The sequence below is a fragment of the Microchirus variegatus genome, assembly GCF_963457635.1.
Source record: "Microchirus variegatus genome assembly, chromosome: 10".
NCBI classification, from domain to species: domain Eukaryota; kingdom Metazoa; phylum Chordata; class Actinopteri; order Pleuronectiformes; family Soleidae; genus Microchirus; species Microchirus variegatus.
Window position 1 is genome coordinate 13,259,944 of NC_139811.1, and position 66,579 is coordinate 13,326,522.

The 66,579-nt window shown below is 41.9% G+C and overlaps 1 protein-coding gene across 1 annotated transcript; it reads right to left on the reverse strand.

Annotated features, from left to right (window-relative positions):
• Positions 1–2,866: 2,866 nt before the first annotated feature.
• Positions 2,867–47,863, reverse strand: LOC310933487 (trinucleotide repeat-containing gene 6C protein-like). Its single transcript, XM_083896991.1, is given in 23 exon segments — positions 2,867–9,057; positions 9,154–9,293; positions 9,402–9,475; positions 9,920–10,138; positions 12,062–12,172; positions 12,564–12,713; positions 12,930–13,112; positions 13,571–13,735; positions 13,818–14,058; positions 14,229–14,312; positions 14,480–14,599; positions 14,846–14,992; positions 15,248–15,466; positions 15,639–15,716; positions 15,816–15,988; positions 17,466–17,660; positions 19,299–19,755; positions 19,758–19,759; positions 19,887–21,944; positions 29,556–29,900; positions 39,748–39,769; positions 40,695–40,795; positions 47,759–47,863. Coding segments are annotated over 22 exon segments (5,634 nt in total). The 5' UTR covers positions 40,758–40,795; positions 47,759–47,863; the 3' UTR covers positions 2,867–8,669.
• Positions 47,864–66,579: the final 18,716 nt, after the last annotated feature.

A 66,579-nucleotide genomic window follows, 5' to 3' on the forward strand; every position in this document is an offset into this window, starting at 1 on the left:
ACTTAGACTTAGACAAACTTTCTCAAATATTGAAGGAGTTAATGCTACAATTTGTTTTTGAAACAGAAAACATTGGGTGTCTGCTTTTGCGGGCTTGCGTACAAACCTGGTAAACCGAGCGACACCAACACCAGTACGTGAAATGTCATTTGACACAAAGGAAGGTAAGACAGGAAGTCAGTTGGTTGCTATTTTAATCTAACACTAGTTAAGGTCTTGGTGGTTCAACAGCTGGTTATGAGTCGTTTTCAGACTTATATTTGACGTTGTCAAATTTTGGACAAACATCCTGTCGTATGACATTTTTGTAGACATACTAAAGTATGACTTTTTTGTTTTTGAGTTTTTTCTTTTTTGTCTTATTTTGGACAAAAAAAATTTTCTCTAAAATTTTGGATGACATACTAACCTATGACTTTTTTTTGTCAAATTTTGGATGATATACTAAAGTATGACCTTTTTGTCAAATTTTGGACGACATAGTGTAGTTTATTTATAGTCCATTTGAAATTAATTTCCATGATTTAATGTAGGCCTTATGTCAGATTTCGTTATCATTTTATTGATCTTAATTATTATTTCTTTATATAAATAATTCAGTTCTATGAGACCATGAAGCAGTCCTTATAATATATGAGAAATATAGTGTTTTATTTAACATATTTGAATGTAGAATATGTGGGAAATCATCTTCATCTTCTATATGCATGTGACTTGACTTGTTTGATTCTTACAAGAACGACTTGGACTCACTTGAGACTAGAAGGTTAAGACTTGAGACTAACTCCCATCTCTGAACACTACTTACTATTCTTATCACTCATGCAACCTTTACAAAAACATCATCCATTCCTCACCAACAAAGTCCAGGGTATGTTTCATATTTTTTTAATGAATTAATTTTCAGTATTTTCTGAATATGCCTCACAAAATCATCAGATTTTGTTCTTCTTTTTTAGACTGTTGGTTTTGAAGTTTTAAAGTTTGTGAAAGTAGTTTGAAATGGTCAATTAATCGAGAAAACAATCAGCAATCTGACTCTCTGTAGAATTAAGTAGTTCCTTCTAAGTGATATATTTTGTAAAGCCAATATTTCAGAAAACCACTTTAAAACTACATCACAAGCACCAAAAGTCAGATACTGGAGCTGAATATGAACATACACAACTCTTATATGAAGCTCAGACGTCTGTAAAACTATGACTCATAAAGAATATGTTTCTGATCATGAATGTTGTGTGATTTTCTGTGGTAGCTGAAGGTGCGGCATCATCATCATCATCCTCATCATCACCACAGACCACAACCTTCTGCTCCCATCTACGAGGAAATGACCAGGAAGCAGCAGAGCGCGCTAATCGCCCAAAATAACCACAAGGCCCCCTCACACCTGGAGGAAGACGACTTCCCCGTGTACGCCAACCCCAACATCCTACACCAACAGGACAACTACTACGCCTGCCCCAGACAGCTCGCCCTCAGGGCCTGACGTGGATTCTGGTAGTGGACTAGTTGTGAAGGCACAGAGATTAAAACGTCAAATAAAACAAATAATCAAATGTCACATTTTAACAGCCAAGAAAAAAACGATGCTATTTTATTAATATTTGAAAGAAGCTCCATAGTTCATGAAAACATTTGTTTCGGTGCATGTCATTTAACAATCACATTCTATGAGGAGAAAGAGATATACAGAGAGAGAGAAAAAAAAGAAAACATTACAAGCCACTGACTTCTCATTAAATCTCAGTACAGACATATTTCAAAAAAAAAAAAAAGGCAAAAAAGAAGAAAACCCTAATGCCATATCCTCAACCGACCCCCCCACCCCCCAAAAAAACCTTTACAATTGAGAAAATAAAACCTTGAGGGTGACAAGGATAGAATCCCACAGTGCTGAAGAGTGAGACGCTCATTGGTTTTAGGAATACACAGCATGGCAATGTAGCGCTAGATCAATCTGAATCAGGGGAAGGAAGCAGGAGGCAGAGGGTTCGACATGTTCCCCTCCCTCCACTTCCTTAAAAAAAACAACAACAACTAAACAACCAAATAAAACACATTGGATCCTCAAAAAAAAAAACCCTGCAATAGATCAGCCACTTAAGAAGTCGGCCATAAAATTCCCCATCTTCAGTCCCCGCCCGCCCCCAAAACACTTGTGCATAGTTACATGATCCTTTACAACCAGCTCATGTTCTTACAAACGTCCTCCAAAGTGAAAAAAGTTCCACAAAAAGTCTTGATTTATTCATTAGTAATACCCGCTGTGGGAGAATGAGAGAGAGAAAGAGATAGAGAGAGAGAGAGAGAGGAAAGAAAGAAAGTTTAATGCACAATGTTCCTGTTTCAGTCAGGATGGGACCTCATTAAGAAAACACAATTAAGATTCAAACATACAGCATTTTGCATGTTATTCACCGTTTTTTTTTTTTTTTTTTTACACAATCAAAATCATTGACTTTTTTTTTTTTTCTTTCAATGTAAAGCAATTTTTATATATAGAGTTATATATAAAGCACTCCTTTTTCATGTAAAGTCCATTATTTGGTTATTATGTAACTGCTACGGATTTAGAAACAAAAGGTATTTTCTCTTCTTCTGAAATCCATAACTTTCAGTGCTTAAAACTTGTTTCTTTTTAAAATCATCCTTTTTCTTTTTTAAAATCATCATAAAAATGTACATAACATAGCGTGGAGTGGTACTCTGGAACCCTGGCCTTCCTGAGACAAGATCCACTATTTCATGTGTGTGCAAGATAGTGAGCAATTATGTCTTTTTTTTTTTTGTCTTCTTTTTTTTTTCCTCGTTTCGTTTCTTTTCTTATAAAGGAAACATCAACATAAAACATAACAGGCTTGAGATAGTTCATGAAATCAACATCAACGCGGAAACAAAAGAAGGTCGAACAGAAGACGACGATGTTCAATCCCAGAGTTCCGAGCGTTGCACGACAAATCTTCACTCCGCAAAAGTGTCGTGTCGCACCTTTTTTTTTTGTGTGTCCTTTTTTAAAAATGGAAGCATTTGTCCGTTTTCTTTTTTTTTATTTCCATAGGTTTAAACTTGTTGGTGTTGCAGATTTTTTTTGTTTTTGTTTCCCCGAACTCCAGAAAGAAAACAAAGTGTTCGTAAACTGTCAGTGGCCTTGCAAGGAAAACAAAACGACAACATGAGTGAAAACAGAACAAAAGCTAACAAACCAAAAAGGTAGGCACCTCTGAAGTGAGCCCTGGAAGCCAAGGCTCAGTCTGATGTCTCGTCCTTCACTCTCTCCGTTGCTCAGATTCAGGAGAGCTGAAGTCTTTCTACCCAAACTATGGCCACAGGTCTGCAAAATACTTTTTTTTTTTTTTTTTGCTGCATTTTTTTTTATTATACATATGTGATTTTTTTTTTTTGTCTTTTTTAAAAGTTTAGAGTCTGAAAAAAAAATGGTGCAATACTCAATTATGATCCATACTTTCTTGGATTATTCCACAATGAAAGCCACTAAGGTAGATAAACATTACTTTTTTTTTTCTTTTCTTTTTTTTTCCAAAAAAAAAAAACAAAAAAAACACACACACTTATTTTAGTCCTTGAGTAAACATTTACACATGAACTGTCCCCGTCTCCCCTCAGTACTTGTATCATGTTGTTCATTTAGCTGGATGAGGGTTGAGGCCGACACTCAGTGCAACGCTAGAGGCTAGTAACAATTAACATCAACATATATTTTTGACAAGCAAAAAAACAACAAATAAACAAACAAAAAACAAGAAATCAATAACATAAGTATACTGAATTGAAGAGAAACATGAGGCAGAAATTCCTCCGCTGTAATCACACGCTCTTCTGCGCCGACATTCACACAACATACAGTACAAGCAGCCTTGTGCAAACACTCACAATACAACAGATGTACATTTGCCTTTATATCCATCTTTGTTGTCAACAACACTCGTCATTTTCAAATTTAATTCACTCTGAACCAACGTTATCAAAAATCTCTTAAGTGTATGAATGAGACGACGACAACAAAAAAGAAAAACAACAAACCCACTACAAAAAGTGTTCACATTACATTATTGGCGCTTCTTTTGATTCAAGTATTTGTTTTCATTATTTTGTATTACTCTGATATGTTAAAAAAAGATTTTGTTTTCTGGGAAATACAACGTTGAGGAGGAAACACAGGGTAAAAAAGAAGGCTGAAGCCAGGGCTCAGGATTGGAAAAGGGCTTAAGTGGAAAACAGAAATCTAGTCATATATCACACATACAGCCATTTCCTACTCCTGGTTGTATACTGTATATAAACTAACATGTGCATATTCAACCCAGGCCTCTTTTTTTTTTTTTTGAAAGATTTCAAACCTTCTCAGGGGCCCCAGAACCCTCGTCTCATCCATGATTGAAAAAGCATACTTTCCTCAAGCTCCAGTTGAGACGGTGTGACTTAAAAAAAAGACAAGAAAAAAGGGAGATAATCTGGTTTCCGACACTAGACAGGTAGATAAGGGTGGAGGCGGAGGGTGTGGGAGGGGGGCGGGGTTATCTCCGTGCTGGTGCTGCGTTAAGAAAATCCAGGGCACATCTGAGACTCGACCTCCATCCCCCGTCACCCACCCCCCGCACTTCCGACGCCAGTTTCCTTGATTTCAGTCCAGTGTGGAGTAAATGCAGGTGCTCAGGATCAGACACACAAACAACACAGGCAATAGTGATTGTTTTTTTTTTTCTTCTGTTGAATGACGCGAGTCTTAAGCAACTCTGGAAGAGGGAACAATTCCCCTATTGTTTTAAGACTTGGTACCGAACTTGAGGTTTGTCGCCGTTTTCTACTGATACGCTGGGTCAACTGCCTGGACCCCAACCCCAAAGCCAGGTGTGCAGAAATAACCTGTTAAATATATTTGCTGAAGTGACGTTCAGGTTGGAGGTCCAAAACAAACATCCTGGATACAGCTTCCCCACATGTGGCCCAGACAACTGAGCCTTGACAGGGGGAGGGGGGAGAAGGCGGCAGCTTGCAGAGACACAGAACACAGACTCAGCCTCAAAGTGCACAGCTGAAATACACTTCTTCCTTCTTTTTTTTTTCGTTTTCTGTAGTTTTTAGTTTTTGCAAAAAACATTGATGCTAAAGAAAAAAAAAAAGATAAATGTTTTTGGTTTTTTAAAGAGATGTACCCGATGTGACCCAGAAACAGTGCACAGACACATACAGGGACCACCCCACCGCTTCCTCCTCCAGCTCTCCGTTATATTTCCAGTCCAGCACGATTCATCTGTCCTGCCCTTTTACTCCTCACGCCTCCCACAGCTGGAGCTTCTGGTGCATGCCCCCCCCCCTGCTGGCAATAAAAGAGGAACTCAAGTCTCATCACACTGCAGATTATTTAGGATATGGCAAACTGGATGTAGATATTGGAAAGATCAGTTGGCACAAGACTGAAGAAGTGACTGATTGCCAACCACTAGTGCCTCCAGCAGGTCATTTAGTGTCATCTAGTAGCTCAGTCCACACAGTGGGAAACTAAACCCTTGAAGAGAGACAGGGGTGTTTCAAGGGAAGCTGCCTGGTAGTAAAGATAAGTGATGACTGTTTCGATGTGGGTGATATCTGTGATTTCCTAGATAGGTGTGAACAAACATCTCTTTGTCTTTGCATAGAAATGGAAGGCTGCCATCAGTTGAGGTGGTTCTAAGCATAACTGAGTGCTCCCAGAGTTAAACATAAAGCACCAGTGTGAGTGAGGCGCATCAATATTAAAGGAAGTGTGTGTGTGTGTAATGAGACAACAGAGCAGAGGTTTGGTGCACCAGGACGGACGGAGAAAGTTGATTCACCATCCTGGAGTGAACCTATGACAACTTTACTCCCCATTTTGATTGGACTCTTCCAACTCCACCGCCTGACTCTGACAAATAACACCACACACACACAGCTTTTCCGCTGAGATCTGCAGTGCGTCTGGCCCTTGCTGCACAGTGGAGTTGTACCTCTGAATTACACAATGGTTTCTGCCGCTGAGGCAGTGGGAGGGGGCAGGAGAGAGGCTGAACACTGCATAATGACCAATATTAAAAAGCCATGAAATCATCATCAGAAAACAATCATGAACTAATATTATCAATTATAACAGCAACAATATCAGCAAACTTCATACATCAATAACAATAAAAATGCACACTGGCAATTCTACGAGTGAAACCCAAGAGAAAACAAAAAACCCAAATGCGTCAAGCGCCTCCATCTCTGGCTAAAGTGATCTTTGCAGGAGAGAGACAGAGAGAGTGGAAGTGGAGGTTGCTGAGGACAGACTCTGGCGCAGCAGTAGTAGTAAATTTAATACACGTGGGCCAGTTCTGAAAGAGCTGCTCTTGGCCTGGAGGCCCAGGGGAGGAAGGGGCAGTCTGTAGGGATCCGCAGGGAGGCAGCGAGCAAGGCTGCGAGAGGGGTGAGGTCTGCTGCAGAGAACTGCACTCCACAGCAGGCAGGCACTCATTGGCCACACTATCACACAGGTTGGCAGGGCCTCCAATAGACAGATGGAAAAAAAAGAAGAAGAATGAAATGGCGATCCTCCCTGCTGGACCCAGTAGAACATAAACTCATCGAGCATTTTCCAGACACCAAGGCTAAAGATTTCAATGTAACAGTATGCAATGTAACAGTGATATTTACTTTGACAGAGAGGGTGAGTGCTGTAGGGTCCTTCCCTGCTGCACTCGTTATCAGTTGAGTTAGTTCTTTCTTTGTATTTCCCTTCACTTTGCTACCATGTTTGATATCCTTCTTGGTCCCACTGACTTGAGAGAAGAAGGACTGGAAAAAGAAAATCTTCACATCCATGTTAAGTTAAAAAATAAGTTTACAGAGAAGCCACTGAGCAGATTGCTTTTTTTTTTTGTCTTTGTTTTTCAGTTTTTATGTGCCAGTGTTGCTTCTCCTTTCTTCTGTTTGTTGGCATTGAGGGCATAATGAGCTGTGACGCTCTTGCTAAGTGCTATGATAGACCAACTATTCACAAAATCTTTGCTTTATACTTTTATACCAATGCAAATTTGGGCAAAAGGAGAGAGAAAAAAAAAAAGTCTTGAGGGCAAAAAGGGGAGGAAAAAATAACTCAGGCTCATCTCATTTTGGTTTGATGCATTCTCATCACACACACACACACACGCTCACACAAAAACACACACACACACACACACCTGTCCATCCCTCTCTCCCAAAAATAGTCACTGGCATAAGTGTGGAGAGTAAGCTGTCTGAAGAAGTGCTTTGTGTATTTGTCCTTGTGGTTGAAGATGGTTCAAGACCAGCTTTCTACTCTCCTGAGTTCACACTCTCCTGTGAAGGGAGATGAAGGGTAGTAGTGGCAGTTTTAGGGAGAGGGGGCTTGGGTCGGGGGGGGGCTTGGTGGGCCAAATAACAGTTTTTGAAGTTCAATCATTCCTTATAGTCTCCTCTCTTTCCGAGAGAAGCCACACCACGGTGCTTGGACGGTAGAGTCTGTGGCTTATATTGCACGTCACTTGAAATGATGTTTTGCGGGTGGAGTGGGTGGCCGTGTGGGAGCGGGGGGTTCGCTGACAACATACTGTTGGGAAACAGTTACGACTTGAGGTTTTCCACTAAATCAGTAAGAGGATCAGAGGCTGAGACCAAACAGCGAGTTTCCCGCAGAGGAGTTGAGGTGCACTGAAGTGTTTTGTCTCTACAGTTCCACAGTAATAGCAGTGGTTCTATTTGTCGGCAGTCGCATCTGTAACTGTACACGCAGCGACCCCTCACGTTTCTAATCCCGCCAGGTACGATTGACAGACACATCGTGAATAATTTCATTTCGTAGCTTTGTTTTCAATGGTTCAAGAAGAGAAAAAAAAAAAAAAATACAAAAATAAATGGCTTGAACAAGGCGAACAGAGTTGCATCATTCCCTTTAAGTGAACTGAGGAACTCAATCTGCTTGCAAAAAATGCCAAATGTGTTGTGAGCTGTGGTTGCTTCTGTTAAGCAGCAGCAGCAGCAGCAGCATGTACTTTTCACTCAGGTTTCATTGGCTCAGAAATAAGGGTGTGCAAGTGTCCGTATGCTTCTTCACCAAGTACAGAGTGAATGAGGATAGCAGGGCAGGAAATAGGTTAAGGCTAATATTAGTGCTGAGAGAAACAAATGTTGAGTCTGGACCAGCTGAAAGTTCAACAACCACTCTGATTGAAAGGTTTTACTAAGGGAATGATGCCTTTTTCGTGGATCTCTGAGGTGCAGTATGATTGCCTTGAAAGGCAAAGAAAGATGATGCAAGTTTAACGATGGCAGCTCTTCACTGTGTCAGTTTGATGAAAGAACGTGTTTCACACAGCAAGTTCTTTCAAGTTAATTTCTGTAAAAAGTTCTCTTTCTTTGTTGAGTGAAAAGACTACTTTCCTGCGTCTCCAAAAGTAAAAGCTGAACACTGCGACCAAAATCTCTCACCGAGATTCACAGAACTGCAACTGAAATGTCATTCGAAACATTAAAAAGGAGCAGAGGAGGTTGACACGGGTGAGCAGCGAGGATGTCGATGTCCTCGTCTTGCTTCTGCTTTTCCGCGTTACTCCCACACTGATTATCTCCACATTGATTTAAAAGACTTTCGCTCCTGTTGGTGTTTGTTAAGCCTGGGCTCTTCTGTCCTACATGGACTCTCCACTCAGCAGGTCACCAGGCAGCAGCGTATTGATTTGGGTGGGACTCCCCATGACCCGTCCCTCGTCTCCACTGGGGGGTCCCCACAGGTTAGAATACTGTTGCACTCCACCCCAAAGCAACTCCCCGCCTGTCTTTGTTCCGCCTGATCCAAGGCCACTGCTACTGCTGCTGCTATTGTTGTTGTTCCAGTGGGGTGAGTGACCGATGGGATGAGATGCTGTAGACCCTGTCCCACCCATCCTTGTCTGATTGGAGCCTGGAGTGGCCTGCCAGCTGGTTGTTCCACCAAGCGACTGGCCCTGTGCAAAGAAGCGGTTCACTTCCTCCTCCCCAGCAAACTCTGCCAGGATGGTGGTGTTCCCAAGCACGCACCTACACAGAGATGAGAGGAAACACATAAACATTAATGAGTAATGGCTGACAACCCAAAAAAACAACAACTTTGAAGCCTATCATAAATGGACATACATGTGCAGGGACTTCTGTGCCTTGGCAGCTTCATCCTTGGAGCTGTAACGCACCACAGCATTGCCCTGTGTCAGGTTGAGGTGGAATGTGATGAGGGGGCCGTGCTGCATGCACAGTGTGCGCAGAGTTGAACCATCAATCTGAGGATTGAGATTGAGAAACACCATTATTGGACAGATACAACAGATGCAGTTCATTTTCTGTCAGGACTAAAGTCTATGAATGAGCATCTGATTGTAAACCATTACCTGTGGGGTGAGGTTCCTCAGAACCAGCCAGCTACTGGTCCTGGTGGAGGTGTCTGTACTCCACGTGGTACCTGCTGAGTATCAAGATACACAAAATGTAAAGGCAGTGATTTGTGTGCACAAATATGATTTACTAAAAAAAACTAAATCTGTCATTAAACCTGAATGGGTGGTGTCAATTTCTGTAGCAAGAAAAAAGATCAACCCAGAGACAGTTGACGGTTACTCAACCACAACCTCATTGTCCCGGGGTGGAGGCAACCTTCAATCTAACACATCAAAGTCAACTTCATACTAACAGTCACACCATGCCTCTTAAATGTTGTGTCTCACCAGTAAGCCCTGACTAATTTCAGTTTTTAAGCAATCATTTTTTATCCTGTATTTTCATGTCAAGGACATTAACATTAGTATATAGGTCATACAAACATATCCACATCTTTGCTGCTACATGATCTCCAAAAAGTCCCCACAGAGTTGCAAGACTGGTAAATTAGTCATCTAGTAAACATTACTACCTGTGGTGTAAGAGCTGCTCCAGCCTTGAGCCAGACCCAGGGAGTTGCCCCCCCATGTCGAGGAAGGCTTGGTGTTAGTGAGACCAGGTGGGGGACGTGAAGGGGCTGTGGTGCTGCTGCGGGGGCCCTGGGGGACCTTCCAAAGCTCGTGGGACAGAGAAGCCTGGCTATGAGAGATGGGTCCTGGAGACCAAGTAGATTTCATCTCGGACAGTTTACCTGGAGGCATAAGAGGGAGGAGAAGATTGGCCCTCAGAACCAAGTGACTGAAACACACAAATGCTCAAGAGAGTCCTGCAGAGCATAATGAGGACTCGAGTGCATTAAGTGAATTTCCTGTTTTTACTATTCTTCAAAAGAGACACAGAACAAAAAAAAACACACACACGCCAAGAGAATGGTTACTTAAGCTACATCCACACTACTGTTTTCATTTTAAAACCCATCTGCTATGATTAAGCTTGCCATTCAAAATACCCCAGTTTGTTTTGCTTTGAAACCTCTGGTGCTGAAACTTTGTAAACAAAGATGCTGTTAAATGCAGTTCACGTCCTGACTGGCAAATCTTTGTTTGGACCGGGTCACACGTTCTGCATCCAAATTGCTGAGAAAGTCTGTTATGGTCAGTGTATTGTCATCATCCACTCATTTCTACAACGGTCTGGGTGGACCTGACAAGGATGAACGCGAGTCTCACCACGAGTCCAAACCATATGTGATGACTAAGCTTCCTCTAAGGCTAGCTTTACACGACAACGACAACAATCTGAACACAAACCGCTAAATTGGCGTTGCGTTCCAACTTTTTATTTTGCGTTTAGACGAGCGTCTTTGGGTGGAAATCTGCATGCACACAGTGACGCTAAAGTGTGTGAAATTTGATGTAGCATGCATGCCAGGTGGCTAGGTGGCACTGTGAAGCACTGCCATACAACAACACCAGGAGCGTGCGTTGAAACTTCCTTCTACTTCTCATTAGTAGCGTGAAGTAGCCCACAGTCGAAAACCAAATCATTAACGGCTCAATTGCTGAAATGACTCCTGGATAGGTATCAGGGAAACTAAGGCAACTTGATTGTCCAAATGATGGATATAATCCGACATGTTTGTTGTTGTTTGGCTGTACTGCACATGGATCTGACGTCAACGCGTACAGGAGGATAGCCAGCGTGAGCAGCTCAGAGCACACTTTTGCGTTTTTCAACCCTTTAGATGGGAACACAACGGTGGAGCATTTTTAAGATTTCCACTCTGGAGGGTGGGTTAATTTTTTGCGTTTTTAAGCCCCAAAAACGCCGTCGTTGTCTAAACGAAAGGCACATCTGCTAAAATATTTTGTCGGTTTCACCCGGGAGCGTTGTCGTGCAAAGCCAGCCTAACTCTTTCCAGTTTGGTTGTCAAAAGACGCAACAAAGATGAACGTAACCATGGATGACTGTGATATATGGAGGACCGCTGGTACCCAAACATACAATCCCAACACAAATTATCACTTAAAAACAATACAAGGACATACACATGAGGCAGAACTCTGGACTGGAATAGGAGAACGCTTGGCTGAAATGGACCGTTGTTTAATATCAACGGGACTGCAGCCATGCAAAGTGGGTCTCCACAGACATGGAAAACAAAGTAGGACTCAATAATTGACTCTTTATTTCACTTTCAGCCCTCTCTTTTTAGTATTTTCTGTATTTTTTACTGGCAAGCAACCCACTGTACATTAATAGTTGTATGATACACATTTTCAGCTTAGTATAGACACAGATTACTTGTGATTCAGAGCTGAAAGGGCCATCTGGACGCAAAACATTTTAAAACGAAAATAGCGCTATGGATGTAGTCTCAGTCTCCTTCCAACAGTCTCAATAAATCAAGGGGAAACGAGTTACAGGCGCGAGTGTTTTACACTCCTCATGCCACACATGAGGAAGGAAAGAAAAACACCACCAACAAGGGGGAAATTGCCACCACATGAGAGAACTAAGGGTCATATTTAATCAGGAGCAGTGACGACGAAGAAAAGCTGGGGCTCTTCGATGTTACAGTAACAGGAGGGAGAGGATAATGCTGATATGCAGCAACTGAGCCACTGCTATGTATAAGGTGGAGGGGGGGGGGGGCTGTGGATAAACCATGTACCTGTATCGTCCGCCTCCGGGGACGACAGATTGAATGAGCTAGTGTAGGCACTGACAGGCCAATCAGTGGAGGGAGGCAGAGCCTCAATCTGAGATGAAGTGGGTGAGGAGCCTAAGCCGATGACAGCAACACAAACAAATAGACAAGACACAAAGAAATGAGGAAACAACAGCTGAGAGAAAAATGGAGTAACGTAAAAATGCAGAAGAAGTGAGGATAGTAAGGTCACCATGAAGAGATTAGAGTATAAACCGGTAAATGACAGAGTTTAGAGAGGTAAACAAAAGTAGGAAAATTAAGAACTAAGGAATAAGAAGCATGCTCTCTCTGGTGACAGCAGATGATATTGTCAGATCAATTTACTGGACTCAGATTACACAGGGACATGGCTTTTGTTCCATTTAATTTGTTTTAAAAAATTACGGGAGGAATAATTGTACTGTTGTGTGGACATGTGTGTTTCACTGTGCTGCGGCAGTTTCTCTCATTCGCCTTCCATTACCTCCACTCCTGTCCCGCAGCAGGTAGCGATTGACATCTTGGATGTTGGTGTTGATGGTGGGCCCACTGGGGACACTGCCTGGGGTCATATTGGGGTCGTTCTCAGGGTCAATATTCTGGAGGCCCTTCCATGGCACACCAGGGCAGAACTCTGTCAACCAAAATGACAACAGTTGCTGATTACTTTTTATCTGATGATCACCAGGACATAAATACCAAACTGATTAACCAAATGATAATAAAATATACACACGTTTGTTTAAATGTAAGTTACTCATTTTAAAATGACAGCTGAAGCAGCTGCCAATATGGCAAACAAAATGAAACAAAAAAGCTGGCATTGCTCTGATTTCCAAATGTTCCTAACCTGGTGGCCAGTTGATATTGGTCCCATTGGCTATCTTGTCACTGTTGCTGTTGCTTTTGCCCTGTCCCCAGCTGTCTGGGGGGACCAGGGGGCTAGTGGGAGAGTCTGAGCTGGACATGAGGTTGTATGGACTGTATGAGTCCTCCAGCTGTGGGGGCTTACCAGGGGGACCCAAGTTGACACCTAAGAGAAGCAAGCAAACAAACAAACGAGTGAAATCAGGGACATTCAAGTATCAGTTTATATGCTAGGCTTTCTTTGCTCACAATGCTTTTATTCCAACAGTTTATGGCAAACTGTGTGTATTTACATAGCACTGACATGCTCATTCACATGCTGCCGGTACAACTGTCAGGGATCAAACTGATGACCTGCTCTAGCACTCTAGACAATCCAGTTCAATATGTCTAATACTCAGCCAGTCCAGATAAGAGAGATTATGGTCCAAGTCTCCTGAGCTGATGTGGGCAGGACAATCAGTTATGTGGTCATCTTCAACACATCTTACTTAAATTGCAGTCCATATAACTTCCTGCCTGACCCACAATTTGTTTTAATGTACAAATAAATAACAGATTTTTGTGTATTGGGAGAATAAAACACTGCCATATGATAAATACAGATGCTGATTTGTTTCTCACCATGCTTGCCCAGGCCAGGCTCTAGGGGAGAGGAGTTACCAGAGAGGCTTTCTATGGAGTTTGGGTGTGTCCACTGTGACAGGCGTGATTGGGGCTGAGGGGGTTCCTTCATAGACAGACTTCCCATGTCCATGCAGTTTACATTCATGTTTGGATTCAGTCCAGCTGTAAATAATTACAAAATCAATTAATGTTGTTAGCACAAGACCACAAAAACAAGTGCAGCATTAGTGTGAGTGTCACTCACAGAGAGAGTAGGGGCTGTAGGTATTGGGAGACGACTGCGGCTCTTTGGTCTGCAGATCAGGGAGGCCGGTAGTCTGGGGGTGACCTGGAAACGTATCCAGGTTGGATTTGACCCCACCAGAGTGCAGGCCAGAGTGGGAGGGTGGTGGCTGCTGTTGCTGCTGCTTAATCAGCAGGGCCTGGGCCAGCTGACGCTGGTGCTGCTGGATCTGCTGCTGCATGTTATTGATTGTACGTGCAACCTGGACATCACAATAACGACATATTTAGGATTTATGATATACAAGTGTTGCATTTAATAAATAATGAACAACTGAACTGTTAAACTGCTCATTATTTCTTATAACTATTTCTCTGTCAATCAGAGGAGCTTAAAAAAAGAGATGTGAAGTGGGGAAATAGGGAAACCTACTTGCTGCTCTTGTTGTCGAATGGGACCAGAAACATTGCGCTGAGCCTGCAACATCTGCTGCTGAATTTGTAAACGCTGGTATGCCTGTGTATCAAGTAAAAGCATGGTTTTCATGTCATGTCAATGGACCCAGTTATAATTTAAATACCTGAAGAAAAAGTAACGTAATCAAATGGCTGTCCTGTAATGAAAACAGATTTACTGTTAAATAACTGTTAAATGATATCATAACCACAGTGAATGGGACTCACCAGTTGCAGCTGGTAAAGTTGATTCAGAAGGGTCATGTGTTGAGGGTTTATTGGTGAAGTTAAAAGTGCAGGATTCAGACCAATGTTTTTTGCTGCAAACTGTAAGAGCTGTGCTTGAACCTGAGGGAAACCAATTAAACAGTCATTATTTTAACAAAATAAAAAATGGAAAAGAAAACATATGTTTATGTATAATCTGCCCATGTATTGATATAAATTGTTTAAAGGGGATTACAATAAAAACAGGGAAATGTGTACCAGAGATTTTAGTAAAGATGGAAAATAAGAGAGTAAAAGAAAAACATAAAATGCATCAACATACTATACAAATATGTAAGTGTATACATACAAAGTGTGTGTTTGTACCTGAGGGGAGAGAAACTGAGGCACTTGAGCACGCAGACTAGGCTGAGAAGAGCTGAGATGCGGCACTGGCGGCTGAGGAGGCTGCTGTGTCTGCTGCATGGTCCTGGCTTGTGCTGCTCCACCACCGCCAAACATTCCACTCTGCATCTGCTGGACAAAGAAACATGGAGACAGTCAAGAACCAAACATTAACTACTTCAGTCAAGCACACAGGCCAAGTTCACCAGAAGAACAAAAGGACTTGACCAGGACCAGTTTAGTAAAAATATATAATGTCAAAAAAAACTTTTTGGAAATTACAGCAGTGCCAGACAACATTGTAATGATAATTAAGTAGAATTTTCAGCCCACATGTACTGCTATTATTCATGTTAATTTGATGAAACTGATTGACTGACTCACCTTATCCATGAAGGGCAAGCGGGGGTCTGCTGAGGGGTCTTTGGAAAGAAGCGGAGGCCGAGGGCAGGTCATGGGCTTGTTGATATGCCCGTTGTTGTAGTCGTGGCCAGACATCCCCATTCCCCGCTTGTCCAGCTCTGTCTTCTTCTCCAGCAGGGCACTCATGGCCTGGTCCAAGTTCATGTTGTTGCTCTTCAGAGCCTCCTCCGCTGGATCCCTCTGGAGGACAAATCAGATAGTGACAGTGGCAACCGTCATGAATTCCTCTTGGCAAATTAAATCTTTTGGAGATTTGTTTATTTTGTTTGCGACAGTGTATTGCTTGTTGTCACAAAATGGGCCTAATGAAAAATTACAGTTTAACATGAGTATTGCAGTCAACTCAACTCACAGGGAAGCCCATGTCTGTCAGCTGTTTGATGAGACGATTCATGATCCAGGCATCTTCCTGCTTCCCCAGAACCTTCCCCTGAGAGATGATGATGGTAGAAAATTAATATTGACACACCAAATCAATAATTTTTGAGTGTCCGGCCCCATTAAATGTGTAATTTGCCCTGTTGCATACCTTCGGTGGGCCCTTTTTGGGTGCATTGCCCCAAGAGTTACAGGAAGAGTTGTTCTCCTGGGAGGTGTTGCTGTTCCATAAGTCTCCTTCCTCAGCATCCCATTGGCCCCCCGACAAGCTCAGCTCCTCACGATCGCCTCCAACTCCCCATCCGTCTTGCATAGGTTTGGGGGCTGAACAGACAAGAGAAGATGTACTTGAAAAACTGGTGATCTGTACATGTGACAACGTATGTTTTTTTACATAAAATAATCATTACAAGCACAAGTTGCTAATACTATAAAATATAAATACTATTTAGAGTAAAGTATACGCTAATGCCATACAGCAGTGATAAAACCTTGTCTCTGTAGAAGGTTTTAATTTTGAACTTTGAATTCAACCATTTAAAACCACTCTTCTGCTGACTGAAATATTACATGGCCACTAGGGGTCAGTGTAAATATCTTATGGACAGTTGCCACCTCCAGAGATTCTCTGATGATATGGCCATTGTTGGGTGTGTATCTGAAGGAAATAATCAGGAGTACAGGAATGTAATCGCTGACTTTGTCAGGTGGTGTGAACCACCTTCACATTAACGTCACAAAGACAAACAAGCCTTTTGCAGGAGAGCACCTCACATTACACTGGTGAACATTCAGGGTTTTTAGGATCGTGGATCAATACAAATACCTAGGTCTTCACCTCAATGACATACTGGTCTAAACAACAAACACAGACATCCTGTATAAGAGGTGCCAAAGTCTTATGACGTTTTATGACACTGTGGAGGCGTCTGCAATGTACTATGCTATTGTCTGCTGGGGCAATGGATGTGCTGAGAGGGACGGGAAAAGACTGGATAAGCTGGTTAGGAGAGCCAGCTCGGTCTTAGATGGCCCTTGGGACTACACTGGGGAAGTAGGTGAGAGGAGGATCTTAGTACAGCTGAGATTCATCATGGGCAACACCTCTCATCCCCGATGTGGGAGCTTTAAACGGCTTTTTCAGCAGCAGATTGCTGCTCCCACAGTGAAACACAAAGTGCTTGCACAGGTCATTCATCCCCACTGTCATCAGACTGTGCAGCACCAGCTCTGTGTTGTAACACTGTGGAACACTTTACACTGTCAAAATATACTGTGTAATTACATTACTACAATTCAGTTTTTCATTACTCACCCAGCCTCTCAGCACAAGTGAATCATTTTCTGTGCAATATGCATGTGTTCTGCTCACTTGCATAATTAATATGCTTTGCATATAATTAAGGCGTTAATTAGGTGTGTAACATTATAAAATAGGTTTAAGATTTTTGCACGCCTGTTCATCCTTGTTCAATTGCTCACTTAAAGTATTTTTATTGTACTGTTTGAATTTGTATATTTTGTATACATTCCTTATTGTACTGTATATCATATTTTGGTACTGTCTGCTCCCAGCCCTACTGTGAATTTCTCCAGAGTGGGATCAATAAAGTCAAATCTAATTTCATATAAGAATCCAGCAGTGTAGGTTCCCATGTGTGATGTCCTCGATTTGACACATAAGGAATGAATTATTTTTTAAAGCAGTGGAGTGCCATTTAATTATCATTATCTCTTAAAAATGTATATGCACTTATTTTTTTAGACCAATTCATAAAACCATGAAGGTCAAGCTATTTACCAGGTTTGCAAGATGCAGACGTCATAGCTGGGTTGCCCCTTCCATAGCTGTCTTGTTTGCCGTCTCCCCAGCCTCCGCAGCTCCCAATAGGTTTGCCCCAGGCAGATGTCCCATTGTCTACGCTGACTGGAGCGGGTGCAGATTCCCCCCAGGAGCTCTCTGATTTTGTGTGGGAGTTGGGTATCTCTCCCCAACCTGGAGAACACACAAGAACAGCAGCATTTAAAAACACTCAATGACAACACTATTGAAAATCATTAATTGTTTGAGATTAGGGATGTGCGTGAACATCTGATTATAAAAAGTCGAACACACTATTCATGGTTAAATTAAAAATATACAAAACTGAACAATGTTTTTGTCAACAATTGCAGTGATAAAAATACATTTTCTTTCTTCTGCAATGACAAGATATTTTGTAGTGCATTGTTCCATGGTAATATATGCACAAAATATTATCATATGTGGGGGGTTGGGGTGGGGGTATGGGAATATTCGTCGAAACATCCCCAGTGACTGTCAAATAGCTCTTTTGCTGTGACTTTTTATCAAAAGACAGAAAGGTTATTGTGCTTCCTGTGTTGTGTGTTTAATTTATTAGTGGGGAATTCATCAAACAAATATTAACAGCAAAGTATGATACACGGGGTCAAGTCATTTGTCTTGGTTCATGTTAGCATTATTTTGTGCTCAATTATAGTATGTGTTGTTCATTCTCTTTAATTAAAAAGGAAATACCATAAGACTACATCATCTTCATTTGAACTCTTCTTTTGGTAAATGGGTATCTACCCTCTCATATATCGTTTCATGTTTATGATATAAACTTCAGCAAGCCCATTTGTGCCTGTTTAACACATCATCTAAATTATCCCTCTGCTTTGGAGTATGAAATACTAGTCATACAGAGAGGCAGAGACTCGAGCTTGGCTTAGCAAGATGGCAAAGGGAGGAGATGCCAAGTGAAAATTTGGCACAGCTTGATCACTATTGGCATGAGAGAGACAGTGCTGTCTCTAGGCATGTTGCAGTGCCAGGCCCAGCTTAGCTCACTCTCCAGGGAGAGGTCAAGACCTAAGGTCTGCTCTATACTGTATTGTAGAATTGACCTTCCTGGCAGGACTGTCCTTGGTGATGCATGATTTAGAGTTATCATCTTCTGTTTTTAACTCACTACATGCACAGCAGCCAGCAAATGCCACCGTGGAGTCATCATGAGGGGTCAAATGGGAAACAGCAGGGTGGGTCTAAACCCTCTCAGTTCTCAGTGACAACGCTCCACCTCCTCCCCTCAACTACTGACAGATGGTTGCTCCAAAATAATCACACACTTCCTATCCAGCTCAAACTGTTTCTGTTGAATCGCTATTTTCATGAGGCACTTTGTAAACAGCGTTCTTGCATTTCCTATGGTTACCCATGTGGGGTTTCCAGGGTGACCCACAAAGAGATGTCTAATGTTGTGAAATGTGAGGAGCCTCATGGGGGGGACAGGTCTGACACTGCTTAACTCATTTGGATAGCTAATAACATGTAAATCCAAAGAGGGATATCTAGGTCAAGAATTTACCTTTAAGTGGATCAACAGCTTGGAGCTTAACAGTGCGCTCATAACCTAACCATATCTCATTTCATGTTATCACCTTTACATTGAACAGGAAAAATGTATGGAAAAATAATAAATATTTAACTGAATTAAATTGTATTTTGATCTTTTAAAGTGAATTACAACAAAAAATTTAATTGTAGCAATATAATGTTTATCTATATTTATGTAAGCATATAAACGACTTGACTTAAAGGCAGTATAAGACAACTGAAATGATATCATACCTTGCTTACTTTGAGCCATCAGGGGACTCCTGTTGTGAGATGGCCCAGGCTGGTGTTGGACAACAGGATCCATGGTCCCACTGGCGGGCCCTGGGTTTTGGGAGTTTTGGCTGTGGTTCTGTAAAGGTGCAGGTGGCCCATGATATGGGTGATTATGAGAGTGAGGGTGGTTGTTGTTGGGCCCTGGGGGATTATTGCCTCCACTGGTAACTTTAGCTTGAGGCGTTCCTGGATTGTTCTTGTCCCACAGGTTGACTGTCTTGTTGTAGGTACCAGGGTCACCCCAAGCTGAGGTTCCATCATCTATCTCCATCTTACGTCTGACTGAAGCTGGTGAGGGCTCGTCCCAGCCTGTAGCCTCAGTGTTTGACTCCTGCTTACTGCCTCCCCAGCCTCCACCTTGTTTTACGGAGTCTGAGCCACCCCAAGAGCCCATGCTCCCTCCACCACTATTACCACCACTATTACCACCACTATTACCACCACTATTACCACCACTATTACCACCACCATTACCACCACCATTACCACCACCATTACCACCACCATTACCACCACCATTACCACCACCATTACCACCACCATTACCACCACTAGGCCCATCTTGAGGCTTGCCACCCCAACTTTGAGGAGGGCCACTAGGACGCTGAGAAACTGGTTCTCCCCAGCCACCATTTCCTCCAGCTCCAGATATCCCTGAACCTGAAGCAGATGTTCCCCAGCCTCGAGGGTTTTCCTTCCAGCCACCAGTGTCTCCCTCCCATGCAGGATTAGTGGGACTCTTTTTACTCTCTTCTGGTTCTCTCCAGTCCCCTGTGTTATTGCTACCTCCACTATTGCCCCAATTGTGGGATGGTTTGTGTTGCTCTCCCCAGCCCTGGGGTGTTGCCTTGATGTGAGAATCTTCCCACCCACTCGACTTCTCCTCTCCCCAGGACTGGCTACCATTTTTGGGTACACTGGGGACACAGCCTCCTGCTGGAGCCTTACCCCAGCCACCGGGGGTGCCTGGGGGTTTATTATTGTTGGGTGGCTCTCCCCAACTAGAGCTGGGTGATTTGGTTGCTGCTATGCTTCCACCCCAACCTGAAGCTCCCTGAGAACCAGGCACATCATTTTTACCCCCAGAGTCGATTCTTTGAGTGGGACCTATGTTGGTGTTGGCAGCCCCCTGGGCATTGTTGGGGGTGGTTGGGCCAGAGCTCCATGATTCATTGCCTACACCATTTTTGCGTTTAGCCTTATCCATATCCCAAGAGGTGTGCTGGCGAACAGGGGTCTGCCCCCAGCCAGTGTTGCACAGCACCCTGGGGTCAAGATCCTGGGCAGGCTGCAATGGAGCTGGGTTATCTCTGGATGAGCGGTCTCTATGTTGGGGATTTCCTTCCATACTGTCACTGCTCCCTTCACTAGCACCAGCTGTGCTCACAGCTTTACTCCAAGGACTAGCCTGTGGATCCTGCGGAGGGGAGCTGGGGGCATCCCAACCTCCCTGGGCTTCTTCAGTGTGCTGCTTCCCCCACTCTCCACCACCAGACTGGTCACCCCAGCCTCCAGAGTTTCCTGTTCCACCTGCTCCACGGCCCCAGCCAGAGTCCCAGCCAGGTGTCTCCTTAGATGATGGTGCTTTAGACTCAACACTGTTACCCCATGCTGAGCTACAGTCGTCTCCATTGACCTGTGGGCCTCCTTGTGGTAGCTGGCCCCTAGAACTCAGGCCTGCGGGTGCATTACCCCAGCCAGGCAAGCTGTGAATTGGGCTTGGGGCTTCCTGTTTATTAGTGTGATTTGGTCCATCAGTTTTAAGGTTCTGAGGTTCTGAACTGAAAGACACATTTGTGGATGGGGATGGGTGTGACTCTGATGTGTCAGAGGTCATTATATTACCCCAGGCACTGCCAATGCCTGAAGAGTTGCTGTTAGTGTTGGCTCCAGTACAGGTACTGGCCTGGGATGGTGGGGGGCCAGGTGGATTACAGAGGTTGGGTGTAGGTTGTGGAGGTGAAATGGTGTTGGCTCCCCCTGAGCTGCCTCCCCCTGTGCCACTTCCATCATGCCCCAACATGGGCCAAGCAGATGGGTTGGCATTGGGGTTTAGGTTCAAGTTAAAGTTGGTGGTGGAAGATTGTGAAGAAGAGCCCCAGGCCCTGCTGCCTACTCCCCCCACTTGACCATCATGCTTCACTTCATTCCCCACTGAGGACTGGGAGGGGCAATGGGAGGTTCCAGGTCCAGAGGCCCAGCTGCGATTGGCTGCAACCTGACCAGAGAGCATGCTGGTTCCAGTAAGACTGGCAGGATTAGGGCCACTGTTGGCCTTGCTGCTTAGGTGGCTGGCAGAGAAATGGCCTGTCTGGCTATTGGCCCCAGTGGCCATAGTCACTGTACTGCAACTACTATTAGTACTGCTGTTGCTGCTGGTCAAATGACCAGGGTCAGTATCCAAAGGGCATCCTCCAGGAGGGACCTGGCTCTGGCTGAGGGTTATAGAAGGCCAAGCCTCTGTGTTCTTCTTGTCAATGATTAGTTGATCCCAACCACTAAGAATTGTAGAAGATGCAGCACTTGTGGCACTCCTGTTGGCTGGCAGGTGTCCCCAGAGGGGATTATCATACTGGGCTCCCTGGCTGCTCTGTGGGGGCAGTTCTATATGGGAGGAAAGAAAACACAAGCATGAGCAAGAAACTGAAATAAGAGCAGTCTATGTTCATCATCACACCTACATGTACTTTCTGAGTTTAAAATACCTTGGCAGAATGTGAGGCATCTGCTTATTTGTATAGACACTTCATGATGCTTTAAAAAATAAAATAAACACCACTCAAACTGAGTGCACAAAGAGAAGCTAATGACTATATAGTAACATGGGGGGGTTGGGGTTCATTTCAAAATTAATGCAATATTTACACACTTCATTTAAGCAATGTTTATTATACTCTCCGACATAAATTTTAAAGATACTAAGATAAAAGACAGCACCAACAGGGCAGCTGTGGGCAAATAACTAAACAGAATGATTGGGAGTTCAGCCCCTTCTTTTCCAGCACACTAGTCAATGTGCCCTTAATTGCTGAAAATGAAAATTCATGAGGGTAATAACATTGGGGGTGGGGGTAGGCATGTATGATCATCACTGTAGATGGCTGGTAGTCAAACTGCCTGGGCTTATTTCTATCTATAAATATATAAAATTAATATTTTTAATACATTATATTAAAATATTTCGATGTCTCTGTACTTGCATTCAAACTAGAGAAAATAATGGATTACACCATTTACACATTCACTGACATGAAATCTAAATTTAGTATCCTGCGTAAAATGAATCTGAAAAACTGTATTACATGCAAAGTCACTAAATCATGTACAATTTGCCACATGATATGGGAAGCCATTAATGATAAGCAGTAAAACTTCCTTGCAGCCAAGTCAGCCTCAATTTCTGACTTAAACCTCTTGAATTATGATGTCTGCTTGATCGGAAGCATGGACATTCTGGACTCTCTGAGGCAACCTGTGTTCACACAGTCACTCCAGTCTACATCTGCTAACAGTTTTTCTCATGCTCCCTGAAGTGTGCATGTTCATCTTGGTACAGTGTACGACGCAGATGGAGATCAGGACTGCTGCACTGATCAACCAGGCACCTCTATGCATTGTCCTTTTTCTGCATTCTCTTATACCGCAGCTGCTATTGTTTACATATACTTTCACATGCCTGCTAAGTTTGTCTGCAGATATTGTATCACAGTAGCATGAGGGAAGTGACAACCTTACTTCAGTGCTGGCAACTAAAGCAAAAATGGGAAAAGGGAGAGAGAGAAGGCAGTGAGAGAGCAGGGGAAAAAAGAGGGCACTGTGTTTCTGACACACACAGCGCTGTCGTTCTGAAGCGTCACTCTACCGAGGAGTGCAGGACCGCCATTTTCTCAGTCCTGAACCAGAGCCAAAAGGGCTACGGTGTATCTCTCCTTTACTGCTTTAAAAGCAATGTTAAATACAAGACATGAGAACTCGACATCGCATGCTCTCAATGCACTGCTGCTGCCGCTTTAATGTTTGAAAGTGCTCAGTCACCGAGTGTGTAAATACAAGCCACCAAAAACAACACAGAAGAGACAGACGAGAGAGAAATACAAGGCACTTGGAGTGTATAAAGGAGTGTGTGAAATACCTGTGGAAAGGTGCCTGCCAACCATCCTGTTAAGAGCTAGGTTTTGTGCAATGCAGTGACCATCCTTGTCTCAATATGTCTGCTCAGCTCGCCAAGCTTCTGAGGCTCATTTCTGAAGCGCTGCCAAGAAGTTGCAAAGCTCTTGCGCGGCATGAGACAACCCCCCTTTCCTTCCTCACCCCTCATGCTCTGTCCCTCCCACCAACACTGCTCTGGCTGGGTTTCTCCTCTTCTATCTATTGCCTCCCCCTGGCTTTATTTATATCATACTCTATTCCTTTCCTAACAGTGGATATACTCTCTGTCTGGAAAAGGACAGAAGGAAGACTAGTTGGGGGAAGGGAAGGTAGTACTGAAAAGATGGGGTAATATTGGTGGTGGTGAAAGGTTAGTTAACAGCTAAATGATATTACATGGAGGCTTTGATTATGCCCTCACAAGGCACACGATAAAACAAAACAAAGGGGGCATCCCTATCCATGCATCTTCCATGTCATTAAATATTTAGCCAAGACCACTTCATCTGCAATTAGGACTGCCACCCACAATGGAAAACCCTGAGGTGCTGGATTGACAGTTTTTGTTACACATGCACATTAACATTTATATGAACTACCACACTATGAGATCACAAGTGATGCAAAATATCAAGATTTTGTTTGATTACAGGTCAGATATGGAGTTGTCGTAAGCAGTGGGATCATTTTTGGACAGATAAGTGTCTCTTCATATGGGAGATTTATTTTGGCACAGGGTAAACTTAAATTACTCTGGTCAGAGTGAGCAATTTGGGTAGGTGATCTGATCTCAAACAAGATAATGGAGCTGGGGGGGGGGAGTGGGCAAGGCCATGTCGAGGCATGTTTTTGATGACAATATGAGAGCTTGGCAAAAGAAAAAGAAGAACAGCATTTGCTTGGATCAAGGCTGGCATTGTTTACAAATGATCCCAACGCCCACCCAACAACACAATAAGTCAATGTTTTGCAGAGAACAGAGTGTCTTTATGGCAGAGGCTCAGCCCCCTGTACCTCTCCACTGAGAGGACCTGACATGCAGTGAGGTCATGCCATGCAACGAGATAGCCACTTGCTCAGTGGTGTAAATATACACAAAGTGACAACACGGCATCTCCTGCGTGGGAGCAAACAGACAACACAATACTTCCTCAATACTCAGATCATGAGGCAAAACCTTCCTTCCTGCTTTCCTAAAGTCCTCCATCATTTTTCATTTTACATGTAGGCATGTAGAGACGTTTTTGTGTGCGTGTGTGGTCATGGTGGTAAAGATGAGAAGAAGGGACAAAGGTCATGTAAATAGGGTTCAAGAGGAATTAAAGTACAAAGAAAAAAAGACAGAGACAACTCATAGACAATAAAGGGCAGAGATTGATGTGGAGATGGAAGGAGGAAGTAATCTAACAGAGCTGTGTGGGCCTCAGCTGGACTGATTCTGGTTTAATTAAGTCCCTTAGGGTTAGAGGTACAGTGCTGATAATGCATGCTGCCAGCCAGATTAACAAACTTTCTGATGGCTCGATGATGTTGTCTTCTAAACCCAATAAGAGCTGCCTCTAAACACACAACCAGAACAGCAGCTGAATAAAATCATTGTGTATACGTGTCAAAAATGCAATGAATACTTAAACCCGGTATTAAACTGGCTCATTTTTAAATACTGTAGTATCAGTAGGTGCCACCATTTACAGTGTTGATAATGGCATTGAACAAATGTGGCTATGATGGATTTTTGTTGAAAAATCTGTGCGTCTCTCTCAGAGGCCATCAGTGAGGGGGGGCGGGGTTAACTCTCACTGCCTTTCTGTTACACACAGATACACAAGAAGCAGGAGCCTCGTACAGAGACACAGACCTGCTGTACTCACAGTAGAGAGAATTAAATGTTTAAAGTCTGGTTAGGAATCATGTTTATAGTTGTTGCCTCAAGGGCAACAAGACTTTTGCTTTTAAAAGGTGGTAATACAAGCAATCTTATCAAACATTTAGCTTAAGTACATCACATTCATACAGAAAAATGCACAATGTTTAACAGCGTGGCTCGCAGCACGTCTATGTGGGTGTCCCTCAGACTCAGCTATGTCATGCTAGCAGGATCCCACGATGAGTCAGTTTGCATAAGATTAACTTATGCAAACGAGTTAATAGTAACCCTTAGTCCATTAAAACGGTTATTCAGAAAATAGACAAATATGTAATTAATACAAATTTTGATCGAGTCCGAGCATAGCCAGCATAAAATGGATAATATATCCATTTTTTTTGGTTAAATTGGTTCAAATTAACAAAGACAAGACAACTGTTCTATAAATGAATATTTTATTCTATTACATTATACTTTAATATACTATTATATAAATGACTCTTTTGTCACTGAGCATTCTCTTTTCTTCTTACTCTAAAACAGGGGTCTCAAACTCAAATGACCTGGGGGCCTAGAGAACAAAAAGTGGGAAAAAAACAACTGTTTACAATATTGCATCATGATATCACACGTATACTTAATATACCTTTTATGATGCAAAACCAATGTATTAACATCAAAAACAGACATTTTAGATTACATAAATAATAGTTTGGACAACTGTAATTAAAATTCGTACCAGGAGCCGTTTTGGCCACTGCCATTCGTGGCTCGGGCCCTAACAAGTGTATTTATATATGTAATTGAATGTTGTATATGATACATCTAATAATGGGATAATTATGACCAAATGTCTTACTATTACCGTTATAATAAACATTGCTAGCAAACATATATTATATTCTATCACCTCGCTGGGCTGGCAGCTGTGCCTCAGCTACACACTGTGTTTAAAAGACGGTGAGGTCGTGGGCCATGTTTTCATTATTACATGATATTAAGTTGGGGGCCGCATCTAATCGATTGGGGGGCCGCATGTGGCCCCCGGGCCGCCAGTTTGAGACCCCTGCTCTAAAATAAGCCACGTCAAAGGCTTTCTCCAGCATGCTAGTCTTAAAATAGCTAGCACTCTCATGCCTCCTCCACATGAAAGGGCACTGGGGTATAGATTGTAAGCCAGGCAAAAGGCAACATTGGTAGAAGACTCCAATAATGGAAAGATTGAAGGATGTACATATAGTTTGTGCAGCCTGACTAATCCCGACTGCCTCAGGGCCAGTAAGTGTGAACTGAGGTGTTGGTATAGTGGAGGAGGAGAACACATGTGCATCAGAGAACAACAAACACTGCAGAGCAAGTCGGAGCATAGAGCAGGCACGGTGAGATGGAGAGAGTGATTGAGCAGTGAACATTTGTGGTTAACAGAGAGCTGATGTTTAATCACATCACAAGATGTCCCAGTGCTCTTTGAGGGGATTCCCTAGACTCTATTACAGCATCAGCAGTCAGGTTACAGAGCAAATCAAGTTTAGCCGGCATACACTCTCTGTTCACCACCAGATGAGTGATTAGCACATTGGCTACAGCCTTCTTTTACTTGATGAGGCCTGTTTACATGAAGATGCTTTGCTGGTGTCAGCCTCTCTGGTACATAAAACCTTGATCATTACTTAATGGCCTTTAACAGCCTGGTCTAGAATAATACACAGAGGAGCAATATAAATCTTAAGTGATATTACCAACACAATGTAGGGCTACAAACACATTCTTCGATTCATTCATATTAAATCTAAATTGGACTGGATTGCTCAGTGCATTATTGCCACCAAAATATGCCCTAAATGCGGGAAAATCAATGGCTAAAAATAACGTCCCTGTGTTATGTAACTAAATACACTGAAAAATCTATTCTCATTGAAGAGGAAACCTGCACACCGGTTACAAACGTTCAACATTAAATGATACCAGTGATTGTTGAGTGTTGCTCTAAAGCATGGGTAAATATTACTAAAGACTACAAAAAAGAGAACACTTGCGCAGCAACTCAATGCATTTAGGCAAGTAGACATAGTCAAAATGACCTGCTAAAGTTCAAATGGAGTATCAGAATGGGGGAAGAAAGGTGATTTGACTTTGAGCATGACATGGTTGTGGCAGACAGGCTGGTCCAAGTATTTCACAAACTGTTTACCGGGTTTGTCATGTGCAAACATCTCTAAGCTTTACAGAGAATAGTCAGAAAAATATCTAGGATAGAATATATACCTTGAGTGGCACTTATTTGGACACAAATAGCTTAAGTACATCATTAAGGCCAGTGATTGTAAGCATCAACTACAGTCAATTTTCATTTGACCCAACTTTCAAAAGAGGTGGAGTCAGTGGATGAGATAAGAGGGACAGGGAAGGGAATACATTAAGCTAGTGAGCTTATACCCTTAGCTATCCTCAATTAATGAATGGTAGAGGGTAATCAGATCCGTCAGTGGACAAGGCAGTTTGGACAGAGTGACGTGTGGGATTCCTGATGGTGGCCTGTCTGTACTGCTGCAAGTTTCACAAAACAGAATCAACTTTGTTTAAGCAGATACTTTAGATACTTAAACAGACGCATGAAGAATTATGAAGGGGAGGCTGGTGAGTTGAATGTTTAGCAAACAACGTCCGACTTGGTACACGTGAAACCCTCCCAGTTGACTTCTATCTTGCTTTCAGTCTTGAAGGTTCTACTGTCCATTGTTCATAAAGTAATCGTTCAGTTCACAAGGAGCAAAGCAAAGTGGAGCAGGACTGCCAAAGAAGGGCGGAGAGAAGCAGCAGTTTTTACCGTAAGCCATGAGTCACTTCAGCCCACAGTACTGGACCTCTGCCACGAGCGCTCTCTCCTCATTTCTTTCTTTCCTTCTCACTCTCTTTCTATCAATGCCAGGTCAGGCCCACTGAGGGGCCCAGCCAACTAGCTAGCTCCATTTTGCTCCTCCTCCAACAAACAGGGAACACCATGGAGCATGTCAGCAAAGCAAGAGTAGGAGGATGATGGTAGAGAGAAGGCAGAGAAGAGGAAGGCAGGATATACATCTCATCACCATGGTGATAGAGCTGCATTCATACAGCATTGTGAGCTTCGATGCTGCTCAGACAAACCCTTCTGCTGAAATGTGTTTCTCTCTCGACAGTGGGAACTGCCCATGTGCCCTTAAAAGAATTTCAATCACCATTATAAAAGAGGAGATAATTATAAAGGAATACATTTGTACACTTGGAAAGACACAAGAACCTTGTTTAGTGTGACATAAGGAGCTCCAGGAAAGGAAATATACTCAAGATAGCCAGCCTGTGTTTATTCTCCATTCTCTACCCTTTAACAAATCTATTCCCATTTCTAATCCACGGTCAGGCAGAGGCAGAACGGAACTTAACAACACTCGGCAGCACCTGCAATGCATTTGCACAGCTCAACGGGTAAAGCACTCAAAAAACCTGAGTAGAATGAGTGCTATTAAAATAGCATTTACAAATGTCTTTAATGATTAAGACATCCACTGTCCGACTCTCTCAAGATCGCTTTTCAATTCATTTTTCTGAATTCTTAATTCAGTTTTATTGTGAAATATTTGCAGGGCCTAAACGTGCACAGCTTCATACTGAACAGTGCTGGCATTTAGTTGTGTTACGTACAGATGATGATTTTCAAAGGCAAACCCTATGTCACCAGATGCAGCAAATCAGCAGCACACGCACTGCATATGCATCCAGTGTGGACCTGTCCTCAGGTCTTGGGAGTGTAAACTAATCCACCACTAATTTTACACACAGCTGCTCTCAAAATCAGCTGATGTTAACATAGACTCAACTACCATTGTGATATAAAACTGAAATTCACTGCAGAATCAACAATTACTCAATTAATTAATCAACACAAATACTATTTGCCTCTTGCAATCATCTGAGGCTTCGTGAGATTTTCTTTTATGCGTGATGTTCCAAAACCACAACACTGCTGCGGAAAAAATCTCCTTGTTTTAAACTAGGACTTTTGCAGCTTAAAGTGATATTTCAGATCTTTTTAAGGGTTTGTATGAGGTATGTTCCCTAATGTCGTAAATACAGTTGATTGACTATATTCAAGTACCTCATACATGCCCGTGCAAAGTCAAAACATAAAATTCATAGGTGTTGTTTAGCAGAGAATAAAATACCTGTAGGCAGGCTGGCTGTGGAGTTAGTGGCGCAGGAGTGTATGGCTACAGCTGCAGCAGGTTCAGTAGTGTAGGGACGTCCTGTGGTGGTGAGAAGCAGACTTCCAGAAGGCAGAGCCTGACCTCTCTTCAACAGCTGCTTGTGCTCCTGCTGGCGGAAGCGAGGGGGCACCTCTCGGGATGGGTAGCGCTGCTGAAGCAGAGTCTGGGGCTGCTGCGTTGTCTGCTGCTGACCTCCGGAGGGAGCACGCTTGCCATTGCCACTGCTTGGGGCTACAGAGGGGGCGGCACTGAGGCTGATAGGGGGAAGAGGAGGGGCGGGGTTGAGCTTGGCAGAATCTGGCACTGTGGAAGGGGAAGGATGGAGGGGTAGCAGGGATGGAGGATGGGGGTACACAAGCATTAGGCAAAAATAATTACGGACAAGTTATTGATTAAGTGTATTGGCAAAAAGAACTATGATTCCTCAAATACGGCATCGGAACCAATCAGAGATTGAAACGGGTCATATTTTAATATGATGCCTTGTTTTTATTCCCTACAGTTCATGCTGTCCTCTCTTTTGAGACTCCTCTACCACTGGAGTGCAGTGCACTCATCAGCAGACACTCGGCAGTAAAACGATTGGATCGGGGGCCCAAAAAGTTGATTGGAACATGCCAAAAAAGAACCAGTGTATGATGCTTTTGATTACTGTATATTTGAACTTGTGTATTTTTAAATTGTTTGAAATATATTATTGGCACATAGAGTATACAAATAAGGCAATTAGAAGTATAGCTTTAGTCTTTTCTGGAAAGCTGCTGGAAGCCACTGCTTCTTTTCAAAGCCATGGTCACTTTTGGATGAGCGGAATAAGTCAAACGAGGCGATGGCTATAAATGCAGCAGATTCACAGGCTTGATTTTAGGCAGTGGTCAGTCTAAACACATGGCTGCTCTTTGGAGAAGCCAAGGACTGTAATAATCTCAGGGTGGTACTGTAGTAAACGTTTAGCCTTTTGGAAAGGCCAAAACACACAGCACTCAAATTCTGCTATGGTACATGGTCACGTGGTACATGGAGGGAAAGTATTGAAGAAGTCGAGTAGAAGACAAGGAATTTACCCTGCTTCATTACTGTGGACTAGGGCTGCACATATGGCTGGGTGATAAAACAATAACAATATATTCATGATGGAACTTTTCCTCAATATAAAAACAAGTTGCACTTGATTTATCTCCAATAGAACTCATTTCATCCCCGTTTTGACAGACAACCCGAAAAGCCAATGACAATAAGACAAAAGGTGCTTAGTTTGAACCATCACGAGGTTGATGCACACTGTGTAAGACAAGCAGGGGGAGGCACGTGTGGTTATGTATTCAGTGACCGCAGCCATGCTCACCAACATGCCAGAAGAGAGCAAGTTCAAAGACAAAATGATGACAGGAACTCCGAACCAAACCTCGAACAACAGCGTTACAGAAGAAGACACCTTCTTCACCTCCCCTGGAGAACACACAATGCAACGCCTTACAGTCTGAGTCAGTCAGTCTGCACAACAGCAGATCATCTCTTTCTACGACAAAACCGGAGTTTTCACTAACGCAATGGTTTACTTTGTTTCCAAAGACACGGTGCAATTAAGCATGGTCAAAAATAACAGACTGAAGCCGCTGATAAAAGTAATTGACCCTTGTTACCAAATGGAAGTATAATATTATCTGACAGTTCTGCGATCTGAACTGCGAAGTGTGTCATACTTTGCTTCCACGTCGGTAAATGGGATTCCCAGGAAAAAAACAAAAAAAACAATCAGGACCATTTTCCCCATTTCCCGGGAAATTTAATGAGGAGTAACAGGGAAAAATGATAATGATGAAAGATGAGATGCACTTCAGATGTGAACACTAATGAGATCTGTTCATGGTCGTCGTCGGTTGGAGAAGGAGTGGATGCACCCAGAGAGGGTGAGTTCATCAGTCTTTTTTTTTTAGAGATATGATAATGATAATCCATGTCTCTTTTTTTTATTTATTTTTTTATAATAATAATTTAGTGGGGCCACAGCAACTTCAGATTTGATCACCCAGATCTGGATACTGTGAAGAAGAGATGACAATTCTTTTTCTTTGAAAACAATGAAAAAAATTTAGAAGCCAAAGCTGTGAAGTGTCCTCAGGAGGGCAATAAACTATGGCAGAATGTGGAAGTGAAAGGTCAGAGGCCACCTCGAAGTCAAACATGATGATGAGAATGAGGTCACAGAGTGACTGCTGGGTGCATAATAGGGCACAAAGCACAATGGATAATCATCACAGTGCATTTCATTACGTAACAGCATAAGCTGGTGTCGGAGAATGTAAGCAGGATGCAAAAAAAATGTGTTTATAACCTACAGATGGTGTACACTAGGAACAGACCCAAACATCAGCTGATGAGACATAATGTGCATTGAGCCAAAATGGTATTTTAAGTTGTTGCTGGTCATAAATACAAGGCATGGAGGCAAAAAAAAATGAAACAGCAACAACTGAAAGAAAGAAAATCTTTGTGTGGCCCAAATGAGTTATAAAGAGCAGTGCTTCACTTCTGGCTCCCATCCCAAGTGTGTACAGTGAAGCAATGAATAACTTGCAGACTTGCGGCCAGCCCCGACACACTGAAAAACAAAGAGTTATGTAACGCTGAGGCCCACGCTCAGGGGAGAGGACAGGATGGTGTCATGGAACATACATTTGCACAGACAAGTAAATACTAACACACATGTTCACACACATATTACAGCTGGTGGTATTCTGTGTATGTAAATAAGTCTGTGGTGGGTTTGTTTAATGTAATGAATTCCCTCATTGCTGCAGCCTGAGTGGACCATTGACTGCACATCTGTCTCAGGGTCTTCCTCTCACTGCAGGAATCAGAAAGAAACTCTAGAGGTGGAGCTAACGTCTCAGTGGATTTCTCTACATCTGCTCCACTTCCTCTCTTTTGCTTCATCCATTCCCACCTTTTTCGCTACACTTTCCCTTTCTCCCACATGATCTACTCTGATTTACTATGACGCCCTGTCATTAGAGTATTTAGGGCAGCAGACGCACATCATGATTACTTGTCAAAGCTCCTGCTGATTTTAGTAGATGAGTTTCTCTGTAAAACAGGGAACTCTGTTTGTGCCACAATGTATAAAAATAGTTGTGGAGGTGATCGTTTTACAGTTGGGACTCTCCGATGTGTGACGTAGTTACTTCTGGAAGCTGGGGGAAGGGAACAGTCACAGTTTCCCTGTCAGCCAATCAGAGGGAAGAGACATAGAGAGAGAGAGGGAGGGAGAGTGGAAGAGGCTGCCAAATGCACCAGAGGAAGAGAAGGAGGTAGAGCAAGTCGAGTAGGACTGAGTGATATGGAGAAACATCTCATCATGATATACTTTTTTTTTATATTATTCAATATCGATATATATCACAACATAAATCAGCTTAGTAAATCATATGTTTTTATTTTATTTACACATGGACCATAGCTGATAAATTACCTGGCCCTAAGGAGCCAAAAAGAAGTGAATACCTCAGATAGTGGCAATGTTTATTAAAGCTTTTTAAGGAGGTGCTTTGCAAAAAAAAGTGAAATTGAGTAAAATGAGATCAGAGTCACTGTCTCTGAGAGCTTATTTGAAAAACACAACCCTCAGTGGAGCAGGAGCACAGGAAAATTCCCACTTCATCAAGGAACACATCAAAAATATGGCCTTGGGGCTATGTGTGCTTCACACAGAGGAAGATGTCCCATTTTCTACTTAAAAGGTGTCTTAATTTTCTGAGAGAAAATTTTATGCCATGCTTGCCTAGCTGTTTAAGATCTATAGGAGGTTGGAGGAGGTTGTCAGGAGAGATATTAGAAAGTTCAAGGTAGATAAAGAAGAAAGAAGCAGGTTGGGGAACATTGGCAGTGCTCCCCTTCAGTGTCTTTTCCTGGCAAAAGCAGAAAAACAAGGGCAATATGTCCTTGAAGATTAAGGGTGGAGGAGGCACACAGATCACAACTACTCGAACCCAATAGCAAAACATGTTTTTATAAATGAAATGGCCATTTAAAGAGGCATGCAACCTTCTAAATGTTCTTACTGGAGGTGCATGCCTTTTTTGTACCTCACCTTAAAAAAATAACACTCAGGTCAGTTAGTTTTGTGCTGGCACAGCTTTAAATGTTGACCTGAATAAAAGTGCAAAGGAGATGGATCAATGCCTATTCCATTGCTATTAGTGCAGTTGTACTCAACTTTTGTAGACAGGTCACTGTTGCTTAATATCCAGATGGATGATTTTCAGGGCTGCTTTCAGGCACTGGACTTGTGTGACGCAAATGTTTGTGTAAGTCATCTGGGAGATTCCCATAAGGTTCTCCTGCCAGCTCCCTCGTGTAATATACGGTCAATGTCCAAATGAGATATGAGAATACAGCAGGAGAAAAAAGCAGAATCTGTAGCAAGAGAATCGCCAAGTGTCCTGCATCCTGCACCCTGCACCCTCAAGCCAGGTGCCACTCCCTAGCCTGGATCCTGGATACATCTCACGCACACAACCTCCCGCAGTGTGCATGTCAAATGGCAAACTCTAGAGAATGTCTTGAGACAAACGTTGCCCAGAGTTCATGTCTGACAATGGCTTTGGTTAATAGTTTCGATTGGTTTATTAGTGTATTATTAAAATGATCAAAACTCTAGTCTTTTAATCTATGCATATACATTTCTGTTTTATTCTCCAAGACGCGAACCATTTCACTCCATTTCAAGTGTACAATTTCAAGCTGCCAAACTCTCAAAGCAACGCGCATAACTCTGACTTTAGTAAAACCAGAAACCTGGAAGTTACTAGATCGGTATCAGATGTCTAATAAAACAGGCAGAAGAAACCAACAGTACCAACAACATGTGAGCTAGAAAGGGAGACGCGTCTGAAGCGTTCTACATCTTCTTTCCTCCTCTGGGCTTTAAAACGTGAGCAGTGCACCACAAAAGAAAGAAGATTAAAGGGATTAATTACAAGTGAATAAATATGACACTGTAGTTAAGAGGAAAAACCGCCCCGAGCTGCATCACATGCAACGCATTGTAATGTGATTTGCACGTGTAAATGAAAACTTGGCTATGTAGATGGAGCAACAAACGCCTGAAAGGTATATAATGCACCTACAATACAACACCAATTTGACAAGCAACCTGCAGACATGTTCCTGTCAAAGCTGGCCTTTGAACTGGATGACGAGGGCTGCTTTCCACAGATAGACTAAGGACAGACAGACAGCTGCAGCACGACCAGATTCCACCATCTGCCACGATCAGTGATCCAAATTCAATGGGTAAGCAATAAAATGATTATTTCTTGAGAAATGTTGTTGCTTAACTCCTGTTCAATCCTGGTAGCCTATGCTGGACAGGTCACGATGTGTTCATAACATACAACAAACTTTTCTGAGTGAGTCTTAATTTTGGACATGTGTGATTAAGCACAATTGTTTATCAGCACATGAGTTGTATATCGGTGCATCCTCCCCATCACAGCTCACATTAACAACCAGACATAGCACACTAAATCACAACTCAGCTGAGAGAAAAGCAGAAATAGACACTGTACCCTGAATAGACCAGGTCAGTTGTGTTAATAATCATTGAAAAATACTGAGCTGACTATACATTTACTGGCAATAGGCGCAGGTGGATAATTTATAAGGCAACCCTCCACAACATCACAATCAAGCATCCCTTACCTCTGTTGCTCTTTAAAATGTAGTTAATCATCACTGCTGCTGCATCCATTTAAACTGTGCTCAGTGGGATACGACATGTAAAAGAGGCAGCGTTGATGACAAGAAGCACACTGGTGTAAACACCCCCCTGATCGCGCCGCAATTTATGACTCTCCAACACAAGGCGCTATGCGTAATTAAGGGAATGTGAAATGGTAAATTAATCTTTTAAGAAATTACTGCCGAAACACTACTCTATAATAATGTTATCTTTTATTACACAATGTAAATGTGTGCCTTGATGTGCAAGTATGTTGCCCCCGTCTTTGATGAGCATAAAATGCACAGCACGAACACAAAATGCAATAGGTCATTAACCCTTCGACATTAACTCAAGTGCAAATACTTGATGGTAGAAGGCCTGGGTTGTGAGACTGACAGAGGCTAATGCCTCACACTACTAATTTGTATAATCTGGAATGTGGTGCTTTCCTGGGGAGGGTTGGTCAGAATTAAATAATCACAGTTGTGAGATTGCATCTTGTATGGCAAACCCACACAATGTGAAATGACAATTATATATTATCCAGCAGTCCACTGATAAACCTGGAAAAATGTTAAAAGGCTTTTCCGTGACCGTAGATATCTGAGCAAGTAAGAAGCTTATGGGATTTAATGTTATGGCAGCGTGGGGGGTGTTAACTTATTCATTTCAGATCTACCACACTCGTGGTTACAGTGTTTCTGAAGAGCTGGAAATTAGCAGAATTAAAGAGTTCTTGCTAAATATTTAAACACCAAATACAGCATAATGCAATATGATATCTGTTTCAGGATTGTACCGGCTAAAAAAAGAATGGATTAATTGTGCAGAGGGTTATTTATTCAAATTATTTCTGAACGATATACAATATGTTCGATTGATCGGATTCATAATCATTAATCCATAAAAACTGTAGATAATTGGTATTTGGACTACAGTTAATATTTAACAGAATAAAAATGTCACCATGTATGACATTTTTGCCAACAGCAGGTGAACATTTGTTATATGAATGAATGAATGAATGAAATAATAAATAAAGAAATTAATTAATTAATAAAATAAGTAAATGAATGAATGAATGAATTAATTAATCAATTAAAAATGTTTTTTTTCATAGGTACGATACCTTGTCTTCACTTTCTTAGGATTGAACCAGTAAAACTAGTCTGTTTTATGCAAATAAACCAAGTCATACAAGCATAATGGAGAGAGGTTACACCGCTTGGGCTGCAAGCACTTCACAGTGCTTTATGTGTTTATTTATGTGGCGTCACAAACAGAAACAAAGAGAGAAAACAAATTAAGTGAATTATTGGTTGACTATGCTGTTCATTTCGTCACTAATAATGACCAAATAAATTAGGTTTCTTTTACGATACCATTACAAGGGTACAAATACTGAGCAGTCTTTGTTTCTGAATCCTTTTCATTCAAATGCTATATAACCTCTATATTCACTGAGATCACTTACGGAGCTACTTCTTGAACCATTCGTGATCCGCAAATTGATTTATTCTAACAGTAGTTGAGGTTTTGAAATAATGCAATGTTTAAATCATACATCTACTGTCATGAAATCTGTGGTTGGTCTGTTTTGCCTTCAAACCACAAATGAACCACACCAGAATTAGCTTGGAGGAAAACCGAGACCCTCCTTTTGAAGGCGGTCTCGGTTCAGAAAATGGCTTTCACACCAACCCAAACACACTCCACTAAATATATCAACCATGTTTGCATGCCTTACAAGTATTTGGGGATTTGGAGGTGACTGTGCTACATTTGCTGATGAAATTCACAACGTTGTCAGTGTGGCCTAGTGCAGCAGAAGGATTAGTCTGTGTGGTATTTGTGAGAAGTTAGGTGACATAATGTGTGTTTTCAGAGGCACAAAATATTCAACAGGGGACTGGAGAGTGAGAGGGAGATATGTGTATGTGTGTCACAGAAAGAAGCCAGGAGAAATATCCTACAAAGGGCCCCCTCAGCTGTGCCGGCAAACAGAAAATTGCATTCTCGCAGCTTCACATGACTATGTGTCTGTTTCTTCTGCTATCTCATGTCCTATTCCAGCGTTGTAAAACCACCCAAAGGCAACCGCCTCCCTGAACACTGCACAAATATAACCACAGCAAATTCATCCCATCTCTTTCCTTACAGCCCACCTTCCTTCAGGTTTTTCCCTTTGCCCTCATTTCTCCTGTTGGTCCCAAGGTGGGATTCTCTGTTAGACCAGACAGGAGGTGGTGAAGTGTTACTATGGTGCTCAAGGTCTTCCAGAAAATCTCCTGTGTATGAATGACTGTTTATTCCGCCTCCATACTAGCCCTGTTCTCCTAATTAGTTCCAGGGGGTACTCTGCTTTAGCACTACAGACACTCTGCTTCCTTTAGTCGATTAGTGAATTAATGACACATTTTTGTTTGCTTTGGTCTTTTAAAGTCTTTTTTTTTTAATGGTCTTTCTTCAGAAGACTATCATTAGTGTAATATTATATATCACAATAACATTTAGGAATATAACTTCAGAGTTTCTTCTTTTATCGAACAGGTTTTTTATTAAAAGAAAAATATGCACATCTTTGGAGAAATTCTAATTATTTAATAATCCTCAAGTAAGACTTTACCTCTATTATTATCAATCGTGTTGGAAACTCTTTTTATCCACATTGAGCCAGCATTTTGGGAGGCCTTAAACACGATGACTGAAAAAAAAAAGGTCCAAGAGTGGGAAAATCTAAAAACCCACCCTTGCGTTTTTGTGTATACAACTAATATGCTACTTTGGGAAAATGGTGAGGTCATAGCCACACCACTCTCTCTCTCTCTCATGTTCTTGTATTCACTGTCGCTATCTTTGTCATCATCCTCTTGTGTTTGGAGATTGTTTGGTATTTCCTTAGTCCCCCTGGCTTGGTTCATTCTGTCTCTAATTCTGTGATAGTTCGAATAAAGCTTTATTTAAAGAGGTCTGTACACAGCATGCATGCTTCATGCACAAGCCCAGCATCCCTAGGGTTAGGGTGTATTTCTCAAGCTGAATTACAGTGCCATGTACAGGCCTGGCATATGCACTACAGCATTTAGAGTCATTTTGAGGGGTTTTGTGTGGGTAAACACGGAATTGTTTAAAAAAAATTGAAAACGATTAAATAGGGCAAGCTCCATGTAGATGAGGCCTAAAAAGTCAAAAAAGTAATTTAAGGGAGAGGTGATCACAGTGAATTAAGGTCATAAGCAGCAGTCAAGACAAAATTGTGTACAACCACAGCCTGGTTTGAAGATAGGGAGAAAAGATGTTGTATTGAGGTCAATTTGTGGGGGCAGCAAAACAACACCAAGTAAATAAGAGACAAAGAGAAAACTAACAAAGCTAACACAAACTAACCCAAATCATATTCCTAAGTGCAGCAAACTGTGACGGACCAAGGGTGACGCAGAGGAGGAGAATAAAGGATAAGAGGGGAACCTCAGTCACTACAGCAGTGTTTCCCACAGAGCAGCCAGCAATTTGTGGCAGAGGAGGGCGATCCCCTCCACCGCCACAAATTGGCAGGCACTGTTGATTCTGTGACAGCCCACCACAAATTGGTCAATGTATGGGAAACCCTGCTACAGACTCATTAAGTCTTTCTTCAGGGACAGAGTGGGAGGTCAAGGCACTGAACCTTGGTGACAGATTTCACAGTTGTTCACAGCCTGACTTACTACAAAAAAACACTCATTTGTAATCAGTGGCCCACCCTTCTGAGCACAAAGCAGTCTGTCGATGTTGACCAGGAGTTCTAATCAGATCAACCCTGCCTGTCCTTTGAAAGTCAGTAAGTCCCTCTCCCATCTGCCCTCTTATCCTAAACAAGAGGATCTGCTCCTGCCTTCTAGGCTAACTTACTGTCCGTCACTGCTTTCCACCCTGTCTCTGCACAGCACACCCTTTCCAACACAAGCCAACTTTAAGTTATGTTAAAGTTATAACCCTCATCCACTTTTGTTTGATTGGTGTTTATTTCATTGTTTTCTTGTCTAGTGATATTCTCCCTCACCTTTACCCTCCTAGACACTGTATGCCTGAGGAGCCAATGGGGAGACCTGAGGAGCAGCAGCAAAATCCCCAAGCTCCTTATTAGTCTTGTATGGGCACCTGGCCTCCTTTCTGGCTCAGGTAGTGAGGACCACCTGGTTGCTGCTAATTTTCTCAATTAAAGTTGTTTGTATGCTTCAGATACAAATGGTACAGTCGTGTACAGCGGCTAAGCTGAGTCTCAGTGGCAAAAAAAAAAAAAAGGAATCCTGCAGAAACTTACTACAAAATCACCATCTGTTCTGTCTGAAATTATCATTATTAATAAAAGTTTAACATTACGCTGCATGGCAGGCAAACCTGCAGGCAAAAAACAGACTTAACGCAGAAATGGAATCAACTCACCTTTGGTTATCTCTTCTGTTGCCTGAAAAAAAGAGAAACAAATAAATACAGTACAGAAGCAGAGAATAATAAAATCATGCAATATGCATATCATACATGTATTTCAGTTAATAATATGAAAGCATTCATGTTCATTACCAATAGATATTTAGTTTTGTTTTCCTCTTGTGAAGCTCTTTGAGTTGCATTGCTTTGTATTAATCAACTCTGTCTGACTGATAATGCACAATGGAGTAAAACAAATATATATATTTTTCAGAGAATAAAATCGATTAAAAAAAAAATTATTAATTAAACATTTCTCCCTTAGGATACACATACATCATTTTAGCAGCACTGACAAGGTCCAAGGACCAAACCTGGAAAGCTAACAATGAAAAGACCCACTGCAGAGAACAGTGTGAAGATGATGGAAGTGGTGGGATGTATGGTTAAGAAGAGCACACCTTCCTTAAGTTCTGGTTAGGTCTGAATGATTTGGGGGGGGATCTGCTATATAATGAGAACGCAATTTGCCTTGCAATATAATTTATAAGTCAAGCTTCACTTCAGTAGTCACGGTGTAAATTTACAGCAGCACATGAGTGTGCACCACATACAGGACTTCCACATTTTGTTTGTGGCAACTAAAATATTACTGCTGCTACTGTAATGTCATGAGGTTGCAACTACATAACACTGCAGAAGGCTTTTCATTTTAAACAACAGATACAAGACATGGGTGAGGAAGAGAGAGAGTGTAAAACAAGCAAAAATAGAGAGGAAATTAAACTTTCCAAGCCAGCTTAGTAACACTGGCATATCATACATCGATACCTGTCATCAGGCATGCACATGTTCTGTGAATGGGATTAAAAGTAAGTTCACACGAACAAGCACCTAAATGGAAAGAATGTAGTAATAGTACAAAATAAGTGTATTTTCAAGTGATATGTTACGTATTTTACCTTTTTCTGAGCGGCTTCTTTCTTTTTCTTTTCTTCTGGCTTTTTCTTTTTCTTATCTTCCATCAAATGGTTCTCTTCTCGTGTGTTGCTTCTTTTCACAGCTGAATTCAAATGAAAGGGAAAAAGACAAATAATGAACGTTGGTTTTCTTGTTTCCAAAAGCCAGCTTATGACAAATATGGTGTGTGTCAGCAGGTGAACACCTGCAGAATCTTTACATTCAGTTTGCTGCATTGTTTTGCTGTTGTTCCCCAAGGTTTAAAGTCTATATTGTCAGTGAAGTGACCGCTGTTGTTGCAGACAAAATCACATGTGTGAACATAATGCAACCACCAGACAAAAGAATGTGTGTTTTTTGCATATTTCTTGTGAACCGGTGACATCTGGAATTGTGTGCAAGCGTGTGCTTTTGTTTGGTGGTTGGTGGGGTTGGTTCTGAGAACCATTAATGAAGCTTTGCAGGTCGAGTATAGATGTGACCGATGAGACAACGCCCCCATTCTTTAGTCTCCACAACCAGCCAGGGCAACACATTTTAACATAACTGATGCAGCGGCAGCAGAACACATAAAAACTTGAATATTTGATGATAGTTTCTCTTTCTGTTCCCAAGGACAAAAAAGTGTTTTTGCAAAATATTACAGATGCCACTGTGAAATTGACCTTTATCAAATGAATGTTGAGGAATGGTGGTACCCATCTGATGACCCTGTATTCAGACAACCAAGTGGCACCAAAGCAGGAGCACCAAGCAATAAATATCAGCACATAATAACATCTACCTGTATGTAACAGTTTAGATATGAAATGTCACCACTTTCATTAGTGTATCCCTTTGGACATTTGTTGTAGATGTGACCCAGTCATACGAATCAATACGTTTTGGCCAAATGTATCACAGTTAATTGACCTGAAATTCCCTCGTTTCACCCAAGACACTGTAGATCAGGGGTGTCAAACTCATTTTCATTGAGGGACACATCAGCATAATGGTTACCCTCAAAGGGCCAGATGTAACTGTCATACAGAATAAATGTAACTAAATGTAACCAAATATAATGTAAACTAAAGGTAACTACTCTGTAACATATTTGCTAAATAACTTTCTGTATTTATTACTTATTCAAGTTACAAATATGACGCATTATAGATGTAACCTGGTCCGTGATGGTGTTTCTTAACAAATTAACAGTTTTAAAAGTGTGTATCTGGTCGGGGCAGACCTGCTCACACACCTTCAGCATGCACTGCTTCAAAAACGCACCCTCAGAAAAAGACTTTGAAGCGCGGGTGATTTCTTCAGCTACAATAAAGCTAGCTTTCACTGCCACATTTGAGTTTTTGGTGGTATTTCTGAACACATTATGCTGCGATCGCAGTCTCAATCTCAATCTCACTCGTGATGCATATACAATGATACACTGTGATTATTAAGTGTTACTACTACAGACACACACAGACTGACAATGCACCATTGTTTCAAGTGCGTAGTTGGTGCACATCAATCCTAATCCTCTACAGAGGAAAATCAAATCAAGAATAAATAAAGAATAAAAACTTGATTTTAAGAAACCATCATCGGCAGACAAAAGAGGTTTGTGCCACTGCCGGGCAACAGGCCATCACCGAGGCTCTAATGAGCAGTCAGGAGGAGACAGACCCTTAAGCAATCAGTTAGGTTGTGGCGGTTCAATAACGGAATTGTGAAACTAAAGGAAGAACTTGAACAAGGAAGCAACAAGTGTTTAAGTAAGAATCCAAGCTTCCAATTGTGCAGCCCAGCCAGTTCTTTGGCCCATGTTTTGACAGCATGGATACGAACAGAGGATTCAATTGTAAAATCTCTTTCTGGAAGCTTTTTCCTTTACCACTAGACATAAAGCAAAATTGTAAATTACATTTTCCTGAAGACAATTACTGAGCTAAAAAAATAGCTAAGTGGACTTGATTAAGTGGTTGTGACTTAAGTTGTACAACTTGTTACTTATGAGGTGTGACTGGTTGAACATTTAAAAGGATATTTACCATACTGATCATGCTTATTGATTTAGACGACAACAATGTTACCACAGTCTCCATCATGCTAAGATGAGGTGATGACGTGGCAAGCCAACAGGTGACATAAGGTCATCATGTGGGAACATCCCATTCACGTCCCAGACCATCTGTTCTTTATATCATCCATACTACTATCACATGTGCAGACATTATAACCAATCCAGTTACTGTGCACATTATGCTATAAGTAAAAGTCCACCTTTACGTAATTGCAAATGACCAATGAAGCACACTGTGAAATAAACGATGAAAAATAAATTTAAAAAAAAGAAAAAAAAAATAGGAGCCACACGGTAGAGTGTCTGTCACTCGGTCAAGGGACAACGGAGACGGCAAGGGCTGTGATTGGTCCGAGCTAACGCTGCTCTGTGCCGGCCATTGAGCGTCCAGAGAGGCAGAGCTGATCAAAGCCGTCAACGTCGCTGCCAAACTATAGATATGTAATTTCTTAATACACACACCACATGTTTAGACTCGAGGTGGCTAATTTCTCGCCTCAAATTATCTTAAAACTGCGTTCACACAACAACAGTCTTTCTCTCTCGGACGCCATTGCTCACTGTAGTCAAAAGCACAACAACCTTGCGTAGCGACCCCTACTGATTGGGCAGAAAATTGCAGTGTGTATCCATCACCACGACAGAGAAGTATGAAGGCTCGAGGGGTCTCCGTGGTTACGCAGTCGGATAACGCATTATGCAGTCAGAGAAGTACAATGTGGCCTTTACAGTAAGAGGATTGCCAATTTGCATCCTGGTTCAGGCCTTTCTGCGTGGAGTTTGCACATCCTCCCTGTGTGTGGGTGTTCTCTCACAGTGCAAAAACATGCAGAGGTTAAATGGACACCATGGGTGTGAATGTGAGAGTGAATGGTTTGTTGGCCCTGCAATGGACTGGTGATCAGTCCAGGGTGTACTCCACATTCCACCCCATGTCAGCTAGGATTGCCTCCAGCAGCCTGGCTACCCTCATGCGGAGGATGAAGCAGTAGACATGAATGAATAAAACATGTACCTAAAATGTTTCAAATGCTCTTGGTCTCCATCTTCTTCTCTATCCACTCTCTTTACATGTGTTTTGTTTGTAATCTGCTGAACTTGTTTCTGTACACGTGAAACCTACTGTTTATTTGTCCATCCTAGGAGACGGATCCCTCCTCTGTGGCTCTTCCTGAGGTTTCCCCTGTACAAGAGTTTTTGTAGAGTTTTTCCTCACTCAATGTGACGGTCTAGGGATAGAAGGTATCACTTGCTGTACGGACTGTAAAGCCCTTTGTGGCAATCTGCATTTGTTGATGTGATGTTGGGCTATATTTAAATAAAATATAATTGATTTGAATAAATGACTGGACAATGAGTCAATAACAATATATTCAATCAATAGAATTAAGTTTGTCGACATATCTTGATATTGACATGGTTACACACTGTGGAAACACATTTAATTTATCAGTATTTTCCCCCCGATTTGTGTTTGTTCATTTCAGTCAATAAAGAAGTTTAAAAGACTAATTTGGTGGTTTTAGTAAATCTAGTCCTACTTCAATGATACTTTTTTTTTTTTTTTTTTTTTTACAAAATCCCAAAAATGGAACTTATTACCACAAAGTATGAACAGTTACAAATAATCCAAATAATGTTAATAGTGTTGCCCGTGCAGCACAGGCCTTTAGTATAAGCCGAGCTGATGATTTCAGCCGCACTCCACACCTGATGGCACAAAAGAGCAGCAATGAAAAGCAGCTTCAAAATAAAATGAGACTGTAATTCAAACTGTCAGCCTGTGGTCAGGTTGCTTGAATTTGCTTTGACACAAAAAACTCCTTGCCACTCTACACCTATCTACCCGTTTTTTAATCTTCAAAAGCCTGATACGGAGCCTTGAGCAGCAGCTGCCAGTCTAAATATAACGGGTGCTGCTCCTTTCAGAGGAATCACTGGGCTTGTGCTATTGAGAGTCAGAGGCTAAGAGAGATGCTCCAGTTAATGTGATCTGATGTTGACCTTCAACCTGACATCACATCAAAATGATTTCTCTTTAAAACATTTGGTCAGATGTGAATGCCTTGGGATCAGCATGCTGAGAGCTGCCCACGTACTGCTGCACCTCTGGTAATATAATGGAACAGAACATGCAATCGTTTTAAACGGCTATTTAATAATAAAAGACTCATGCTTACAATATCAAAGATATTTTAATTTTTTATTTTGAGGAGCACCAATAGCAAATTTAACTGAGAACTTTAATTCAATTCTAATAAATAGCAGAATTGGAAAAACAGCCAACATCAATGTTTTTTTTATTTGATGTGTCCTCGACTAGCTACATCACAAAAACCCGTTTGCAGTAGGGAAACATGGCGAATGTTGACATGAAAGATGCACCAATGACCAGTGAGCTCAGTGGTGTTGTGGAATTACACCATCCTGTTAGAACAACACGATTAGAGCTTGGTGTCCCTCTTAAATCCAGACACTCACTCACTTCACAAAGGAAGGTATAAAAAGCAAAAAGTCAGAGCAGAGGAAAGGGAAAGGGGACCTGTCACAGGCACAGGTACTGCTGTGGGCATGTAAATGCCTCTAAATGAAGCACTGAGGATGAGGGTGCTAGAATTAAAGGGGTTGGTTTCTGTGTTTGTGTGAGAGATGGGGGAAGGGGTGCTAGACGGCAGTCGCTGGGCACAGAGCCAGGAATGCCACTGCAAGCCAAACAAGAGCGCAGCAAGCCCTTGGGAGAACGCTTGCTCGCAACCACAGTAGCAGCCGCCAGAGCTATGGTAGGATGTGCAGCCCCCTCTTCACGTCTGCACAATCGCATGTTTGGGCTACATGATTTTTTTTTTTAAATAGCTCTGAAGAACATCTGCTAGGGCTACAGTGCAGGAAAAAGCATGAGGCCAAGCAGTCACTGCCATCTTTAAATGTGTGTGAGTTTTTAAAAACTGCTTGGTAAGCACCGACTGTCCATGTGCCGTGCAAAGAGGATTGCAGTCTCTTAACTATCTGAGGCTATTCTCGTTAATGCTTCCTGACCCAGGCTAATAACAAAGAAAACAGAAACCAACACTATGTCATTCTACTGTGCACTAAACATGCCCTAAAATAACTTGTATGTCCACACATCAATAGTGCTGACTCCAATCCCAGAGTCAGTTGTCAGCTGGAAAAGTAATGAGAGAAATTCAAATAGTTGTTTGACAACATAGTAGTTCATCCCCTACTACCTACAATCATACACAGTTGCTGCACTATTTCCAAATAAATTCCCCCCCCCCCCCCCAAAAACAAGGGTGACTAAAAATGTGTAAGTGAAATATTTATCTAAAAAAATGTGTCAGGGGTTTGACACTTCCTCATCGACTGACAACTACCAGCATTGAAATGAATGGAAGTGAATGGAGCTAGTATAGAGTAGACCTGCTTTTAAACAAAACAGCAAAACCTTTCTTTTCACTGAGTGCAAGCTCATCACTTCCTCACTGAGGAGTCCAGCTAAGTATCTGATCAATGAAACCAAACAACACGCCAAATCAACCAACACAATCTGGCAAAATGCCCCCTGGTCCCCTGGTCCAGCAGTACATAAAAGGCCACTGAGAGTTTTTTAGTGAAAAAGGGGCTGCGACCTAAGCTGTATAGTAATCTCAGTATTTAGTGGCATGTTTTTGTTATCAAGCCCCCTTTGGCGCCTCTTTACACACTGCCTCTTTCAGCGGCATGGGTGCTGACTGGGGCCCCTGACCTAGCAGGGACAGAGAAAAAAAACTAACCCCCTTCCCTCAACCGCCACTGCTGCTTCATCCCCTGCCAAGCCAGGGCCCAATTTAGGGACTCCAACACATCAGTAAAACCAGCAGGCCTAAAAGCTTACGTCAGTCAGGCCTCCACATGCATCAGGGAGCTGGCATTCCCAGTCTACACACACTGCCCTCTCCATGAAGACTGTGTTTGTCACTGCAGGATGTCAAGCTGCAACAAGGCAGTGATGGCTGTCACCATGGTGGCACAGGAAGCAACAAAACATTAGTGACTGGCTTTAATGTGTGTGCACTTTTAACTTCAGAAAATCACAAACCCTAGAAAATGACAAAGTAACTTGGATACACACTGATTATGAGCAGTGCAACTTATGATCAATTAAACTGTTATTTCCTTGACCAATTTATCAGTTGTTTGGTCAATAGCATGCAAATATTGTTTCCAAAACCCTAAAATCTTCAAACAATCAAAACAGTGTTTGACGGTCAAAGACACCAGAACATTACATTAAAAATGCTGCATTAGAAACACTTTAAGCGCTGACTAACAATTTAGTAACCGAGTGACAATCGATTAATCGCTCCAGTCAGGTTTTAGTATGAAGCATATTTGTAATTTAAGCACAGAAAATAAGTCACTTTGCAAACATTTTGTGTGAAAGTTAAGGACAGAAGCAACCAAACTAACAGAGGAGTTGAGCAAATGAACAGTTGAATGGATAACGATGCAAAAGACAACAGGACAGGACGCGTCATGAGTGCCTTGGTTCATTCAAATTCAGCCTGGTCCTGCGTTTACTGCCCGTCTGGTGATGCATGTTAGGTCCAAGCTGCTCGCACCAACCCCAATGCATGCTAAGCTACGACAAATAACGACAAACCCAACGAGCAATGACACGGGGTGCCCTTGAATCATTTGCAGTGTGCAGCTAGCTCAAGCAACCGCTATCCAGAAAAACCTAGCAAACCCGCGCTAATGACAAAAAAACAGCGAGCACTATCGTCAACAACAACAAAAAATAACAACAGCAAAGCTGCGACTCTATCGGCGACAGCAGCAGTGGAACGTAGTCGTAAGCAGCGAAGACAACACTGATGTCAGAGAGAGCTGAAAATATGTTTGCTCCTTCTCCAGCAGCTGCCATTTTAAGCTCCAGAAAACGCCGCGTATTTCCAACAGCGTAAAGGGGACGAAGCGCTGCTGTGTCGCGCTACGAAGCCAAAGGGGGGGAAGAATAAATCCTACCATGAAGCGTTTAGCAAGAGCTCGTCAGCGGCGAAGCCTCTGCAGCCATTTTGTAGTAACTGACCGGAGCAGGAGCTCGAGACGGTTGAATCGGTGGTAACTGGGGGGAGGAGGGGGTGGAGCTTCACCTTGCCACGTGACCTTCAATAACAAAACAAACGCTCCCCTCCCCTCCTCTCCCCCCACCGCCCCAGTAATGCACGCACCCGCCCTCCCCTCCCCTTCCCCCCGCCCCGCGTTTCCATGACAACTGCAGCCCCTTCATCACTGCCCTCTGCACTGATGCGCTCGGACTAAAGCACACACAGACACACACACACACACACACACACACACAGACACACACGCGCTCCTGACCTCAGATTCACAACAAGGTAAACAACTGTACTCAGTAACAACCACAGAGTAAACGCATGTCACTGTGTGCACACTGAGCCTGTGTTGTGTTAGTACACCAACAGAGGGCACAGTTTCTAATGTGTTATACTGTACTGTAGGTTATTTTGACTGGTCTTAAAAGCAAAAGTTCTCTCGTGATAAACAAACAAATAAGGAGTATGGACGGCATTAAACAATCTTAAACTTTCTTCTCACTTGACAGGAACATAAGATGTGTAGAGACAATAATTAATCTAAAATCATATTTCGACACACATTTTGGCTGTATCGACTATAGCGCCCACGGTTGGTTGTTAGCACTCTTGCCTTTGCAGGAAGACCCGGGTTCCTGGGTTTGAGCCCCGTTTGGAACAATGGCCTTTCTGCAAGGAGTTTGCATGTTCTCCCTGTGTGTGCATGTTTTTTCTCCAGGTTCTCCAGCTTCCTCCCACAGTCCAAAAACATGCGATATGGGGATTAGGTGAATTGGTCACTCTATATTGACCTTAGGTGTGTGAGTGAATGGTTGTTTGTCTCTGTCTGTGGCCCTGTGATGGACTGTATGTGCCCACTGTATGGGGCCAATGTCAGCTGAGATAGGCACAGCAGGATGGGGGAGGAGGATAAAGCGGTAGATGATGGATGGATGGACTATAGCGCCTCCTGTGATTTGAAAATTGCAGTTTTTCGATAAAATTTCGATTAAGTGTTCAGCCCTAGTATGTCACGAGTAGTCATTATTGTGAGTTACTTCTTACGATGTCATTTTGTAACCAGTATACTCATTCTCCTCTGACCTCTGACATCAAAAAAACAACTGTCCATCACTGAATATCTCTCCCCAGACCATTCTCTGTAAACCCCCAAAGATGCTTGTGTAAAAAAAATAAAATAAAAAAAAGAGGGAAAACTTTCCATATCAACCACAGAGGCGTAACGTTCCCAGAAGATTCTGTTAGCTGTGTCCCACCTTTGTCCTGATCTGAAATGTTGCTGTGCTTTGTGAAATGTCTGCCCGGTGACAAAAGCAGTCAATAGTCTGGCTGCATCGGGATGAGAAATTCCTATTGCGCATGGCAATCAGTGGAAACTGTATCTCCGCCACGGCATCGAGGAGGAATAAATATGAGTGGAACGCTTACTCGGCTAATATGTCACCACTCAAATGAGCCAGATCTGGAGGTGAATTAATACCCTTGTCTGTATCTCATTAGGAGCCAACACGGTCCACTCTGAATGAGACTCCAGTGGCATCTGATACGGAAATTAATCTGGAGACATCAAGTGGTGAACACCCACAAGAAATAACAATGAATCTGATTACAAAACAGGATGATCGGCACCGCGTGTTTGCAATTATAGAAGCATCTGTACCGGGTGTCACTGGCATATAACGTATCGTATGTATCACCCGCATGTGGACAATTGCAGAGATATGCATTATAGTGATGGTGGCAAAACACAATTATTCAGTTAAACAAGATGATGTAGTGCAGAGAGAGGAGAGGGGAGGAGGGGAGACACTAATCATGCACCACAGTGATGAATCTTCTGTGTGTCATAGCAGTAGATATAAATAATCCACTGCCTGTGTCCTCTTCCTAAACGTGTGTGTGTGTTTGACGACCTGTTCTGTAACATACCCATGTCATTTTTGCTGCCTGATGGAGTATCAATACCTGGCAGCGAATGAATCCATAGATGCGTTTTTAGTTTTCACTTCACTTTCAGTTGCAATTTGAAATTCCTTGCTGAGAGTAGTTCACAAAACAACAAAAACAGGAAATGATTCTGCGGCGTTCACCGGGGACTTGGTTTCTGTCCAATCACAGAGTACCAGTACCTGGTAACAAATGGCAGTGAGTCAGGATAAGAATAAAGATGAGTGACAGTTATATTTGTCAAACTTTAAGCATGCTCACAAACCGCTAACATGCTGCTTGTCATTTATGATTGACAGGCTTGTTAAAGGAAAAAGAGCTTGACATTTTTCTTCTATACCCAGTGTCAAAAGACGTTACATAATAGTTCTGTAAATATTTCAATCGGGTCATCAAAGTGAGCCAGTACTCACTAAGTTACTGACATAAACCTCTGACCTTTCGTCTATATCGTTAATGTTAGTAGCATTGATCAGTGCGCACAGCCAGTCAGTGAATATCTGAGAAATTAAATCATGACCCTGTCTGTATGACCAGGTCAGACTGAACTTATTTATCTAAGCTTTAATGTCTTAGACTATTTTATATTCACTCCTCTCCACTATTGGACAGATACAATTGCTATTTACGATACAGATAAGGATTTTGCATACAATACTGCTATTGCATTAGTGAAAATAATCCAGTACAATGTCATGCAAATAATCTACAAAAGCTATTTCGGTAAAAATTGCCTTTGATATCTTGAATTGCATGTTTTTGAACTTGAATTTGAGTGTTTATTTATGCAGCATTGCTAATTCTAGGATCTTCCACATAATGTATGTATAATGTATATACAACTAAAACCAGACCACTTCAGTTTTGCCATTCACACGCTTCAACAAACTTGCTCTAGGACACTAGAGTAGCAGAGCCAGGATTTGAACCGACAACCTTCCAGATGAAAGACTATTTGCCCTACCACTGAGCTACTATGGCTCAATGCTACCTCTTCACTTTTCTAATACTTTTACTTCTAAAACTTAAGATCAGAAAATGACTTTTGATACTTAAGTACAGTAAATGTCATTATACGTTAAGACTTTTACTGAAGTAATATTATAAAAAAATGTTTTATAAAAAAAAGTGACTTCAACTTCTAGCAAAGTCATTTTCTGGTAACATTTTACTCAAGAATTCCTTTAATGTACTTTATACAAGTGTGCCACATAGTTAGTTTGAGTGATGCATCATAAATTACACATCAGCTGAATGAGTGTGTGTGTGTGTGTGTGTGTGTGCGTGCGTGCGTGTGTGTGTGTGTGTGTGCGTGCGTGTGTGTGTGTGTGTGTGGGCATCAACAGAATGTATCACATTTGCAAAGAGGCCCCTCCTACTAATTGTTTGCCTTTATGTATTTAAATGATTCAATTGAACAATTAAGCTCAAGCAAGTGTTAATTTGTATTCTCAATGGATTTTTTAAATTATTATTCTATTTTATTTTTTACTTTTCGTCTCTGTCTGATTCTCTGTTTCTGTGCCACGTCTCTCAGATCGTTGATCAATCGCAGTCAGGATGTCAATCCGTCCTTCCTCTTATCATCAACATCAACATCTCTTCAATCATACTCGGCTAAGCACACACACACACACACACACACACACACACACACACACACACACACACACACACACACACACACACACACACACACACACACACACACACACACACACACACACACACACACACACACACACACACACACACACACACATAAGTAGCACAACATCTCCCACGGAGAGGAGACAGAGGGAGGAAAACATGGCGCAGTGACACGCTATGAAAGCCTGTCTGCTCGTCATCCTTCAAAGTCAGAGCGTCCCGTCACTAACTGCGCCGCCTGCCAAGGTCTCTCTCTCCTGTTTGGGGGGGGGTGGAGAGTGGCAGGTGTGTGACAGTGCTAAAAAGTGTCACCCCACCAACAGCTATGATTGTTTCTATTTTCATTTGAGATGAGATTAAAGTCCTTGGGGGCAGCGATATCAATCTGTTGTAACATAATGAGTCCTTTCTGGTGAGCAAATAGACACTTGGGCCAACAATGGCCGTGGTCGATATTTGTCTGCCACTCATGATTATATTCACTAAAGCAGGAGGGAAACACAGTGACACACAGAGAGAGAGAGAGGGAGAGGAGGGGCCTCAGTCATTCACCAGAGATGAATAATGAGTTTGTATGTGCGTATCATTAATTCATTATAAATTAAAATCAGCATTATACAGAATGTAAACTAAAACGAGCTGTTATTACAGCACATGAAACAACACCGTACACACTGCATAACTTCATTTTAGCGCTTTAACCCTTTAAGGTACTACTCAACCATTTGGTCGACCATTATATGAAAGTCCAAGTCACTATATAGAAGTCACTATATCTCATTGAAAAATGCATCAAGCTGAACACTTAATGTCACTTGTTCTGAATATTGTACTTTATGAATTATGCAAACCAGGTTTATTATGAACAGGCGTCTCAACCGTTTGGTAGAGGTAATACAGTTTTTTGCGTACCTTAAAGGGTTAATACTGTTAACAGCACTGGAATACAGGGAGGAATAATAATGTACAAGTTACCAAACACATGCACGCACGCACACACACACACACAAACACACACACACACACACACACACACACACACACACACACACACACACACACACACACACACACACACACACACACACACACACACACACACACATCCTCTCCCCGCATCATCCATGTGTCAGACTGATGAATGCCTCCTTCCTTTGAGTGACCTTCAAGGTCAGTGTTAGTGAGGCAAATACAGCGTCGCTGCCTCATTTCCCCAGCAAAGTAACAGCTCAGACATAATTCACCATCCCTTGGCCACCACTCTATAGTCTCAAATGTAATTCAACCGCATGCTGGGGGGTTGGGGGGGGGACTTGAGGCCCTGCATTCAGCCTGTTTAGCCAAATGTTTGATGCAATGCAATGGACTTTGATCTGCATTCTTCTGGCCTCGTATGTAACAAACAGTTAGAACATTCACATGACATTAGAAAAACAAAGGATTATTGTTTTTACTAAAACCAGACTTTAGAAATACATGCAAATATGTTCATTCGACTCAAATCTCTAATGCAACTGGGAGCCTAATTACTACTTTGCGTATATGTTCATTTGGCCTGTGTGCTCATCGCATGCACCATTGTTCCCACCCATTCCCACTAAAGTGCTTGTATACTAGGATGAGGACAGGTTGGGTACGCAGATGGGTTTCCATTACGCCTAGACATGCGCAAAATGGAAATATTGCAATAAAAAAAAAGGGTAATGGAAACACCTACATTTCGTTAAAAAAATCTCAAATGTTTTTACGCTCTCATGAGGCAGTTTTTCAGATGTGTCGAATATAAAAATGAAGTACTGTGCAGAAATGCTATAATGACAATAGAGGATCATTATTTCGATTTCACATCCAGAAAATATGTATGCAGTTTGAAAAAAAAAAAAAATCCTCTACAGGTGTCGAGTATCGTATCGTGATATACCCTTACACTTGAACAATAACACAACTCTGTTTATACTGGAGTGGAACCTTAATTAAAGTTACTGGTAAATCCTGTGTTTGTCCAAGTATTTCATTTAAAGAAATATCTGCATGGTGGTGCTCTGAAACTTTTGCACAGCACTGTACGTCACAAAAGTGTCACGGAAACACAACTTCAGTTACACTTCAGTGAGAAATAATGCCAGAATTGCTCGGTCACAACCTAAAGAAAAACATTATTATAAAGAAAAACTCCATATCCATGTGCCATAAAATCCATTTGTTCCACTCTGTCACCACCTTTGCCTCGGGGACGTAGATGTAAATTATACAGAAGCATGTCATTACACACAGAAGCCAATGACAGTGGCTTAATGAATATGGGCAGTGTCACAACAGTCGGCAACATCCCATCACTGGAGAGCTTCCATATAGGCCACAGCATCAATCTTTCTGTCAGCACCACAGCAACGACGATCGAATGCCTCGCCCCCCATCATAAACAGATATATTATTCATGAATTAGCATTATTGTCCACTTAATTATTCAGCAGGTCTTAATTATCCGGCAGATAATCTATTCCAGGTCGTGAGAAATTAGATCAGGAAAGACAGCGTCGCTTTCGAGAGCCTCCTCATCAGCTTGGGTCGAGTGTGGTGTGTTTTCTGCTTGAGTGGTTGTGAATTTATGAGAGGTTCTAAGTGCATGGGAAGGGTGTTTTGAGAGAATTTAATCCATTATTAGTAAAAGTAGTGAGAAAGGAGCACTTGAGGTGAAGAATGTAGCGCATTTATTTAGATGTATTTGTGGGACAAAAGGGAAATTTATTTCACAAGGATGATGGTTTACTGTCAGCATCCTGAGGAGAGAACAGTCCACGGTCGTAATGAGAACATTCATTTCAGAAATCTTCTGTCACTTTAGTTAAAGACCAAATGTAATATCAAAGAGATTACATTGATGTTGCACTTCAAAAAATAAAATCCTGTTTGCATCTTTTAACCCCAAAACGTAATCATGTGTCTATGAATTTATTTTTCTTAGTCACTGCTGCTGTCCTCCACCCGCAGGCTATGTCACCTCATACTCCCTTCCTGTGACCATCTACCTTACCCTTGCTTTCCCTCCTTGTTTTGGAGTCTATGCACATACACACCGCCACAGAGGGCGATGAATCATTCATAGCAGCACATAATGCCCTCAGCCCTCTCTCAAGAGAGAGAAAGACAGACAGACAGCTAGTGTAACGGAGACAGGAGCCGACAGAGAGAGAGAGAGATGGGGGGACACAATAGCGAGGCAAGAAATTAAATATTATGCACAGCTATAATGTGGGTTCAGATATATGACAATTTAATGAGGCCTGATTTTCTTGATACAGACACTTTCCATATCAAACGTCGAGTGAAAATGACACAAATGTATTTCATTATACTGCAAGTCAGAGCACTTTATGTATATGTTAAATGTGATGTCTATCTTTACAGTCGCAGGCTTGGGCTTACAAAACCTTGAGCTGTAATCAAAAACGGGCCATGTGATATTAAAAACATAACATGCAACGTGGCCACACGGTTGGTGCAGTGGTTAGCAGCAAGAAGACCAGGGATCATGACCCAGTCAGAACAAACTGACGGCCTTTCTGTATATGGAGTTTGCATGTTCTCCCGGCGTGTGTGCCTATAGGTTTTCTCCCGGTTCTCCGGTTTCCTCCCACAGTTCAAACACAAGAGAGGTTGTTTGAGGTTGTTTGTCTCTATATGTGACTCTGTGATGGACTGGTGATCTGTTCAGGGTGTACAGCACCTTTCACCCTATGTCAGCTGGGATTGGCACCAGCACCCACGCCCTGTGACCCCTCATGTGGAGGATAAAGCAGTAGAAGATGAGTGAACATGCAACGTCTTAAATCCCACAAGGTTTAAGTGTATACTTCACATAGCCTTCTCCAAAATGTCACAGGCAATTTCACATGAGAGGACGATAAAAGTGTATTTGCGGTGCTGTCAGGAAGTTTTTCACACTTTACTACGCCATTGACTTTAGACCAAGTTTGTTTTTTGGTCAATGGCACAGTTGATATAGTAGGTACAGTAAATATGTGCCAACAATGTGCCCCAACCACACCTTTCTTTTGGGTTTAAGACAGAACCGCTCATGTCTTCTGTTAAATAGAAGTGATTAGTTTCATGTTAAGACAGCAACATTCTGCTCGTCAAGCCAGACGACTGCAAACAGGGTGGAGTATGACTGAAACCACAGATAAGCGCCCAAGAGAAGTTTCATAAGTGAAATCTAAATCTAAGTTAAACAGGAAAAAACACTTATTGCCCCCGTCCGTCCCTGCACTGCTGTTGTATACACACAAATGCTCCCTCAGTCAGATCGCGTACAAATAATGTTAACGAACAAGAAGACCAAACAGAGGCGGAATAATAACATTGTCAATGACAAAAATCACCAAAAGTTCTGCTCTACAGCTTTAAAAATGTGTTAACTCGTTTGAAGAAATAACCTGCAGCAGCTACTGTAAATACGACAATAGTCGCCTGGAACCACAGACAGACCACAGACATCAGTCCTGGCATGCAACAGCTCTGTGTGTGTCCTGTAGCATCTGCTAAGTGCAGTCTAACTCTAAATCATACAGCTATAATGCACTCAGGCTCCCCTGAGACTGACCCATCTGTGGCAGCAGGGGGGAGTGCAACAGCACCGAGACTCACTGACAGAGATGAACACAAACAACATCACAAACTCACAGGGAGGGACCTTGGTTTCCATGTGTCCATATCAGCAGAGGAGAGCTGAGTTGGAGCGTGGAGAGGCGGACAGGGGAGGCGAGGTTAGATAAAGCACAGTAAAATCTCCTTTATTTCATTGGCTCTGTATGGATTTACAATTTGCCCTGTGTGTGAAAAGCACTGCAGCTCTTTTCTCCTCCTTCTTCTGTTCTGACGCCTCTTGGATTAGATACAAGAAAACAAATCAAAACGAAAAAACACTCATCAGCCACTTCTATTAAGTACTAATTCCCAGTAAATCACCTGATTCTGAATTACTCAGTCCATCCGATTTGCACCAACAACCATATCATTTTGAAAGTCACTTCAATTGTTTTTTTCCCCCGATTCTTATGCTTTGGCACGTCATCTTGACCACATCTATACATGCAATGAGTTGCCATGTGATTATGGGATTAAATACTGCTCAAACAAGTAAAATGACTGTGAGACACAGTTAAAATCCACAGTAGATCCATTCAGGCAAGTACAAAATGCTATATGGCTAATTGCTAATTTAATGATATAATTGAATAACCTCCTATTAACTTCTGAAATCTGAAAATTGTCTTCTGTATATTTGTACTATCTATGCTGCTATCTTGACCAGGACTCCCTGGAATACTGGAAGATACAGTATCTTGTACACTCTTAGAAAAAAGGGGTTCCAAAAGGGTTCTTCTACAAGGGCTGAGGTTCTACATGGAACCATTTGCTTCTGAAAAAAGCCTTTCCCGAAGGAATGGTTCTTGGTAACACTAATGGTTCCGGTAAGAACCATTTTGATCCAGAGAACCCTTTAAAACCCCTTTCCTGAATAAAGGGTTTTAAAAGGGTTCTTGGTGGAACTTTTATAAAAAGGTTCTACCTGAAGCCAAAAAGGGTTCTCCTATGAGGACAAGCCGAAGAACCTTATATGGTTCTACTTAGCACTTTTATTTCTAAGAGTGTACCTCAATGGATAAATAAATAAAAAAGAAAATATAGTTCATAGAGTTGATCAGATTGAGTTTAAGAGAAAAGAAAGTTGAGAAATCTGATTCATGAACCTACATTGCATGTACACTCTTAGAAATAAAAGTGCTAAGTAGAACCATATAAGGGGTTTTAAAGGGTTCTCTGGATCAGAATGGTTCTGACTGGAACCATTAGTGTTACCAAGAACCCTCAGAAGCCCTTGAAGAAGAACTCTTTTGGAACCCTTATTTCTAAGAGTGTATGCACATTGGAATGCAAAGAGCAGTAAACCTGTTTGTCATATTTAATCACATTGAAGAGCTATTGTTTATCTTTCAAGTGCGGCTGAGGTTGAGAGTGGTTTTGTACACGGAGCCATTTCATCAGTCGGAAAAAACCAAGCGAGATCACATGGAAAGTACCGGAGAGTTTCAAGGAGAAAGAAAATATCTCCTTCTCTTTATTCACTGACACTTGCCAATGATGGGTTGTTTTGTTTGTCTTGGAACTTTTTGGTGATGTGTTTGTCTTCAATACAGTTTGTCGTGGAGGGACAGCAATTACACGTGTTTGTAATTAGTCCTTTCATGGTTATTTTCATGTCAAAAGCCATACGTCACATTTACTCCTACTTAACAAATTGGGGTTTTGTTGTTGCTCATGACACACAGACAAAACACTCAAACAACGCACAGAGGCGTCTTGATTATTTCTGTGTGCCCCTGCTGTGAGAGTGGCAGGAAAGTGAAATCCGCACTGGAAAAAACGCGGCAATTACGCCACAGAAGGCCACAACATGACACGCTGTGCATAAACATGAGGAAAAGGAAGGAAGAGTGCTGTTAAGTCTCCTGTTATCCGCCACCCTTTGCAACCTACAAAAGCTCATTACCAAATCTCAAGGACCGTGAGTGTTTTTCTTTCAACGCATCCACTCACATGGTCCTCAGCCCGTCCTCTCCTGTCCTCCTTGTACCCCCTTTCATTGAAGGTGGGTGGAAAAAAGGGAGACAGGGAGATGAAAAGGGGAGGTTATAAAAGGGGGAAGACATGCACTGTGTGAGAGACAGGGAGGAGGATCACATACATTCATATCAGCGTGACATTTAAAGTCAAAATCTACTAAAAGCATCTCCTGCTACACCACAGTGTAAAGAAGGAGATTCAACATTGCCTGGAGGACATGTATACACCTTTCCTGGAGATCCTCATCCTTCTGCAGCTTGTGTAATTACTTCCAATAAAATAAAATGAAAAATAATTTTCTGTTGTGTATGATTTAACTGAAATTATTTTCATTTGGCAGAAATAAAACATTTGATTTTCACAGGATACGTCCTTTATCTATTTATATATAAACAGATACATGATATCTCCTTTATCCTATATCTATCTGCACCCTTAGAAACAAAAGTGCCAAGTAGAACCATACAAGGTTCTTCAGCTTGTCATCATAGGACACTTGTCAAACTCAAGGCCCGGGGGCCAGATGTGGCCCGCCACTTCATTTTATGTGGCCCGCGAGTGATTAATTGGTCTTAAAAATCCGTGCTAAAATAGGTCAAGACATGCATTGACCATAAACTACATTTCCCACAATGCATGGCGATTGTGTTAGTCGCAAAGTGACGGCACCACCACTAGATCGCAGTTCGCCTTTGAGGGTAACCATTATGCTGATGTGGCCCTCAGTGAAAATGAGAGTGACAGCCCCCTTTTTGGCTCCAGGTAGAACCTTTTTTATAAAGGTTCCATTTGGAACACTTTTGGAGGGTTCCACCAATAACCCTTTAAAAACCCTTTATTCAGGAAAGGGGTTTTTCGGTTCTTACTGGAACATTAGTGTTACCAAGAACCCTTGAAAGAGTTTTTCAGAAGCAAATGGTTCCAGGTAGAACCTCAGCCCTTGTAGAAGGACCCCTTTGGAACCCTTATTTCTAAGAGTGTAGTGCAGGTCTTCTCGACTAAGGATTGTCTTCATAATTGATTACTAAGTCAATTACTTTCTCATGTACTTGATTAATTATGTATTTGGCTCATAACATGTCACACGTAGGAGGCTGAAAAATCAGGGATTGTTTTAATTATTAAAAAAATGACAAACAAACAAAACAACTTAAGGACGAGAAAGGTGAGGTGAGTGATATTCAGCTGCAACACATTAGCACTTCTACTGATGGGGGAATTCACTTCATTCCAGGTAGCTGTATCCACATGTGACTAACTGTTTCTATAAGAGCGTCTATTTGCCTTAAGACAGTAAGAAAAATCCTTTGTGCTTTCTTGTCATCTTTTTAAGAGCAAGCGGTCGGCTCAGGGCTCAGACCCTCTACTGCTATACTGCCCCGTTACCATGGAAATAACAAGCAGGAGAGTCAGAACCTGCCACATGGAAAAATGTCAATTAAAACAGTAGATACGCAGATTAAGGCTGGGAGTGAAGGGTATTAAGTCAGGGAATTGATATGTGCTTTATTCTCTTCTCTCCCTTGCACACACACATCAGAGTGTAATGGGTCAGGGTTTCTGGGGGAATCACTGAAGAGTTAACTCTCTCCTATAATCCACATATTGATCCCCTCTACTCGACTCTAGCCAACGATCAATACAGGCAATAAAACCAAACCAAACAGCCTCTCTGGGGAACTGTGACAGACCCTCGGGCTAGACGAGCACTATTATGTGTGTGTGTGTCTATACGTTTCACCATGTGTCAGCAGCACAGTGTGTGTGATGTGTTAGTGTGTGTGTGTGTGTGTGTGTGTGTGTGTGTGTGTGTGTGTGTGTGTGTGTGTGTGTGTGTGTGTGTGTGTGTGTGTGTGCCAATGAGAGTATGCGTGTGTCCCATCATAAATCAGTGGACTGGACAGCCCCTGTCATGGTGGCTTCCCTCTCGGGAAAACTGGGCCTGACAAAACGGTCAGCGTGCGACGTAAATGATCGTACAACTGCTGCAGCTCCGAGCAGAGAGGAGCTGTGGTGCGGGCAGCGTGATAATAACAGCAGAGGGTGCATTTAGGGGATCACACTGAACGACTAGAGATTAATGCAGTTATAGCATAACAACGCCTGTATTTTCTGTTATTTGCATTTATGTCAATATCAAACTGTTTCTTCCATATCCTCTTATATTGTTTTGCTTGCACCATGAGATGCAGTGATTAGGAGCGAGAGTTTCTCGTGTGTGTGTGTGTGTGTGTGTGTGTGTGTGTGTGTGTGTGTGTGTGTGTGTGTGTGTGTGTGTGTGTGTGTGTGTGTGTGCTGGTCCACACAACTTTAACAAGCTTTGAGATGATTAAGACCTGGTTTTAGGCTAAGGGTAAATAAGGCATTTAGATGTGATGGTTAAGGTAAGGGTAAGGGGTAAGGCATTTAGTTATTAAGGTAAGGGTAAGGTTTTGGTGTTTGTACTGTCTTATACTGTATTATTTGTATGAGTTGCAAACTAGCAAATTGCTAAATACTCGATGTGCAGTACATCAGATGCACTTTATGTCCACTGGGTCTCACTGCATTGTCCCTGATAAATAAAGATAAATTGAATTGAAAGGCCTTTATGCATGGAGTTTGCATGTCCCCCCCCCCCGTGTGTGTGGGTTTTCTCCGGGCTCTCCGGTTCCTTCCAACAATTGGACATTCTAAATGTCAGGAGGCTGAAAAATCAGGGATTGTTTTAATTATTAAAAAAATGACAAACAAACAAAACAACTTAAGGACGAGAAAGGTGAGGTGAGTGATATTCAGCTGCAACACATTAGCACTTCTACTGATGGGGGAATTCACTTCATTCCAGGTAGCTGTATCCACATGTGACTAACTGTTTCTATAAGAGCGTCTATTTGCCTTAAGACAGTAAGAAAAATCCTTTGTGCTTTCTTGTCATCTTTTTAAGAGCAAGCGGTCGGCTCAGGGCTCAGACCCTCTACTGCTATACTGCCCCGTTACCATGGAAATAACAAGCAGGAGAGTCAGAACCTGCCACATGGAAAAATGTCAATTAAAACAGTAGATACGCAGATTAAGGCTGGGAGTGAAGGGTATTAAGTCAGGGAATTGATATGTGCTTTATTCTCTTCTCTCCCTTGCACACACACATCAGAGTGTAATGGGTCAGGGTTTCTGGGGGAATCACTGAAGAGTTAACTCTCTCCTATAATCCACATATTGATCCCCTCTACTCGACTCTAGCCAACGATCAATACAGGCAATAAAACCAAACCAAACAGCCTCTCTGGGGAACTGTGACAGACCCTCGGGCTAGACGAGCACTATTAAATATAGATAACATATAGATGGACATTCTAAATTGACCGTCGGTGTGAGAGTGAATGGTTGTTTGTCTCTTAATGTGTCCCTGCGATGGACTGGCAAACTGTCCAGGGTGCCCCCCCACCTATTGCCCTATGTCAGCTGAGATTGGCACAGCACCTTCTGACGACATTCATGTGGAGGATCCATTGAAGATGGATGTATGTAGTTGTCACTTGTACAAGTACAGCAGCAGTGAAATGAACACACACACACACACACACACACACACGCACGCACACACAAAAGCATGCACACACACATGAATAAGAATTAACCTGGAAATTACACTGGCAAGGCTGCTGATAATTTACTATACATCTCAGGCTTTGTTATTGTTGCCACCCCCATCGCCTCTGTAATCATCATTACTTTTATTGTGGCTGTTAGCGTAGCATCATTAGCATATACTGTATGGCAGTGGGTAACTGGAGACCTGGGGTAAAGTGTGCTGCTCACTATATTGTCATCATCATGGACTTAAACTATTGTTACACGGGCAACACAATTACACACTTTGGCATCTTTTAATATCTACTGGAAACGACACAGTTCCAGGCTTTAATCAGATTCACGTGGAGTGTGAGGTTGCGGTGGCATTGAGTGCGTTATAGTAATGGAAATCAGCCCATGAATATCACATGTGATTAGAGCTCTCCCAGAGCATGGTTAATACCCTGGAGTGGCAGCACATATTATGCATCATTTGCATGTGGAGTCCTATAACCCTATAAATTGAGGTCTTTTTTTTCTCTCTCAGTAGATGTTTGCAATAATAACAACAATCAGAGCGATGATGAAATTTGACCTGATGATGGGGTTGGGGTTTTCTGGTGATCCTCAGCTGCAGCAGAGAGAAGGGGCGGGTTTTGCTTTTTGTTCCACATTCTTGACTTGTTTCAGGGAGCTTTGTTTGATGACATGACCTTTAAGACGCGAACCGACAGTGAGCACAGGTTTCCAACAGGACATGCTGATTCGCGCTTCATCTCTATTCTACGACGCTTTCTTGTCACATCCCACCTGCAGTGGCATGTGTATATGTAACCTTATCAATCGGCTTCACTGGGAATCCCTGGAGAGGTCAGAGGTCAGGGCTTGAGACAGCCCGGCCCAGACATGAACCCTGGTTTTATGAACCTTCACAGCAACTAATCAATAGCAGTGGTGGCAGCATATGAGGTGGGTTTTACAAGGCAGGCTATCTTTCTGCTTTTAACTGTCAACTAACAAACAGAAATCACATACAGCTGCTCAGATAACATCCTGCAGGGTTCAGAGCATGGGGCGAGCTTTTATTGCAGTGTGAAAAGTAGGGAGGGTCTTTAGAGGAAGAGGTTATTTATACACTATGGATCGATAGCCATTAGGATTTTAATTTTGTTGCTGCAGGGCTTCGTGCATGTGTGTGAATATTTGGACCATAAACAGAAGCTCTGTTAAAAAAATTTTTTTTAAAAAGTGACAGGAGCCAGATATGTAGACACTGTTGTTCTTTTACGTACCCTAGAGGAATGGATGCACCAATTTGGTCCAAACAGCTCAGTCTTGTTCAGATCTGCTTTTACTTAAAGATCTCTGGCATCAAGAAAGCATTTTTTTTGGACTGGTGCTCTTTGTATTCTCTTTGGTTTCAGGCCATTCTTTGTAAACCCGAGACGGTTTTGTGTGAAAATTGCAGTAGATGCAACGGTTTCTGACACTAACAACAAAGTCCACGTTCAAAGTCACTTCAATCAACTTTCCGCTCCCGTTTTGATACTGTCTGATCTTCAGCAGGTTTTCTTAAACCATGTCTAAGTGCATACTAGGCTGCGTGGGTCTTGGCATTAACAAGCTGTTAACAGGACAGGTTTGGGGTCACTTAGAAAAGTTCTTATTTTCTAAGAAAAACACTTCTTTTCAGTGAATATAACAGTAAATGAATCAGAAATACACTCTATGCATTGTTGATGTGGTAAACGATTATTCTAGCTGCAAACGTCTGGTTTTTAATGGAATATGTACATAGGTATATAGAGGCCCATTTCCAGCAACCATCTCTCCAGTTTTCTAATGGTACATTGTGTTTGCTAATTTTCTAATTGCTAAGGCTATTGGATGATTACAAAACCCTTGAAAACCCTTGTGCAATTATGTTGTCTTGTCAATGTCTTGACTGTATTTTCTATTCATTTTGCAACTCTTTTGATGAATAAAAGTGTGAATTTTAATGGAAAACACAACAAAAATTGTATAGGTGACCCCAAACTTTTGAACGGTAGTGTACAATAAACCTATTATATTGATTTTGAAAAACTCACATTTGGTTGATCACAGAAAGTTTCATACAGAGAAATACTATTGTAAAACTGCGAAAAATCTGTTACTCAACTGTGAAAATGTGCAATATGGAAACAGAATAACTGAGTAAAAGAATGGGATTTTATTTATTCCTGTTCCGTACTTTCTTAACTTCACTTTACTCAAACTAGAAGGCGACATCCTTTCCTTTATACAGTCTACGGTCGCAGGCGGCAATCTAATAATGGCATTCTAAATTGCTTGACGATGACCTGGGCGCACATAAAGCCTCACTGAGCTGCGGCGTGTTGGAATTACATTGACAAGAATATGCAAAGGAATGAATGTCATTTAATTGAGCGGGATTATATGCAGCCTTCTTGGACCTGCCGCCATCGACACATCCTATTAACTGAGCATATGTTTCACCACTCAGTCTCCAATCAATCCTGCCACAGTGCTCAGTGACCCTCACCTCTAATGTACTCAGGCCTGGGTGGGCAGTGAGTTAATTGCGGTGTTGTTTGGCACCGCGACTCTGCAGTGCTAAATAGAGCAGTTTCTCCAGATTAAACACACACACACGCCCTATTATATTTTCGGAAAGAGCTGTTTGTTTGAAATGTCAACGCGTCGAACGCCATGTTTCCCTGAGGGAGCGCTGACGTGCGGAAAACACCTAGCAGTCGCAGCCGTGAAACCTGATACTATATATAGTGAAGAGGAAGATAAAGTTGTGTTTTGGTCACACAGGTCTGCCCGTAGACACAATAGTAATCATACCGAGCTGTAATTCACCTCTCAATCTCTTTTATTCTCTCCCTGATCAAACATTAACTCCACGGGGGAGTGACAGACACACACTGAGCCCACCTGTTCTTCCTCCCCATGCACACACAGCACACAGAAAGTGTGTGTGTGTCTTTGCCTCAGTAATCAAGAAACAGACACACACAGTCAGAAAAGAGCCAAACCAGGGATGGATGGCTTGATACCACTATTTCGTCTTTCTTTATTTTTACTGATATCACAGCCTCCATCTGCCAATGATGATATTGGTCCAACATTTTCTTCATCTTTTTTTGTTTAACCCGTTGCAGTAAGAACCTGGTCACATGATCCCTGTAGCATGGCGGTCCTAACTTTCTTATTAAGCAGATGTAGATTAGGCACAAAGTGCACAAATACATATGGAAATAACCATGGAAATTGCCATGGGCACAGGTACAAAAATTAAACAAACAATAGAGATGAGGGGGGAAAAAAGTTGAAAAAAAAAAAGAAGGTTTTTTTGTAATGGTTTTTGCAGTTTGAATGTTGTAATTTTGCTGCCAGGTAACACTCACCATTAACTAGGTGCTTACTAACATACATATAAGTAGCTCTTTAAGCACGTATTAACATCTTATGTAGGAAAAATCTTAATTCATGTCTTAATAGAGGTAGAATAAAGTTATGTATAATGAGGTGTTAATACGTGCTTCAAGACAATTATGTAATAAATCTAAAGCAACTGGCTATAAAATCCTCCTAATATGTCACAGAGACTCAGGAATAATGTTCATATAACAAACTGAACTCACCAACAACAACAGTACAGCCAAAATATTTGAATTAAAAAAATATATTTTACAGACTGCAAATCATGTTTATGTTTTATGTTATGTTTTGGCATGTGGCGCCACCTACCGCCGTCTACCAATCATTGCAGTCAGTAGAGTTTCAGCTGCTGCGCAACCATGGGTTGCCAGTTACGTCAGAAAACGAAACCTAAAAGACCTCGGTATTTTGAATTTGAATGTAGTAACTTAAATGTAGTTTTTGGCCACATTCTTACATATGGCACCTTTAATGCTTACTAATAAAGGGCTAGTATGCTACTTATATATGTTAGTAAGCACCTAGTTAATGGTGAATATGTGTTCCCTAATCTAAAGATGTTAGATGGGTTTGGATGAAATAAAGCAAAACTAAACACATTCTGCTAGCATTCATGTGCTTTTTAGGGCTTTTGGATTTAATCAAATGTGATTTTCTTTTTCCGATATCTGGTTTTGACTGGCATCGTTGCTGGAAAAAGGAAAAAGGAAAAAGTCCATGTACCGGTGGTGAGGCTGGTTGAAGCCAGGCAACATGGACGCATAAGGATGGAGGCAGGATTATAAGAGAACAGTGTATTCTTCTCTCCAGAGCAGTCAGCCGCTCAGCCAGCCCGGGCAGCCGACACCAGCTCTTCACCATTCCTATCTCGTAGCCGCAGCCTCGCAGGCTCATCTATCTCTATTTCTCACTCCCTGTTGTCATGTCTCCAGCACCAGCTCAACCTGAATCAATTCAATTACAAACAGAAAGAGAGAACACAGGCTCATCTACCTGCTCCAAAAGCCCCAGACTGTCTGCTCTCCTCCATTAACAAGTGTCTACAAATCTGATGTTTACAGAGAAAACAAAAGGAAAGAGAAGGCGGTGAATGCTTGTTGCAGTGATACAGTATATTCATAACATCTGCCAAAGAAGCTTTCGGCCATTTTTCTTTTTCAACAAAATAATATGAAAACAAACAATTACTGTAGTTCAATGTTAAAGAAAGCATAAAACAATGTGAGTGTGAGTGAGTTTTTCCCATTTATTTATTTTGGCAAATAACAAAGTCATAACATTCAAACACTAAAACAATTTTTTCTGTCCAGGAATGCAAGTAAATTACTATAATGTGACATTTTAATCAGGAAATAACACTGTGCTTTATTATTTTTTCAATTTGAAAATTAGGGATAGCAAAAATAATTATATTTTAGCATTAAAAATATAATTTCTGTAAAATAGCTTCTACATACTGGTGTCTTAAAGGTGCATTATGTAATAAATCTAAAGCAACTG